The sequence below is a fragment of the Myodes glareolus genome, chromosome 21 (genome assembly GCF_982192425.1).
Source record: "Myodes glareolus chromosome 21, mMyoGla1.1, whole genome shotgun sequence".
Classification (NCBI taxonomy): Eukaryota; Metazoa; Chordata; class Mammalia; order Rodentia; family Cricetidae; genus Myodes; species Myodes glareolus.
This window is the reverse complement of record NC_142046.1, coordinates 51,582,760-51,647,260: the sequence shown is the minus strand read 5'-3', so window position 1 is coordinate 51,647,260 and position 64,501 is coordinate 51,582,760. Positions and strand designations below refer to the sequence as shown.

Below are 64,501 nucleotides of genomic sequence, written 5' to 3'. Positions count from 1 at the left end.
ATTGAGTTGAAACCTGGGCTACAAAGACTGCCTCAATTAATTAGTTAAAGCCTTTGGAATCCCAAGGTGTCATTTTTCAGTGCTGAAAAATCCAAGAGCAAATGTGATTTTTATTTATTTTTTTATAATCATGAAAGAGCAAACCTAAGGTATTGAAATGAAACAGAGCACACTTTTGGTGGCAGTGAGACACTCGAGAGCTGCATCCTGTCCCGGCTCATTTCAGTGCGCTAAGGACGAGTCACAGAGCAGTGCCATCGGTCTTCCTGTGCTCTCCCGCCTCCTGCAGTCAGACGGGCCACCCACGAGGAGGACCTCTGGGCTTCTTCCTGCCTTAGTATTGAGAATTTTGGAACTGACTGGGTCGGAAGCTCCCCCAGAAGGAAGCCTGAGACTTTGAAGAAGCTGTGTCTGTGTCCCTCCAAGTCTCACGGCTGATGCGGACGGTGCCGTCCGTGTAGAATCCTGACCCGAGTGCCTCCAGCAATTTCAGACTTGGGTGTAAAGCCTCAGGCTTTGATGGTTGGAAAAGCCATACGTCTTGGGCCTAACATTACGAGCCCAGCATCCTGTTGTGGTGCTGTGTTGTGTATGTGTTAATTCATCCACTTAGCAGGAGATACCAAGGTCTTCTGTAGGACAGGGTAGTCATCAGACTTGGATACTAAAGTTGCCAAAAATGATGCCAAAAATGAGTGTGGTAAGTGTTGACAGTTTTATTTTAGCTTCTTCAAAATATGGTTATTTTGTCTACTAATGACCAAATTTGCAGCTTCTTTTTTAAGAAGGTGTTCAGAAAAGGGATAATGCAAGATGGGGTGGGGGTGGGGGTCCGTCTCCCACTTGGAAGTCAACTCTGACTTTGCCTTCCATGTTAGTTTATTGTGTGACCATAGTCATGCACCTCTCTGGGAGGTGTCTACATCTGTAAACTGTCTAGTAATAGCCCCCGCCTGGCAGGAACCTGGCACAGAAAGTGAGTTAGCACAGGAAGCCTTGCCCCAGGACATAAGAGAGGCTTCAGGACCTTCATGGAAGCCATTGGGAGGCCCTAAGAAGAGATGGCAGACTTGGCGGCAGCCAGCACCTGGTTTTGATACTGTCTTTGAGCCCATTATCCTGGCATGGCTTCTGTGTGAGGCCTGCCTGTGGCCGGGACTCAGCAGGCTCTCGTAGGGTCCTCACCTGCCCTACATCCGTGGGGGTGCGGCTGTGTGTGTTGGACTGCTTCCCAGGCTAATGCTGTTCCTCACTTTGTACTCTCTGGATCTCAAGACACCATGGGTACTGACACTGCTGGCTTCTGGACAGGTGTATCAAAGAGCTTGTTAACTTTTTCTTGACAGTTTTCACTCTCCAGTAGGAATGTTTTCTTTAGTTTATAAAACTCCTTTTTCAGAAGCATGAATCATCTATATAGACACATAGTTTCAACTTTTTAAGTCTTTAAAAGAAACCTTGAAAGATTACCCCCCCCCCAGAAAAAAAGCATTATCAGATCATGCACATCAAGATGCAGAATTCCCAGATAGTGACCTAGTTAGTGTAAGGAGTTTAAACAGCACAGGCAGGACTATCTTTGTGTGTCTTGACGTGATAGCATGCTTACCTTCAAATATACTTATCCTTGCCTTGGGCCAACAATGTATATGTTTCCATTTGTTGGAAAGGTGAAGTCTGGGGGGAAAGAACTATGCTAAAATGTAGTTTACTTGATATTTTGTTGGTTTTCTTTTTAACTTTACAAAACAGGTCTTAACCTTTTAGTAGTGAAATAAACTGATTTGTAAGGGTGAGTTAGACTATCTGGTAGTGTGTGTGAACTGCTCTTTCTGCTAAAATGGCCACAGAATGGCTTGTCAAGTTTCTTGTTCCATGGAGTTCATTTAACCCCCACATTTCTAGAAGAAGCCATACTCGGAGAGGAAATCTGGAAAACATAAAGGCTCACCCTAGGAACGTTCTTGGTTCTGCACTGGTTAAGGGATGAGTGTGCCTGCATTCCTTTAGTGGCCTGGCACGGAGGACACAAGTGGCAAAGAAGTGTCTTGTTTTCAACGTGTAACATGAAACCTTGCAAGACTTCTTGTCTGTTTCCCAGGCCGGCCATGTTGGCACTAGAACTTTTCCCTTCTGGTTTGGAGGGTTTGGGCGAAACCACGATGGAAACATCGCTCTCCTCTTGCCATTACCACAAGATTAAACGGTAAAGCTGAGCAGGGTCTGCGTCTCTTAGAAACACTGTTCTTTGTGTGTGCATTTGCTCCTTCTTAGTAACACACAGGGTACACCAGTAAAAGACAGTAACGACTGGAGCCCTTGGCATGTGACTTCATGTATCATCAAGTGTTAGGGCCCCCAACACACACACATACACACAAGTTTGGAGTTTTTGTGGTGTGGTTATTTTTTTCCATTGAGTCAAAATGGTGTAATAGGATATGCTAGAGTTACAAGTCCCCTTCCACCCCAGAAAGAAAAGCTCAGTTCTCATTCCATGCAAAAATCTCTGCAGTCTTGGTAAGAGTCCTTGGCAACTCTCCAAGCCAGCTGTTGTTGGTATGGAGTCCTGACTGATGGCAGGGCATGTGTGCTTATCACACGTGAGCACATTGGATCACGTGGTGCTTCTGCTCCTACACTTACAGCCGCTGAGGAAGGGAAGCGAGGGAGGACACCTGGGCTCTCATGCCTCAGACCAGGAGCACCATTCATGATGACAGCTGAGACACAAGGCCCCAGATAACTGCAAAGCACTACCAGGTCACCTCCAGTAACTCGACAGATGATCTGCGCATAGTCTGTACTTTGGAAAGTCAACTTGAAATATATACACAGTCTCATGTATATAGGGTCATCGCAAATGCATATTGTCTCGTGTACATAGGATCAAATGCATACATAGTCTCATTTACATAAGATCGTGACTTCCCAGATTTGGGGAGCACATAAGAACTCGGTGGAAAACTGACCTAGAGTACCCTGACATCATTAACAGAGTTATTGTACATACTAGCAGGGTGCAGTGTGGTAATGACATGTTCAGGGCTGGTCCAACCCGGGTGCATTTCCCTCTCCTTGCCTCTTATGTCTGGGACCTTAGAGCGTCTAGATCTTCGTAAATATATAATGGGCTCTTATAAGTTTGGCACCCCTCCCCATGGTGACCATGAAATCGCTTCTGTGTTTTAATTTCTAGTTGCCATCTACATGCTAACACATCACTTATCCTCTAGTGATTGCAAATTTGGGTGGACTTTTTCTGTGGCGTGTTTCATAATATTCCATCCATCAAGGCCCAAACTGATGCCCAACTCTAGGTGGAAACTCCTGGAGCCCCATGCCTCAGAATGGGGACAAGCTGAAGCTGCCACCCAGGTCTGTGCTATGTTCCTTTTTAAAAAAAAAAAAATATATATGTTTTTTGTTTTGTTGGTTTTGTTTGATTGGTTTGTTTAGGTCTGAGTGCTCTGTATGAATGCCTGAATACCAGAAGAGGGCATCAGACCTCTCTAGAGATGGGTGTGAGCCACCATGTGGTTGCTGGGAATTGAACTCAGGACCTCTGGAAGAGCAGCCAGTGCTCTTCACCACTGAGCCGTCTCTCCAGCCCCATGCTGTGATCTTTAAGAAAGGATTCACAGGTATAGAAGTTGTTTGTGCATGAGACGCTGACTTGACCGCAGCAAGGTAGAGTTATGCCCATTTTGTAGGTCTGAGCAGGAGGGATGTAGGTAGGTCTAGTCTGTTCAGGAGCTGAGCTAATCTGGGTAAGGGGACCACATGGCTCAACTGCTTTAAATGACCAATCTCTGTAAGATTTCCTTCAACACAAAGGTAATTATGTCTGCCATGGTGGTGCACACCTTTAATCCCAACACTCAGGAGGCAGAGGCAGACGAACCTCTGGGTTAAAGGCCAGCCTTGTCTACAAATTGAGTTCCAGGATAGCCAGGGCTGTTACACAGAGAAACCCTGTCTTGAGGGCAAGGGGAAGTATTGTATTCTCAGACGTTTTCAAATGTGAGCCTTACAGTTTTATTTGTCTTGTGTTTGCGATAACTTCCTATACTATACACACTGTTTAGAAACTGTTGATGTGACAAACGTGCCCCAGACTTCATTCAGGACTCATTATGGAGAGAAAAATCACACCAGACTTTTGCAGAAAAGTGATTTTATTGCAAAGTTTAAAGGATACATTTCTATTTCTTAACCATTTGTATGTGTGTGTACCTACCCCCTACCCTACCCTCCACTGGGAAGTGAATGAACTCAATATTAGATGGGTTGTCAGAGGCAGAACCTCCCCCCCCCCATGGCCTTTCATGACCTTTCATGATCATGACCTTCCTCAGTTACCTCGTCACTCCCATGAGGAGGACAGATGTGGGCTGAAGCATCCTCCCTTGCCTCCTGCTTGGTGTAGAGAGGGTCATGGCCAAGATGCTGCGGGAAACCTGAGTGTCCAGCCGTCGTGTGTCCCAGCCAGCTCTGCCCCCTCATCACTTGGAGCTGCACTCACATCGGTTCACTAACAGATACCAGCAAAGCCAGTTGTGGCCTTGAGGACTGCGGGAGGGCCGAGCAGGGCTTGCCTCACTGCCGCTGGTCATCTGACCAGAGACTGAGGCCCCGGGCATATGAACACAATTCACCAGACTTGTCTGGATTTTTACATATTTCATTTCCCAAGCCAGAAAAGACTTCTACTTGCTAACTATGGTTTTCAAACCTCCTTGATTTCTGCAAAAGGCAAGATCCGCAGAACTGGGTGGTCTGAGCACTTTTACCCCTGTGTTCAAGGCCTTGCAGAACGATATTCCAACCCATGCCCCACTCCATGCCCAGCTCTACTTAGCCACCTTCTCATTTTATTTAAGAAGGGTGTGTCGCCACAGAATCGCGTGTGCTACTTCCCTGATCGTCGTGAATGACTTTCTTCCTTCTTCCTGAACCCGAGAGAACGTCTATCTGTAAAGCTCGGATGGAGTGACTGCCGGCAAAATCTGTCCCTTACCCACCACCTGTACAGAAAAGCGGCTGGGCGCGGGATGCCGCAGCCAAGCGTCCCAGCAACCATACCGGGCACCCGAGAGCGGCCGCGGCCGGAGAGGGCCGGATACTGCACCAGACTTGGTCCCAGCCACGTTCCTCACAGCCTGGACCCTTTTGGACCAATACTCCAGACATCTCCGGTATCCTCTACCTAGTCAAGCATTAGTGCTGGAAAGATCCGGGAGCCCGAGCATGCCTTTCTACCTTTGCTGGCCACGCCCCGGGCCCTGCACGACCGGCCCGTAGACCCCGCGGTCTCCAATGGGGTGAAGCTTTTCCAAGTATGCAGCGCCATCTGGTGGCCTGCATTGCTCACTGCGGGTCCCCGGAGCCTTTCTGGGACGCCTTGTTGGGGGCAGACCTGAGGATTGAGCCAGTAATCCTCATTGAGCCACCGGGATTCAAACTCCCACCCACAGCTCCCCTACCGTGTGAACTAGCTTCGGTCTAGGAAAGCATGCCTGGCTCACGTCTCTCTAAACGTGCTCCTTTTTTTTTTCCTCACTAAAATAGAACAATCGTTTTTCAAAATATATATTTAAAATATGTATTAAATTAGAAAAATACTTTCTTCCATGCACCACAGTTGGTAACACATCCATAGGATTAAGTCCAAAGCTTTAACCTGATAACCCCAGTTCTCTCTCTCTCTCTCTCTCTCTCTCTCTCTCTCTCTCCCTCTCTCTCCCCCATCCCTTCCTCCTCCCTCTTCCTCCTCATTCTCTCACTTCCTTCCCCTTTCACCTCATCTTTTTCCTCTCCCTCTCTCCCACCTTACTTAGTAAAGACCTACATTTAAAAATATGAACTTCCTTATCTCATGCTTTACACTTTTTAATATCTTCTCACCCCAGAGAGAAACAGCCTCAGCAGAGCCCAAGGTCATTAGACTCCCAGTAATTTTAAGCTCCACTTCTGGTTCAAAGGAGCCTGGCTCTTGCTTTGCCTAACCAAGCAGATGGTGCTTGCTGTAATGCACTCCCTCCCTCCTTTTTGCCATAGAAGCACACGGGGCTAACCACTGAGCTTAAGTGAAGCCATGTTACAGGTGTGTGCCTCCTGGACCTGACAGTTAATGGTACTGTGAGAACAAAACATTCGTAGCCACAGTGCAGACTCCCGACTCCAGCTCTCTGGGCCTGTCTCTAGCGCTACTTACAAGGACATTCCTAGTTAAACTGATCCCCAACCTCACAGCGTTGCCGATCCAGCTGTGCAGAGCTGTCGGGGAGGAGCTGTCCGGGAGGAGCTGTCGGGAAGGCAGCTACCTCCGTGCTTAACCAGACACAGAAGAGGATGTGCCTATGAGATGACAGGGGCTTCAGGGAGCCAAGGCAGGAGACAGCTTCCCCAGACTCTAAGTAACCCATTCTTCTTGGTTAGAAGTAAGCTTCTTGTTTGTGCACAGTAAAAAACAACCCAATTATGTGTTGAAAAACTGATGGGAAGGGGATATAACTCAGAAGTGGATAGAGCACTCACCCCGTATGTCCAAGATCTGCCCTACATATGAAAGCACACACAGTAACACCCCTGCTGTATGTCTGTAATTCCAGTGCTGCCGAGGTGGAGGCAGGAGGATCAGGAACTCACCATCAGCTTGGGCTACCCGTGACCCTATCTCAACACTAGAATTATTAGGATTATACAGGAACGTATAAAAGAAGAAATGAGCTGTTCCCGTAACCTGCCTCCAGTTATCCCGAGTCAAGGGCTTTCTGAAGACGCTTGCCCCGAGCCCCAGGAAGAATTTGTGTTTGTGTGCGCATGCGTTCTCATGTGAGTGCCTCGAGCCCACAGGAGACCCTGGGCTGTTCCTGGCTGTCTGTCTTGGGTTTTGAGACAGGGTGCCACAAAGCTCTCCTATAAGATTTCTTCAATGGCCAGAGTCTGTTCTGTCATGGTTGTGCGCATTCCCCCTCTGCTCCTGGGTCTTTATTTCTCTCGGTTCACACAAGTTTCTGTGAAGTTATCTCTGAGGCGAGTCTCCTAGCGCCTGGTTCCAACAGGGCCAACACCCAGGCAGGACAGTCTGGGGCTTCTTGGTGTCTGCAAGTTGAGCTGGGCACTCCAAGGTTTCTGATTTCACGGGTCATCACCCATGCTGGGGTAGGTGTGTGTTCCCCATTCCTGGAAGTAGCCCCTGCCTCACTCCTGTGAATCCCAGAAACACACATGCTCACTAAGAAACAGAGATGAAATTTCCTTCGGTCTGCCGTTGGTGTCCTATCTGGCACAAACAGGTGTTTGTTCACATTTTCCTTGGGAAAGTCCCACAGGGTGCTCCCACTGGCACCGAGAGAACCGGAGTGGGTGCTGAAACAGTCAACTGAGGCCCATCTGTGAGGGTACAGTGTCTGCAGGGACCATCCTTTTGACATGTATGGGACGGTGTGCTTTGTTGATGTGGGGTGGCTGCCTGCTCCCTGCAATGGGTGATGAGATGGATAACCAAGCATGAGCCATCCGAGACTGAATCTTCCTTGAGAGATTGCCGGTGTGGCCATCGTCCTCTACATCAGCGGTTCTCAACCTTCCCGACACAGCAACCCTTTAATAGCGTTCCTCGGGTTGTGACCCCCCCCAACCAATAAAGTTATTTACTTCATCACTGTAATGTTGTTATGAATCCTAATGTAAACACCTGTGTTTTCTGATGGTCTCAGGCGACCCCTGTGAAAGGCCCTCATAGGGGTCTTGACCCACGGGTTGAGAACTGATGGAGGAGGGTTATCTGTCTATTGTGTTATTTTCATTGGTCAATAAAGAGACTGCCTTGGGCCCTTGATAGGACAGAAAATTAGGTAGGCGGAGTAAACAGAACAAAATGCTGGGAAGAGGGCTATGAGCCAAAAGCCATGGAGCCAGCCACCAGGTCAGACATGCTGAATCTTTCCCGGTAAGCCACACCTCTTGGTGTGATACAGATTATTAGAAATGGGTTAATCAAGATGTGAGAGTTAGCCAGTAACTAACTTTCTAGAGATAATGGGCCAGGCAGTATTTAAATGAATACAACTTATGTGTTATTATTTCTGGGGCTAAGCTAGCCATGCGGGAGCTGGGCAGGATGAAAAGCAGGCCTGCCCGCAGCCCCTCACTACAGAGAACCACTTCTCTACATAGTACGTGGCTGCATGCCTCCTTGATGAGGGGGTCCACTGCCTTACTACGGGGCTGCCTGGAGACTAAAGGAAATATTACAGGGTTAAGAGCACTGACCACTCTTCCAGAAGTCCCAGGTTCAATTCCCAGCACCCACATGGCAGCTCATACCTGTCTGTAACACCCATGGCAAAACACCAATACACATAAAATAAAAATAAATTTAAAAAGTATCAAATATAAAAATAAATAAAAAAGGATTTTTAAAATATAGAAGATAGATAAATAAGATAGATAGATAGATGACAGACAGATAGATAAAGGATATAGAAGAAAAGCAGGCTGTGGAAACTATTTGTTGACTTCCCTCTGCACAATCAGGCATACAGCTCAGGCTGACATTTTTACCAGAGAGAACTTGGCCTTGGAAGGGAGAAATCACTGCAGGGGAAGGATAGGCACCTGCTGTCTGCTGCGGGGACATTTGTTTGAGACAGGGTTTCTCTATGTAGACCAGGCTGGCCTCAAACACACAGAGATCCACCTGCCTCTGCCTCTCAAGTGCTGGGGTCAAAGGTGTGTGCCCCCATGCTGTTGCAAGCAGGCTTTGGTTTGGCAGACAAGAAAAGAGGGGGAACAGGATAGGGGCGTCGCTGTTTCTTACAGGTTAGCAGGAGGATAAGGAAAGTGTGCCAACCAGATCCTTGCTGAGATCCAGAAGTGTGGAATGCCAGGGAAGCCCAGGCTACAGCAGAAGAGAACATGTCAAGGCTACAGCAGAAGAGAACATGTCAGCAATGACAGAAGACAGCCCTCGGGTCTGACCAAAACACACACCCCATGGGGGACCTTGACTCACATGAGGGTGGGCCCAGTACAGCACGGGCCCCTGAACTGCTTGGGGGGAAGGACTGGTATTTTTTTTTAAGATTTATTTTTTATGTGCATGAGTGTTTGCCTACATGCATGTATGTGCACTGTGTGTGGCATGATGCTCCACAAAGTTCCAAAGAGACACCAGGAAGCATGAAACTGGAGTTATGAGTGATTATGAGCCACCATGTGGGTGTTGAGACTCAAACTCCTGTCCTTGGCAAGAGCAACAAGTGCTCCTAACCACTGAGCCATCTCTACAGTCCTGGGGAAGATGCTTAAACAAAGAACAAGAGCGTCTTCCAGCCTGGCCCAGGAAGCCATGGATGCAGAGTAGATGGTATGTGCCCGAGTGCAGGAGAAGCAGAGACTAGGTAATAAAACTCACCCCTCCTTGAGACAAGAGCTGCATAGCCAGAGCAAGAGCTGCATAGCCCGAGGGGACTCGATCCCTGCTGGACTGGCTCACCCAGCAATTGGTACTTACTACTCACGGGCTAAGGTCCCTATGACTATCAGGTATTGGAGGGCAACAAAGGACAGACAGATGAGGGAATTAAGCCTGAGGGAGGCCTTTGATTCCCAGTTCCTAGGCCTGACTGATTCAACAGGGACCTTGAACTTGGTAAGGGGCTTTAGAAGTCTTACTGAACCCCCAAGGGGTGGGGGTGGGGGATGTGAGCTGCAGAAATACTGAGAGGTTCTGGAAAATCTGTATGATTTAGACAGACATGGAAATTAGACTTGTAAAATGTTACATCAAAGGGAGTCGAAAGGACAAAGCAGACAGGGGTGTCTGTCTGTCTGAGTTCTCAACGGCAGGTGTGGCCTGGCTGATAGGGAACCCGAATGCTGTGCTTGGGGCCTTCTGGAAGGCTTGAGCAAGGGGAGAAATAAATGGCAAAGCAGTACAGGCGGACGGTAAGCTTGACTCAGTGGTCAGCAGTTATCTCCAGAGCAAGCAGCATGTATTTCTCCCGTGTGAAGTATAGTGGGGACAGAGGTTGTTCAGCGAGGTGTGGTTGATGGCAATGCGGCAAGGGCCATGCTGCTGGCTGGGAGCCTGTCAAGAACTCAGGAACTGTCTCAAGAGAGAAACATAGCAAACAAGAGTACGGCCCCGAGTCAGGCTGAGCAGCACTCGCTGGACAGCTAGGACCATCGGGGATGGGGAGATGCTCAGTGACCCCAGGGCGGCAGCAGCTCCCTAGGATAGGGAGGCCAAGTGGCTTATGGAAGAAGACGGTGGATGATGGGACAAGGGGTGGGGCTGACAGGATAGAGTCTCATCCAAGGCTTTTATACCCACCATTGCAACTGATACAAGTGATGTCATCTTTCCAGCGGCTCGAGACCTTGCTAGCATACAAGACCAACTCAGAACAGTGCTGTGCCTGCTGCCTTTGAAGAGCCTGCCCACCCACTGGGAAAAGACTTCTTTATATACTGCTACCCCTTGAGTGTCTTGCAGATTTGTAAAAGTGTGTGTGAGGCCAGTAAAGACAGACGGAAGGAGTTTAAATCAAGGCCCTCAGTGCGAATGTGAAGGAGACTCCTCCCAGGTGCCGCACAGTTGCTGGGTGAAATTCCCAGTGCCAGGGATGCCCCCAAAGCTCTGCAAACCACAGGACTGTCCGCACTGCTGTTGGTGACATGCCCACCTAGGCCATTAAGTCCTTATTGGAGACTACATGCTTTGGCTGAAGTGCACTGAGAAATACGGCTGTGACTGAGCAGGAAGCTCCCTCGCTGGGGGAGGACACCCTGGGGGCTACTGGGAGAGTTGTCACCAACCGTCCTCCATGCTATAGATCCTGAGCTGGACTAACATGCAGGGTAAGCTGTGCCCACTGGCGCAACAGTGGCATGACTGATAAGGAGAAACCAACTGCTCCATAACTGACTAGACTTATATGACATAACCATAACTGACTAGACTTATGACCTTCACAGGAGGGAATTCACATCAGAGATTGCAATCTGGTCAAAGCCCCGTGGCTGCCGTGCAGGGGACGCAACAGTTACTGCTTTGTGAAATAGATGTGACGTACATATCAGATCACTTCCTAAATATTGGTTTTACATCCATAGATAACTAACTACCCTGTCTGCCTCGGCTGCTCATGGAGGGAGACTTATGCCAGGGTTGGCACACTCTACACTCAACTGTTCAAACTCCTCCAAACAAGGGACTGTCACTGCGGCACAGTGGCCCATGGAAGAACCAAACATTCATGTTGACTCCTTCAGGACACTGGAAACACTGCGCAAAGGGGAGTAGAAGAATGCAAGGGTTGCAGAAAGGGAGGGCGTGTTATGTAGCTCTTATCACACACACTGAAACACTCTCATAGGGATCAGGAAGTAAGCAAAATGCATAAGACGGAGGAAGTTCCTAAAATCTAGAAAATCCACAGGTTTCTAAAACCCAAGGTTATAAAACAGTCGGCAATTGCTGGGGAGAAGAGACTGAGCCACCAAACTCCCCACATGTTGGGTAGAGTACCATGGTGGCAGCCTCCGGGAGTGCGCCCCCATACAAGTGCCTTTGAATCACCCCGCTCACATTCCTTACACACTCTCCATAAACCCCTGGCCACCAAGCTGGCCTTGGCACTGGTTGTTGCTGTCACGTCTGGACAACAGGAAAAGCCACACTGCTAATGAAGAGGCCAAGGGAGAGGCTAGTTCTAGGCTGTGTAAATTTTCAGAAGTGAATTAAAAATTGCAGCTGTTCTGTGAACCCTTTTAATATGGGCAAACCAGAAAATGGACAAAAATCAACAAGGAGGATGAATTTGGCTGGTGAGGTGGCTCAGTGGATAAAGATGCCCAGTCCGATCTTCAGAATCGCTTGGTACGAGAACCAACTCACATATCCTTTGACTACCTCACATGCGTGCATGCATGCCCACACAGTTTGAAAACATTAAGAACTAAAGACAAAGCACCCTAGACTTGTCTTAGCTATTTTAGTGGGTGGCGTGTGGGACCTGGCCTTGAACTCCCGATCCTCCTGCCTTCTGCGATTACAGGGATGGACCTGTAGCTAGCTCTCCTCAGCAGTACTTGAGGCTAGGTTACCATCCACAAAGCCCACTCTCCATTCACGACAGCCAGTGTACTCATCACTTAAGGCTCTGACCTGTGTGGTCTCTGCCACATTTCCCTCAAACCCACTGTCCCTTCCCAGGGCCTCTGCCCTCAACTGTCTCATTTTCCTCAAATACTGGCACATGGTTACATGCACATGCCCACTGACTTGCCTGTGACTTTATGTGGTGATAGCACTGAGGGTGGACAGGAACCAAAGGCTCCATTTCCCAGCCTCCTTCAGTTAGAGGTGGGCACATGGCTCTGGTTCAGCAGATTTTATAATGCTGTGTGAAGCCGAAGTGATCCTCAAAGCACAAGAGTGCTGTGCTCTTCTTCTGAGGACTGTGGCTGGTTGCCATGACCTTGGTGGGTGGAAACAGTACAGCCGGAGCAAGACAGGCTTTATGTACACCAGGCCGCACTCCAATTCAGTTATCTGCCTGCCTCTGCCTCCTGAGTGCTGGGATTAAAGGCGTGTGCTGCCACCGCTACCTGGCCGGGAACCTCATCTAAATTGGAAAAGTGAACTTCATGGATTAAATCATAGCATTCTGAGACTCTCTTAGGTAACTCAACCTAATCCAACGCCCTTCCTCATCACTGACCTAGCTTTCTGATGTGATCCTGGTAAGAACAGCGGCCCTGTCTTCCATTCCTACTAGATGCTGTCATGCTCTCTACCACTGTGACTACTATACTTAAAATTGGGCCCTTTAACAAGCTTCATGGCTTGTCACTGGGACTGGTATACTATCCAGGACGATCTTAAATCTGTGCTTCTGGAAGCCAGTACAGGATCTACTATTGCCTACAAATTGCTAGAACTTAGGAGGTCAATGGCAAAGCATATACCCAGCATGCTCACGGCCCTGGGTTTAATCCTCAGTGCCAACCAAGAGTCTGATGTTTTCTTGAAGAATAGCCAAGTTTTGCCCTTCAGGCAGTTACGGGACAAGTCTGGGCCACCATCCTCCCCATGGATACTTTTCCTCTCCCCAGAACCTGAGACTTGGGAAGTGGTCCAGGGCTATCCTTCTCAAAAGAGAACTCACTAAGGTTAAAGACCCTTCACTGGAGGCACTACTGCTTAATCATTTAAAAGCTTGAAATCTGCTCCCTTGCTTTGACTGTCTTTTAGCAACTGCTGCATTTTTCTTTAATGAGTGTGTGGACGTGCATGTGTAGACCAGTGGTCTACGTCAGATGTCTTCTTCCTCAATCACCTCCCACCTTATGTTTTGAGACAGGGTCTCTCACTGAACCGGGAGCTTGCCAATTTGGTTCCCGAGCTGCCAGGGAACTTCAGGGATGCCCAGGACTGGTGGAGCCCTCTTCATCATTCAACTTGAAGCGTGTATGTGGCTCTGTAAAGGCATCCTGGAAGAGGGGCTGGGTTTCTGATTGGGTGTTAGCAATGGCCACTGCTGCAGTGGGAGTCTTTATGCTGGTACCAGGTCAACCACTTCCATCTTACTTCCACTTCATGTAGTGGATGCATTTATATCTCTCAGGAAACCAATCCCACTTAATTTAGCATCTCTTGGAAACTTAGGAAAGCACACCACAAACTGACTTTAGAGATGTGAAGCACACGTGATTGTACATGTGCAGATATAACACAAGGAGAAAAGTAAAGCCACTGTAATTTATTGCTGTGTCTATGCTCTCCCGGGGCCGCTATGCTGTTAAGTAGCTACGAAGTACAGCACCTCCTTTATTTCTCTTTAAATGCCGTCCTACTGCAGGCACCTAAAGCAATGGCAGCAGCTACAAAACGGTGTCTGAGTAATTCTGAGTTCAGAACAAGATCTGTGTACAGGTGGAATAAAAAGATGTTCAATTAATAGTGTGCTGTGTACCTGGAACAAAACGTCTTCCGGGAAAGTTTCATGTAAACCTTACAAGAGATGTGACTCACAGAGACCAACAGTAAATTCTTGTTTCCTTTTACAGTTTAGTGAGGTGGTCTGTGTTCTTGCAAACAATTTACAAACTACAAGAAACATTACGTGTGGGCACTAGGCATAAAATATTTCATTTCCTTACATAAGGAGTAGCAATGGGTCAGAGAACCTAGCGGGTACCCTGCCATCTTTCCCAAAGATGTACAACCCAGAATGGCAGTAGATGCCTGGCAGCAAGCCACCCATAACAACTCTTTTTGGTTGTTGAAAATACAAGCACATTCTTACACCCCTCCCTGGCTGTGATTCCACCCAAGTTGGTGGGAGACAAGCCCTCGGCCTCTTGCGTTGTTTCCCCATAGAATTATGTACAGGATGTCTACAGGTACGGTACAAACTAGTATGAAATCAATGGTGGTCTGTGCTCCCAGACATGATCCTGTGGTTAAATAAATAGACCACGTTGATTGTGAAGATTGATTCCAAGCTAAGAAGACTCAGAAGCATTTGCATCCGTAACTGCAGAAACAGACTTCTCGATGGCTGGGGTGGAGTCGCCGACTCTGTCCTCAACAGTGGTGGGGACTTTGGAAGCAGGGGTCGTCACATCCACAGTGAGTGAGGAGGCAACCTCTGCTTTTGCAGTAGTCATGACAGGGTCAGAAGGTGGGCCCGTGGCAGGAAGGGAAGACAGCGGCTCCCCAGCGCTGGCTGCAGAAGAGCCCTCGGGAACCAAAGGGAATGGCGGGAGAAACTCGGACGGCAAGGGGAGAGGTGCAATGCCAGTTAAGTTTCGGGGAGGCAAGGAGGGAAGAGGTGGCAAACCTAGGACAGAAATAGCAGAGATCACATATCCTCCCAGCACCCAGCACACTGCTATCAAGCACCTCTTTCTGTGCCTCATCTAGAACCTGAAGCTGAGGAGGGACACCACGAGCCATAACCTCCGCTGACCTCTAGCTAGGGCCAAAGTTCCGATTCCCAAGATTCACTTGCTGCAGTTCCACACTTAGGGCTGATGGGAGAACAGGTTCTCCCAGAAGGGGAAAGCGGCATCCCAAGGCATTTGAGGGAGCTAGCTGGATCTGAGACAGGCAAGGTGTCAAGTCCAGTTACAGCTAACAGGAAGGAGCCATTGAGGAGCATGGAAGCCACCCCGCACCCGGGGAGGCCCTGAGACTAACAACTATTTATGCTGTTCTTAGTGGGGTCGTCTGGAGATTTTCAAAGCAGAAAGAGCTAAGAGAAGGCAGACTGGATAGTGTCTGTCCATGGCAGGAGAGAGGTCATAGACTTTTCTCCCCTCTTCTTCATATAAAAGAGGAATGCTGATTAGGAGTGGCTGAAATCTGCTGACTCCTGCTCTTAGCTTGCTGCATTTAAGACAGCAGGGACTAAGAATCCAGGCACCAGGGAGGAGCAGTGTGGTGTGGTGAGTGTGACTAGGGTTCTCTGGGCCCCCTTTCTCAGCCTTGGCTGAGAATGTGTTGAGCTGATAAGTATACAGATGGTGAGAATTGCAAATCTGCCAGAAGTGTGACAGTGACAATCAATACTGAGTGCAATGGGATGCATCGCTGCAGCGTCACCAATACTTAGTGAGTGGGATGCATCGCTGCAGCGTTACCAATACTTAGTGAGTGGGATGCATCGCTGCAGCGTTACCAATACTTAGTGAGTGGGATGCATCGCTGCAGTGTCACCAATACTTAGTGAGTGGGATGCATCGCTGCAGCGTTACCAATATTTAGTGAGTGGGATGCATCGCTGCAGCGTCACCAATACTTAGTGAGTGGGATGCATCGCTGCAGCGTCACCAATACTTAGTGAGTGGGATGCATCGCTGCAGCGTCACCAATACTTAGTGAGTGGGATGCATCGCTGCAGCGTCACCAATACTTAGTGAGTGGGATGCATCGCTGCAGCGTCACCAATACTTAGTGAGTGGGATGCATCGCTGCAGCGTCACCAATACTTAGTGAGTGGGATGCATCGCTGCAGCGTCACCAATACTTAGTGAGTGGGATGCATCGCTGCAGCGTCACCAATACTTAGTGAGTGGGATGCATCGCTGCAGCGTCACCAATACTTAGTGAGTGGGATGCATCGCTGCAGCGTCACCAATACTTAGTGAGTGGGATGCATCGCTGCAGCGTCACCAATACTTAGTGAGTGGGATGCATCGCTGCAGCGTCACCAATACTTAGTGAGTGGGATGCATCGCTGCAGCGTCACCAATACTTAGTGAGTGGGATGCATCGCTGCAGCGTCACCAATACTTAGTGAGTGGGATGCATCGCTGCAGCGTCACCAATACTTAGTGAGTGGGATGCATCGCTGCAGCGTCACCAATACTTAGTGAGTGGGATGCATCGCTGCAGCGTCACCAATACTTAGTGAGTGGGATGCATCGCTGCAGCGTCACCAATACTTAGTGAGTGGGATGCATCGCTGCAGCGTCACCAATACTTAGTGAGTGGGATGCATCGCTGCAGCGTCACCAATACTTAGTGAGTGGGATGCATCGCTGCAGCGTCACCAATACTTAGTGAGTGGGATGCATTGCTGCAGCGTCACCAATACTTGGTGAGTGGGATGCACCACTGCAGTGCCACAAATGGGCAGTCATCGGGCCGTCAGCAGGAGCAGATGGGGTGCTGCTGTTTCCTTTTCCCCTGGACTTAAAGTCTGAGTCCCACCGGTTGGCAGCCAGACTTCTCAGTCGCCACTACAAACACCTGTCAACAACAGACTACTCAGCCGACAGGGCAGTGCAGACTGGTGGTTGAGCACTTGAGAGGCTGCGACGGGAAGATGATCCATTTGATGCTAGCCTAGTCCCACAGTGAGACCCGCCTCAGAAATATAAAAAAGAACGGGCCTCGACTGCACAGCATAGGCACCAGGCAGCATTCCCTGTGGCTGCGGCCTTAAGCAGGCAGGGGAAAGAGGGGCTCATGCACCTCTAGCAGGTGACCTACACCACTTCATCAGATTCAGCCACAGTGCCACTCCACTGACCCTCTCTGTGACAGCCTGTCTGCGGCCAAACCTGTCAGGCTGTAGAGAGGGAAGGGGGAGGCAGTGGGCTGACTCACAGACTTGTTTTCCTCCTCTTCATGAAAAGATGAATACTGATTAGAAGAAGCTGAAATCTGCTAAGCTCATTTGCTCTGGTGGAAAAGACTGAGCTGGAGGCCTCGCTTTCCTGAATAGTTTTTATTAGCAAAATCCTAGGAGGGTAAGGCAGGCAACATACCCGGGTTCCCGAGCTCCGGCAAGGTGACCCCTGGCATGATGTGCGGAGCAGGGAGGTTGAAGTTGGGGAGGCTGGGGAGGTTGGAGAGGTTAGGCAGCCCTCCTGTCAAAGGCATCAGACCTGAATAGAGGGGAAGAAAGAGCACAGGGTAAACTGTCTGCCCGGGAAGGAGACGGGTCCTCACATCCTGATAAAAGTACTCCTTCCTTCTTCAGACTTCACTTCCTGTGTGGTGGCTTCCCATCAGAATACAAAAGCAACAGCTACGTGTCACAGAACTCAGCATGTGCTGGTATCTAAGTGATTAGACTGTGAAACCAGCAAAGGTTAAAAACAAGTAGCAAATGCTCCCACAACCCTGGAAAAGAAGGATGCTGCCTAGTGGTCCAGAACCTGGAGAGAAAGCCCACTAGCAACCACACAGGAAGCATAGCTGGATTTTTCTTTGATGGCAGATGTTTACTGTCTCTGGCTTTCTTCCATATGTGTACTAATCGCGACTGACCTTTGCAAAAGCAGAATCAACTCAAGTCCACACACTAAGACTCACCACGCTGCCCCATCACTCTGCGCGCATGTGCAGCTCCAGGCTGACCACCAGGCTGCACACGGACAACTGCAGCTCTAATCTGAGGCCCTGACAACACACACACTTGTCACTGAGGGGACAGCTCACTGGTAACAGCCAGACAACAGGACTTGGTCTGCGTCGGAAATATTACGGAGAACCTTTTTAACACTGGAGCCATTCAGGACCTAAATAAGGAGCCTTCTCAGCCAGGGCAACCACAGGAACAGCCATGAGGAAGCTCTGAGTGCAGGCGGGAGGTGAGATGGTAGAGAACCCCAGGCTGACTGGCACCTGTCCCCTGGTCTCCTGAGGAGAGCACATGTCCTCCTGTCTCAGAGCTCTGCAGCGCTCATGGGATGAAGAGGAGACAGAGTTTCAGAAGCAAATACCATCACTGAGCATGTCTCTAGACTGCTGCTTACTTGGTAATGTAGTAGCTGGGTTCATTGGTGGCACAGAAGCAAGGGACTGGTTTACTTGCGACAACAATGGTACAGTTGGTACACCTAAAAGAAAACACATTAAAATAATTTTAAGCCATTTTTTCTGCCAGAAAATAAACAGACCAAATACAGGGGGACACTGTCCAGTCCTTCACCATGACCAAGACCCAACCACTGCCTGTGTCCTTCACTGTATCACCCTTCAGAGTGACCCACCACTGGACAGCCCTGACAGACACCTTAGTCACAGCTTAGAAAGCTATGTAGCCTCCCCTGGGTAAGATCACTGGACAGGATGTCTGCCACTGACCTAAGATGGGCTAGATTCATAGCGGGCTCATGTAAACATGAGGCTGCCAGAGCCCAATGCCCTGGGACCCAGTGAAGGCTGGTCTATGAATGAGGACAACGGCTGACATGTCTAAGCAGACAAAAGGACACTCGGACTTCCTATATAGGCCAGCATATCTCTGTCTGTACCAAGAGCGGCTCATGGTAACAGTCTCCATGTCCAAGGGATCCTTGGGACCCACTATTGGTCTTTACCACCTACTCAAGCGGGAGGCTTTCTGATGTCAAAATAATAGTAATACATGTTGAACATCCTTAATTAAAATCCAAAGTCTGAGATAATTCCAAATATGAAGCTTTTTCAGAGCCATCACGACTCTGCAAGTGGAAAATGCCACAGTTGACTTCACGTATGGGATGGAAATGAAAACCCAGGCACACTGAAACTACAGTAGAATCATCTTCAAGCTGCGTGTTCGTGTTTGGAACAAATGCACTCGTGTTTAGACTTAGGTTCCAACCCCATGGTAGCTCATCACATCTGCTGGTCCACAGTGTTCCAGGAAGAGGCCCAGGTTTTCGTCCTAGAGATCTGTTTAAACAGGCAGCAGGAATGAACTGTGTCTAAAAGGATGAGCCAACCATATGCAGCTATCTTATTTGTGTACAAAGTACTTTCCTTAAGAAACTGAAGACAAGCAAATGAGGAAGGAGGGGCACGGAGAAAGAGAAGAGAGAAAGAAAGTAAAGAAGAAGAAAAAGACCCCCTAGCCACAGCACCGGCAAGAAAGAGTTCTAGGAACCCAGGCTGCATAAAAGTGTTGGAAACGGCTCTCTCCTGGACCACACTGTTACCAGAGTGTCTGTTAAGTGCTAACATATAATAGCGATGCTGTAACAACTTTTATGTTTCTGCCTTAAACCTTGGCTCTAAGAAAATTAAAATAGGGGCTAGAGGGATGGCTCAGTGGTTAGGAGCACCTGTGGCTATTGCAGAGGACCTGGGTTTGGTTCCCAGCATCCATGGTAGCTCACAATCATCTGTAACTCTGCAAATCGTCTGTAGTTCCAGGGAATCTAACTCCCTCTTCTGACTTCCAAGGGCACCAGCAACATGTGTGGTGCACAGACACACATGAAGGAAAACATTTAACACATTAAAAAAAAGAAAATGAAAATAGCTTGGATTTGTTTCAAATTCTGTTTGCTAATAAAATTTTTCATATTGCATTTCTTTCATTTTAAAGGGTAAATCCATTCTTTGTATCAAAAAATAACTGGCTGTACCTAAGCCAAGAATTATAGTCTAGGGCCACAAATGGGCTTCACTGGGTCTGGCAGCTAGGCATGGTGGTGCATGCCTTTAATCCCAGCACTCAGGAGACAAAGGCAGGAGGATCTCTGTGAGTTCAAGGCCACCCTAGTCTACAGAGAGAGTTCCAGGTCAGCCAAGGCTACACAGAGAACCCTGTCTCGAAAAACAAAACAAAACACCAACCCAAAAACTACAACACACTTTTCTATGTCCACAGTTACTATGTGGAGTTCTCAGAGAACAAGCAGAAGCCAGAATGGAAAACAATCTAACAGGACACTGCTTCTGACAGGGTCAAGGCGCTAACACTTCAGTCTCAGATATTCATGTTCTCAGTGGTGAAAACCTTTGTAGTGTCTTTTTAAACTGACTCAACAGCGAAAATACCAGCTCCTCTCAGTCTTCTGTGAACGAGAACTGCTTCATTTACGGTCATCTCTGTAGCATCCAAAAAGCCAAGTCTTTGCAGTGCCAGCTCCAGGGCCTCGGTGCATAGACGTCGAACAATATTGGCTTAACAGTAGGGTGACGAGGGAGGAGTAAAAATGAGGTATCATATGTTTCCTAAAGTCATTCTAAATATGTAATAATCACTCAGCCACAGAAGGGCCAGCTGACCTACTATTACCAAATGATTCAGGAATAACTAGAAGGTCGTCTGAGGGACCTAAGAAATCACTATAGCCAGAAAGAACTCACATGCTAGATGGGAAACAAACCCTTGCCATGTGTCTGTTGACACGGATATCTGACTGCACACCCTACAAAGCTCCTGGAGAGCATGGGGACTGGGCACCCAGGGAACAGATTCTAGATGCAAACCGAGAAAAGCTGTGGGCGACTTGTATGGCATGGGAATTTTCTTCCCACAAAATTGTTAGAGAGGATGTTAAACCAAAAGACCTGTGGAGGGACCCAGGTGTATGTCCTGAGCCCTAAGGAAGAAAAGGTATCCCTTCACACCCCATGTCTACCCCTGCAGATGTGGAGGTAACGCAGCCCAGGTTCCACCATGCAGAGGCTGGTAGATGCCGAGTCTGTGCTAGTGCACATCCTGATTCGTGGGGTTTTACAGCCAGGCGCTGTCTGCTGGTGCAGAGCACTTGGTCCTGCTTCTTAAGCGTCTATGAAACCAGCCTGAGCTCTACATACCTGTACTGAGAACACTGCTGACCGCTGGTGGAGATGAGCTAATAGAAAGGCCAGACAGACTCTGCTCAATTCCTGCAGTTCCTGATGGTGACAAAGATGGGGGACTAACTGAGGACAGCTGGACCTAGTAGAAAAACAAACGTGGGGGGGTTACTTATGAATTAGTTGAGAAACCAGTTGGAAATCTTAACCCCATGATTCCTTTCTCCATCTCGAGATGTGTAGCTCCTCGATGTATTCGCTCTCCTCTCGTTGACCACACTGCCACCTTCTAGGAATCTGGTCTCTAGAGTCCCTGTATTCTGCGTCAGGTCTAGTTTTCTTGTGACTCTCTGCATTCTCACACTGCATTCTGTCCTTTCCCTGGCTGCCACGTGACACTGTCTTCTGATCCTAACCTCTCTAGGCAGGAGGCCCCAGTTAGGGGGTGGAAGAGAGGGCAGCAGAATGGGAACACGGAACTACCTGGGCTCTGGCATGGGGAGTAAGGAAAGGAGGAACTTCTCATAGCTGCTGCCCTTCCTCTGGATGGAGAAGGTAAATTAATAAACTGTGGCAGGGTCTGGAGAGACGGCAACAAGGGCAGCAAGGACTTGCAGACAACCTGAGTTTGGTCCCCCACCCCCGCCGCCACACACACGCCGGGAAGTTCACAACTGCATGTAACTCCATCTCCAAGGCCTCCAATATTCTCGTCTGGCCTCTTTGGGCGTTCACACATATGCATGCACGCACACACACACACATACTTACATACACACACACATACTTACATACACACACAAAAGCAATCTTAACCCTGCCTTTACATCTTCTTTTCAGGTATGTGGTTTTTATGTGTTGACAAGAGAGGCTACCATATGGGATGGATTCCTAAGAAGCAGTTAAAAGACCTGCAAGCCACACTATCTCTTGACAATTTCATCACCTTCTGCTGGGCTATCTTGCCCTCTATGCTGATACTCTAAGTCTGCACACCTAGTCCTCTGACGGCCAGGAGCACACTCAACCTCCCTCCAGTTGTACAGGGACCTCAAATTCAGCATGATGCTTAGTGCCTTTCTCATCACTGCCTGCCTCAACTAGTGCCACCACCACATGCTTCCACACAGGAACGACCACATAGAGAATGATCTCACCTCCGTAAATCCATCCTTAAGAGGAGTAACAGGTGTACCAGTCACTTGTCCTGGAAGGGAAATTTTCTTTCCTTCTTCAAATGGGCGTGTAGGTATTCGGTGCAAATAACCATAGCCAATGCCACATCCAAGGCTAAAAAACATTTTTCTTATTGTTATAAAATACAACTTGCATTTCCTTGTGGTTTTAAAACATAAGCTCATGCATTTCCTCCCCCTCCTTTGAGTTTTCTTTTCTTTCCTTTCCTTTTCTTTTTTAATATTTATTTATTTATTATGTATACAGTGCAGGCCAGAAGAGGGTACCAAGACTCATTACAGATGGTTGTGAGCCACCATATGGTTGCTGGCGATTGAACTCAGGACCTTTGGAAGAGAAGGCAAAGCTCTTAACCACTGAGCCATCTCTCCAGCCCCCCCCCTTTTTTTTTGAGACATGGTGCCACGTCATCCTGCTCCTCCCCACCCTGAACACATCTGTATTTCCATTCTGCCATCTTCCCAGAAGTCTCTAGGATCCACCTATACATAACACCATGTCTATCCAGACACTACTCTTAGTTCCTATTTTTCTCCAACCATTTATTACCACTCAACACATGGTATGTTAACTGTTTACTGTCTGTCCCTCTCAAGAGAATATGAAGGCCTATAGTGACAGAGCCCTTCCTTTTTATTGCCTTAACAGTCCTGGCACTAGGCAGATACCTAATAATTACTTGCTGCAAACTCATACGCTGCCTGTTCACTGAGCAGCTCTAACATGTCCACACAATGACATCATTTGCAGGGTATAGCACAAACCACATAAGTATATTTGATGCCAATTTCTTCTAATTTTTCTGGCCACTGGCATCGGAGGCATCTTTCTAAAAGAAAGGAGCACTCTGCTGCTTTGCGGTCTGTCTCCTTTCTTCCTCCTCCTGTCTGTACAATGCTGCTGGGACTATCAAGCAACACTCTATTCTGACAATATAATAGAGCAGGGATGGCCAAAGTCAGCTGTTCAACTTCTACCCAGAGCTGAAAATCTTGGAAATGACAAAAACTGAAAATCGGTTCATTCTTTCATCCGTGGGATGCTGGAGATGCTTCACATTCTGCTGAGCGATATCCCGAGCCCCTGCTGTGGGATCAATTATGAATGCCCTGAGAAGATCTCATTTCTGGGTGTGTGCAAGCCTGGACCATGGCTAGCGATAACGTGATCAAGGGCGGCCGCAGACAGGCTGGATACGGAGAAGATACTCCATCTCACTGTTCTTGAGTTACAACGTACAATTCTGGTGGCAAATTCAGCTCAACATATTTAACTTACCACATTTAACTCAAGAACCTTAGGTAGTGAGATAAAAATACTGTGAGCATATGGAGCCCATATGGAGTCCTTCCTCGTTCCATGTAGCAAGGAAACCACACAAATTGAGCAGGGGTGAGAACATGTGTAAAGTTTCCAAACCCTGCCTAAGCTGAGGTCAGGAAGGGAAAACAAGACAAACGGCTACAGCATGGGTACTACGCTCTCTAGGCGCGGGCTTTAGAAAAGGAATTACTAATTCCAGTATTTTATATCAGTTCTTTTTTCTTAATGAGTTCTAAAAGAAGTCAAGATGTTATTTGAAAATAAAAGCATTCTTTTATTCTTAAAGATTTATTTACTTATCATGTATACAGTGTTCTGCTGGCATGTACACCTGCACACCAGGAGAGGGCACCAGATCTCATGACAGACGGTTGTGAGATACCATGAAGTTGCTGAGAATTGAACTTAGGAACTCAGGACTAAGGGAAGCCAGTGGTCTTGACCTCTGACCTCTCTCCAGCCTTAAAAGCATTCTTTTATAATATGGCAAAATAAAAGCTGCAGCACACCTGCCCGCTAAGAGAGCAGTCACAATTTCACCTGAGAATGCTTACCTGCCTTCCCCACCCCACGCCGAGTTTGGTGTAATGATCACTTCTCGACAGTTGTCAGTGTCCGTGTTGTACACGTAGAGCTTCAGGGGCTTTGCTTCGTGTGTCTCAATAAGGCTGAACAGGTCTTCGGACTGCACACAGTCAAGAGAAAAAACTTGAAGGTATTGTAGCTGGGAACAGTGGGTCTCAAAATTTGACTCCTATCAGAATCAGTTGAGAAACTTCCTAAAATAAATCAACTTCTAGGCCCTACCTTTGACATGGATATCACTATTTAATACTAACTGCCTAACAGAGTCTTATTTAATGTACATATTAATTCAAGCAAGCTCACTAGATGCCAGGCCTCAGGCCAGTCCCAAAAGCCCTTACTAGTGTTCTTACTCAAGTTCTACAGATTCTGCGCTGCTGTGTTCTGGTTACTCAGGTTTGTGTGAACTTCACTAGTGGAGAGACAAGGAAAATGACCCGAGCAACACGGCTGAGCTAAGGATCTCTGCAGCACTGCCATAAATGAGTGACAAGTCCAAGCGATGAGGTGAATTATGTCACATCTCCTCTCTGCTGTATGTGTTCAGGAACTGTACATGCTTGCATTTAGAGTTAAAATTTCTGTCTTTGCTGATCATGATACTTCATGCCTGAAGGTATCAAATGAAACACAGATCTGGAAGTTGTCTCCTTACATGTAGCTGTGAGGGAAACATCACATGGTCATTGCACAGGTTCTCTACCTCCAGCAGGTTTCACCTTGCATGCTTCCTGACTAAGCAGTGTTCTAATTACCTCATTCATGACAGTATCTGCTCCAATGATGTAATCGCTGTGAGGTCTCAGTCCTGCCAGTGCTGCTGGGGAGTTTGACTCCACTTCCTAGGAAGACAGACACACAGAGAGCAGTAACACTCCAAGTCTTAGAGACAGCTCGTAACTACAGTCACCAAAGAACCCCCAATATTCCCACATTGGAGATAATGTCAAATTTAAGAAACTAGAGAATACATCTATTTTAAATTTCCGACAACGAAAATTATGTAATATTTAATAATTAAAATATTTCTATCACTGTCTGCATTATCTACTCTGGTTTCTCTTTCTTGAGTTAAAAAATAATCGTATCTAAAAAGCAATGAATACTAATTTTCAGAAACCAAAAACATAATAATCTCTCTACAATACAATTTAATACAATCCTTAATAATATCCACACAATAAAATTTCTAATAATATCCACACAATCCAATACAATCCCTAATAATAATAACCACACAACAAAATACTATCCCTAAGAATACCCACACACACAACCCAATACAATCCCTAATAATAATACCTACACAACCCAATCTAATCCCGAATAATAACATCTGCATAACTCAAGACCATCCCTAATAATAATATTCCTACACTTGCTGCAAGCTGGAGATGGCCAGTGTCCCTCCAGCTCTCCACGCTGTGTTTACACCCACAGGAGTAGCTCACGTTCAATACCTACCAGCACATGCCAAACGTTTTCGTTGGCTCCATCGAAGCTGCAGAATCGGATGCTCACCCCGAGCAAGCCCTGGCCACCCCACAAGTTGCTGGGTGTAACTGAGGTCTCCCGAAGCTCTAGGGTCTTACTACTATAGATGAGCATTTTTACAGGCTTTTCAACATTGGCTTTCAGTAGATCCTTGAGAGTATCATTGTCTTTATTCTACAAACACACAGAAATCAGTCTTTAATGAATAAAAGTAAAGCAAATTATTATTAATTTAAGCATCTCATAAAAGTAATGTTGATAATCAGGATAAATACAAGTTCTTCAGGCAGAAGTTTTATTAACTTCAAATGTTTCTCCCAGTAAAAGAATGTCAGGACATGAAGAGCTCCCACTGTGAGGCAAGCTGACTGCTTTTCTACCCTGATTATGGAACACCAACTCGACATAGAGTGACCCAGCAACTCAGTGACTAAAGACAAATTCCGTCACAAGAACTGCATCTCTATCAAAGTTACAATGACTGCTTTTTTTTAATTAAATTTATTTATTATGTATACAGAATTCCTTCTATGGCCAGAAGAGGGCACCAGATCTCATTACAGATGGTTGTGAGTTACCATATGGTTGCTGGGAATTGAACTCAGGACCTTTGGAAGAGCAGGTAATGCTCTTAGCCTCTGAGCCATGTCTCCAGCCCCGCAATGACTGCTTTTAAAATCTAAAATATAGGCTGGAGAGATGGCCCAGGCACACCTCTAATCCCAACGTTCTGGAGGCAGAGACAGGCGAATCTTTGTGTTTGAGGCTAGTCTTGTCTACACAGAGTGAGTTCCAGGATTCCAGGATGGCAAGAGCTACACAGAAAGACCATCTCATAAAAACAAAAACAAAACAAGCAAAAAAAAAAAAAAATTCTAAAATATAGTCAGGTGGTGGTGGTGGTGCAAACCTTAATCTCAGCAGTCAGAAGGAGAAGCAGGAGGATCTCTGTGAGTTTGAGGCCAGCCTGGTCTACAAAGCAAGTTCTAGGACAGCCAGGACTGTTGCACAGAGAAACCCAGTCTTGAAAAACAAAACAAACTGAAATCTAAAATATATGCTGACTTTAAAGTCTAATCTTAGACCCTACTTCTAACATATGATCTATTGTTTATTAGGAGCTAAAAGGTAATGGAGTGAAATAATGCAAATATTTCATTATGTAAACAAAGGTCACTGTGTCAGACATTGACAAATTATGAGCAAAAACTTAATAAGACCATTATAAAAATAAGCCAGCCAAATAGATACTGTTATGAGAATTCCCTTTGCAGAAGCTACATAATTTCTTTTCCAAAGGACTGTATCAACTGAAGACACTTTAGAAAAAGCCGTTTTTGGAGAACAACTCTTTCTGCTGTTCCAATAAATTTACAAATCATGGGACTGGGATCAAGAAAGCTGGCAGGGAGGTGATACAGTCCTAGACCATCAGTCACCGGCCTAGAAAAAAAACCAAACTTTCATATACAAAAAACACATCTGCTTCCCTAAGATGATGTGACACTTTAATGTTTATTAGCATCTTTCCTTTAAAAATTAAACATGCCTGGAATAGGGGTGCACGCCTTTTGTTTCAGCACTTAGGAGGCAGAGGCAAGAGGGTCTCTGAGATCCAGGTCAGCCTGGTCTACACAGTGAGTTCCAGGGCTACATAGTGAAACCCTCTCTTGAAAAAATAAGCATATTATAATTGTGTGCACAGCTGATTTTGTTTTGTTTTGGGTTTTTGGTCCTGTGTGTACGTTTGTGTGAGAGAGGAGAGAGAGGGGGCGAGATAGAACCAAAGGGAGCGCTCATGGAGGTCAGAAGAAATTTTGGAGTCAATTTTTTTTTTCTACCTTTGTGCTTGTTTCAGGAACTGAACTCAGGTCCTGAGACGCCTATGGTGAGCATCTTTACCCAGTGGGAAATCTCACCTGCCTCTAACATGATTAGAGGCAGTAATCATGCCTCTAAAAGTAGCTGACACACACGTAACCTAATTTAGAATATTTCCACTTTAAAGAATATCACAAAGTTCTATATACAAAATCATAAAAAGCTGAACTTACTAATCTTGAACCGTTAATAGAAACGATAAAGTCAAAGAAAGGCTCCAGCCCAGCTCTGTGTCCTGGGGAATTTTCCTGTACCTGTAAAAAGAATATGTGAAATGAATACTTGACAGTGAAAAACAGAGGTAGGGGGCAGAATGGGGGTGCCCTCCCCCGGATCAGCAGATAGAGACATGGTCCAGCATCTACTCCCCGGGCACCATTCATTTCAACAAAAACAAAGGACCAGTGTCAGGGCAGCCTGCTAGCCCCAAAGAGGACCAGGAAGAACAAGGGAGGTGCACACAGGCCTCTAATCACAAATCTAACATTCAGAACTGGGACGGAGAGAGCTCTAAATGGGAAGATCTCAAGTCGATTAACTACCAAATTTTCTAAATTCATAGTACACTGACAACTAGCAATAGAAATATAACCAATAAAATCTAAAGTGAATACAACTAATTTTGTATCTGCTTCTCCAAAATGTGTTCATGTGTAACTTTGTTGCTGTTTTGGACAGGATCTTACTCTGTAGACCAGGAGGCCTGCCTGTGCTGGGACTAAAGGTGTGTGCCATCACACCTGGCAGCAAAAGGAATTTTTATTCTGCGTGAGGTTATTAACTCTATCAAAACTACCCTAAAAATGACATGTGCACTAATATTTGCAGGCTGGTTTTCTGTAACAGACTATATAGTCCTTTTCTGGGTTTTGGGAAACAGGCTTTTATGCTGTTGTCCAGGCTGGCATGGAACTGCCAGCAATCTTCCTGTCTTAGCTCCTAAGTTCTAGCATTACAGGTGTGAGCCACCATACCTGGCTGTAGACCACATGGCTCTAAGGGCAATTCTGAGGCTATGCAAATTACAGTTCCTACACATTCATATACACATAAAGTTGCAGATATTCCCACAGGGGCACATGATTCTAATGCTTTGAAAATGGAGCCAGGATCATTCCTAGAATATATTTCACTTAAGGCCGGTATCATCCAAAATTGTACTTTACTTCCTGAGTCAATGTTTCTCTTTTCTTTAATATCTGCAGCAGAATAGTAAAGATGTGTTGCATTTGTTTATGCTGTGGAACACTTGTTTAATGATGTTTAGATGCATTCTTTTACGTTGAATTTGTTTAACTCTGTAAAGCTGTGTTGCTTTGCCTGTCTAAGACACCTGAGAGGTCTAAAACAGCTGAACGGCCAACAGCCAGGCAGGAGAAAGGATAGGAGGGGCTGGCAGGCAGAGAGAATAAATAAAAGGAGAACTCTGGAAAGATCAAGGAGCAAGAAAAGGAAGAGACAAGGACATTAGGGGCCAGCCACCCAGCTACACAACCAGCAACAGAATACAAAGAAAGGTATACAGAGACAGAGATAAAAGCCCAGAGGCAAAAGGTAGCCAGGATAATTTAAGAAAAACTGGCAAGAAAGAAGCCAAGCTAAGGCTGGACATGCGTAAGTTAAGAGCAAGCCTCCATGTGATTTATTTGGGAGCTGAGTGGTGGGTCCCCCCAAAGAGTAAAGAGCCAAAGATTAAAAAAAAAAAAAACAAAACAAAGAAACAAACTAAGAACAAATATAATTAGCACTAAACAACAAAAATAAACATATTTTTCTTTTGCTTGGTAAGCAGTGTTCCATTATAGAGATGGGTCAGCATTTATTGGATTTAAAATTTTATTTCTGCTTTATTCTGTTTCCCTATAACTTTGGGATTAAGTCTGCGGGAGCGTTAGCGGGACATAAACAGGAAAAGGAGTGGGCTACCTAAGATGTTAGCTTCTTGTTCACAGAAGACAGTGAGGAGAGGGTGGGAAGGCAGGAGGAGCGAGGGTCCAAACAGGACTAACAGTGAAAGGGGGGACCCAGAGACGGCGCATGTGGTGGGCTAGCAGCTCAGGCTCATCTCGTCCTGAAGAGAGTTGTTTGCAAAAGAGCTCTAACTTGCACTTTCTCCACGGATGGGTCTTCTGCCTTGCTAGATATTCAATTCTTTGTCCATCTCAGTGACTCCCCCAGTACAAGTCCTTTTTATAAATAAGTTAAATATTAAAGAAAGTCATTAATTATTAAAGATATTAGTTTTCAAAAAGAATCACTGTCAAAGGGTCTCATTCCATAGTTCTTTTTCTGAAGATTTTTGAGGGGCTGGGGAGGCACAGTGGTGCACGTTAGTCCTGGCCCTGAGGAGGCAAACGCAGGCAGAGTTCTTGAGTTTGGGCCTAGCCTGGTCTACATATCATGTTCTAGGCCAGCTGGGGCTAACTAATGACAGTGTGTACCAAAAGATAAAATACAATTTTATTTTTATTTACATGTACATGTATGTGTTTGTGTATGACATGCTCGCAAGTACAGGTGCCTGCAGAAGTCGGAAGCATCAGATCCCTTGAATTGGAATTATGGGGGGTGAGCTGCCAGGTGTGGGGTGAAAACTGAACTCTGCCCTCTCTAAGAATAGACTCTGTGCTCTTAACCACTGAGCCATCTCTAGCCCCAAGGGTGTTAAAGCTAATTTAAAAACCAGAATATATTCCTCAATTTTCTTATGGCTAGTTTTTTAAATGGGAACTTTCCCACTTTATGTATTATCAAAATGGCTAAAAGTCAAACTATCAAACAGATTTCTTCTCAAATGGCAACTTGAAAAGGCAGATGGGGACTGCCTGGGGCACGTGGCGCATGCCTGTAGTGGGCACTCAGAGCGGAGCAAAGAGAACTGTCAGGCTGAGGCCTGGATGGGCTACAGAGCAGAGAAATCCTGTCTCAAAAGATCAAACCCAACAAATCAAGTTATAGTTGGGGGAGGGGGAGGGTGAAGTTACATTTACTAGTCATGAACCTCCAGCCACAAGTGGCTATCAATTACATGTGAAATGCCCCAGTATGAAAAGAGAGATAAACCACTCCAAGAATGAATTTTTCATTTTTACTGGGTCCATATGTAATTGGATTATCTAAATATGAATTTTCTCAATATAGCTTCTAAATTGCTGCTGATACCACTTTATCTAGAATCCAACTAGTTTACAGATCAATTTTGGGCTTCTTCCCTGAAAAGTTGATCTTTTAGTTAAGAAGAGCCAAGGACAGTACTTTTGCAACAGCGTCAACTCCCAAAGGTGACGCCACACGGATTCCTAGCAAGCTGACCCCACCTGCCCTCACAATGTAAAGTTTAAAGTGTGTTTGAGCGGGAAAGCTTCCAGTATCACCAGAGTAGCCTTCCTGTAACTCAGAAAGGATCCAATAGCTTAGTCTGAATTCTAAAAGAAATAAACAACCCTTTCAATTTTTCCATTTCATTTGCTAAAAACATTGATTCCATCTGTTTTTAATGAACCTTGAAATTAATTTCTTTCTCAAATTTATTATACACCATTAGAGCGCAGCACAAATTAGGGCAAGTAGGTATCTTAATTATTGCTAGGACACCAGCAGAGGGAGCTCTGGAAGTCGGTCTCTGGCTAGTACCCCGTGAGTCACACACACACACACACACACACACACACACACACACACACAGCATGGAAAGTAAGGCCTGCAGGGCTCTGAAGGTGGTACTGGCTACTGCCAAGAGTCTCCTCAGCACACCCCCAGCATCAAGACGACGTCAGTATTTTCTGTTCTGTAAGATCTCAAGTGTTCGTTTATCTTTGCTTATTTCAAACCCATCTTAATTAAAACAAAACAAAAACCATATGTGTCTGATTCCATGGACCATTTGACACTTATTATAGGGCCAAATATCATATAATAGTAATTTAAGAGAAATAGGTTAAGTTTAAAATTTAAGGTTTTAAAACTGTATAATGAAAAGATAAAAAAAATTTAGGGCCAACTGAGACAGTTGTTGGTGTTTGTCTTGAGACAGGATCTTACTGAGTTAGCCTTGGCTAACTGGCCTGGAAAAGACCAGTGCTGGGATTAGAGATGTGTGCTATTATCCCCAGCTAGGACTGACATAGTTTTAAGCCATGAATTTGTCAATGACTGTGTGTGTGAGGTCAGTAAAGTCTGTTTATTTCTCTGGGACTCCATCCTTTTATCTGCAAGTCAAGGACAGTGTCGCCTGCTCATAAAGACGCTGCAAGGCTGCACCGAGCACAAGCTGGTGACACCCTCCAAGCTCTACCATGACAGAAGCTTGTCCCCATCAGCAGTTACCTGTTAACTCTTTGTAATCCACTACTACCTGGATACCAGTTACTCTCTCAGCTACTCTTTAGACAAATAGTGGACTAATAAAGAGCTAGCTGGGGAGACTCATTTAATAAGGCTGCCTCTCAAAGATTAAGTGCAGACGGATGGCAGATCAAAGGTCAAAAGAAAAACAAAGCTCACAGAGAATGGCAAAGAAGAGTATCTGAGACCTTCCAGAATGCAAAGACTTCCGAAATGTATACAAGAAGCAATATTCAACAATATAAAAAGTGACAAACTGTACACCTAGGAGCACCTGCCCTTCAGAAGGCAACTTGAGAGAAGCCACGCAGACACCCGAAAGGGTCTGGATCCTAAACAAACCCCGAGCAATCTTAACAAAAGATGAGAAAAGGCTGGGAAACAGCTCAGCTGATGAAGCGCAGACATCAGAACGATATCCGAGTACTACCCCAGCCTACCTAAAACCCAGGTTGCTGCCTGCACCTTAGTTCTGATGGCGATTCTCTGAATGAGTGCCTTCACGGAAGCCACCAGTAACATCTTCCACAAAGCACTTGGCTGCTGAACTAAGAGCTGCGATTTAAATTTTATTTAACTTATTTAAAATAGTCTCAGGGGGCTAGAGGCTATTCTTCCTGACAGCCCAAGTCTACATGGCAATTACAAGAGTCCATTTCAACAAAGCACGCATGTTAGATGGTCACAAAGGTTGGCTCATTCAGAGTGTTTGCCTTGCATCTACCACAAACAGGACAGGAAAGGCAGCATTGTGCTTAGCGCCACTTGTGATGTTAGGGGAATGTGACACAATTTAAACACAGGAGTTCAACCAGCTGCTGTGAACTGCTTCACACAGACAAGCTGGTCCCAACCATCTGAGTTCTATAAATGCAGGACATGGAGACACTGTCCAGTGATTGCCAGGATGGAATGTTCTAGAGATTGTAAATGAGCCACTTCTATCACCTGAAAATCAGAGCGAATGGTGGGTCCTTGCCCGTGTCCTCGCGATGAGAAGTGGAGAAAGGAGCCAATCCCATCGTAATGAACTTATCAGGGAGTAAAGCATTCATCAGGTCAGACCACAGGACCTACTGACCTCTGGGGATCCAGCACAGCCCCCGAGGTGTCCTCTACTGATATTCTCGGTGACAATTAGGATCAAGCAGCACAGCACCCACCTCGTCCTCTCTTCTTCAGGATCAAGAACTCAACTTCACATGCCTGGGCATCATCCCTCCTCCCTCTTCGCTCTCCAATCGGGGGAGGGAGACCAGGAGAGGAGGAGTCTCATAGTAACAACCTGGGTGGAGCGGGTGTTGGGCAGTCTTCATGCATGACTCCCATGCTTTGCAGCTGGCGCATACACACTGGCTACCACAAAGCAACAGGACAGGGGCCACAGGGGACTTTCTGGACACCGCAGGCGAAGTGGGGCAAAACTATCTTTTTATTATTGTATCACCTTCCTTGTTTACATTTTAAACTTTATTATTTAAAAAGGTTGTAAGTAAGAAAAAAATCATAGATAGGAATTAATCAGAACCAAGAACTACACAACTAAATGAACATTTGGGGTGGCCAGTCAGAACAGAGGCTGTGGAGCTAAGCACTGGATTGTATAGTTTTACTATCAAATATGTAGGCACTTTTAATTTTATTATTCTGTATATGGCTGTTTGGTCCGGTGCTTACAGAAGCCTGAAGATGACACTGGGTCTCCCAGCTGCCATTACTGACTTTTGTGAGCTGTTTGTGGGTTCTGTGTCTTTTGGGTGAGCAGTCAATGTTTTTAATCTCTGAGGCATATCTTCAGCCCCTTGAATATATTTTTATGCACTTATCCACTACCAAAAATGAAAACTCCACGACAGTAAGAACTAGATGAAACAACTGGATTTGTATCCTCTTCCCTGACGCATGCTCCTCCCCACACCCAGTCCTTCCTCATCTCGTGTTTAGCTTCTCTGTTCTCGCTCCTACATGGACTGTACCCTCACGTGCATTTGCTTACACATAGACATGTATGACTGGCTAGGTTCTGCAGAAGGGAGAACATGAAGTTTCTTTTCTTTCTGAGACTGTGTGATCTCACTTAATATTACACATTCTAAGTCCGTCCATTTTCCTGCGAATTTTAGGACCTCATTTTTTTAAAGTTGAATAGTATTGTTTTACATACATATACCAAATTCCCATTACCCACTCATCTGCTGATAAACAAGTAGGCCGATTCCAGTTCTTTGCTATAATGAATAAAGCAGCAATAATTACGGAGAGGCAAACACCTCTATGGTACAGTTTGGCGCTCTTTGGGTATTTGCCCAGGAGTGAAATAGCTGGGTACATATGGTCAATCCAATTTTAACTTTTTGAGACATCTCCAAACTGATTTTCACAATGACTGTATAAATTTGCACCCCAACAATAAATAAGGGTCCATTTCTCTACAAATCCTTTTCAATACTTGTTGTCGGATATATTAATGATAGTCATTCTGACTGGGGTGAGGTAGTATCGCAGGGTAGTTTTGATTCACATTTCTCTGATGCTTAGGGATACTGAAATAGCTTGTGTGTGTGTGTATGTGCGCACGCTCATGCCTGAGGTCAGAGGGTAACTTGGGTCTTCCCTGTGGCAGTTTCTGCCTTTCTTTCTGAGACAGGATCTTTCATTGATCCAGAACTCATCAGGTAAGGTTACACTGGCTGTCCGGTCAGCCTCTCCAGTTTGGATTACAAGCGTGCCACCACACCTAGCTTTTTCCTAGGTCTCAGGTCCTCGTACTTCACAATCACTTTGCTGAGCTATCTTCCCAGGCAATCGTACCAGATTCTTTTCCACAGTCTCCTTGAATGACTGTATCATCAGTGCCACGTGGCTCTCGATTTAAGCCCAGCATCCTTACTTTTGTTCTGACTTAAAAGCAGCAGAGATGCTAAACAAGACTAGAAACATCTGCATGTGGTGTGCCCAGCTATCAGTCCAGCTCAGGAGGCTGATGCAGGGAGATTAGACACAGTGAATTCCAAGCTTGGCCAAAAAGTGAGGCCCCGACTCAAAAATCAAAACTAAAAGACTAGAAAATAAATCCTATGCGCGTGACCCCTGGAGGATTCACTTCAATGTACACAATAAACCCTTATACTACACGTGTGTGCTTACATGGCCACAGCAATGGAAGATCTGCAAATGCGACTTAACAAAAACAAAGCCTAAATGCTCCATGGTGATAGAAGACATAACATGTAACGATGATTCTGCATCAGGCTACGAGATATTAGGTCTCACTCACCAACAAATTCTCCTCTCAAGTTCTTCCAAATAACTCAAAGGGCATGTTCTGACACTGGTCCTGTGATGTCATGCGTAATATGTGAAGCAATTTTAAATGAATGATTTATTAAGTTGCAGTAGCATGCCTGTAGTCCCAACTACTCAGAGGGCTGAGACTTTAGCTCACAAGTTCCAACACAAACGGACCCCATATCAAAACAAACAACCCCCTTATTTCTGATGACCAAAAAGAATTGGCATAAAATGGCAAAAAGACCTGTCATTACATATATCAGCTTTCTAGAAAAGATCTGGGACTGGGGAGAAAAACTATCCAAATCCAGCTTAAATAAAGATTTAGATGGTTTTCTTGGGGGAAGGAAAGCTTGCTGTGTGATTGGGCAAATCAGATTAACCTCTCTGTGCTTTCTCTAGCTGTGAAGAGAGGCAGCCAACCAGATGGCTCGTGAGGCATGAAGAACACCAAATGCAGATCACCATGACCACACGGGTTCTTAGGAACTTTAACGACTGTATCCAGTCACAATGGGCAGAGCAATGAGGAAGGTGAGTGCTCACCTGAGTTTCAACAGATAATTTCCTCAAAAACAAAAATTCTTTAAAAGGACAAGTGCCATATATGTTTGCGCTTTAGGGACAGGAATTAAAGGGTCAGATTTGAGTCAAGTTTCTATCTTAATTTCTATATTTATTTTTAGCGTGTGTGTGTATGAGTGTGCAGGACTGCACACTGTGGAGATTGAGTCATTTCCCTCCTGATGCTCTGTGGGACCCAGGGACCAAGCTCAGGTTGACAGGCCTGTTTGCAGGCACGGGTACCCAAGCAAGCCACCTTGCTAGCCCCCAAGCTGAGTTTTTTTCCCAAGATCTAATAGTATTCACTTGTTTTCAAATTATGTCTAACGTGGCAGTATACAGTCTCCCAAGACCATTCTGATCCCGAATGTGACTTTTAAAGAAACGAGACTACTAAATAATCACACTTCCCGCAGTCAGATTTCAAAGCTCCGAGCACCACAAGTATTTACCAGTTCACATTTTTAGCAGCAAATCAAAAGAACAGAGTCCTGTCAGTAGACTATTAAAGGGGGTAAAGTAAGTGTGGTGCTGTCATTGGCGCCATCACAACATCAAGCTGGCCTGGCTGGGATGGGTGGGACCAGCACCACAGACTCCTTGCCGAGTCTGCCGAAGCCACAGGTAATGGAGAACAAGAGCTTTGGCCAGTGAGGAGCCCGGCAGGCCAGATTAGCCTGCTCAAGACTTCTGACATAGTTTACTGACACACTGACACAGCGGTTAAAAGTGCCCTACGGTTCATGTATTGTGTTCCTGGGCTTTAGTAAACTGAAATCATCTGCTTCCTACATTTGAAGGTAATTTCAAAGACTGTTTATGAATCAAAAAGCTTCTTGGTGTTTGTTAAACTGAAGAGATCAATGGGGAGGAAGGCAGAATCTGCGGGTGGTACTGGCTTTTAGCATTCTAATTACTTCTGGGAAAAAAAAGTTAACTAGCCCAGCTGTTTGTGAGTGTGTCAAAAAGTATTCCCCTGGTAGCGGTAGCAGGGCTTCTCTCCGTTAGCCAGTGAGGCGCCACCAAACAGGGCAGCTCCACCTGAGAGCAGGCAGTTCAGGTTCCGTTTATACAGGATTAACTCCATCTGCAGCCACTTTCATACTCTGAAGCCAGCACCTAAATGCTGTAGAGTCTGCGGCAAATGGCTCGGGTTAGGCCTCTGATTACAAGGGGAATACAGAGCATCTCAACAGTCTATCAGTCAATACACTCCGAAGAGTAACACAGCAGTTCCCAGGTCTCCAGCCTGGTGTGAGTGCAGGCTCCGAGGGCTCCCTTCTCAAGGAGTGCTACATTCAGGCCAGAATAGTTTAATTTATAATGACCACATCTATGAGGCCACTCCAAAGCTGTGACTTTTGAAAATGGCTTTGCTGGACTTACTGGATAGCAAATGTCAAATGGAAGCAAGAGTCTGGCAGGCATTACTGTTGGAGGGAACCCACAGTAACTTCGAATGAAATCTAGGAGCCCTGACAGATACATTCTCTGCCTTCCATTAGGATTCAAGGATGGGAACAGAAGTGATACATGGCTCTATCCTATCGTTTGAAACTGTAAAAACCCGTCTTGTGTGTGTGTGTGTGGGGGAGGACACCATGGCATTCGGATGGGCGTCACAGGACACCCTGTGGGAGGCAGTCCTCTGCTATCATCACATGTGTCACAGGATCAATCAGGCATCAGGCTCGCGCCACCTCAGCAGCCCCAGACCCACTGTCTGAGGGAAGCTGAAATGTTATTTTGAAAGGCTTTGAAACAAGGTTTGAAATCTTCCATCATCATCTTCTGGGTTGGGGGATGGACCAGTTGATAAAGTGCTGGCTGTGCAAAGCAAGAGTTCAGATCCCCAGCGCCCCAGTTAAAAAGCTGGGTGTGGTCTGCAACTCCGGTGTGGAGGGGCAAAAAGCTGAAGAGCCCTTGGGCCTGCTGGGCAGCCAGTCTAGCCAATCAGTGCAGCCTGGGCTCAGTAAAAGACGCCATCTCAAAAAATAAGGTAGAGAGTAATGAGGACTTCATCCCCTCTGGTCTTCACAGGCACACATAAGGGCATGGGAACACGGATGGGGACACACAAACGGACACACACTCAGATCTTGTTATGCCACCCCAAACTGGTCTTGACCTGGGCCTCTTACCTTATCCTCACAAGTGTTGGGCTTAGCGGTGTGCACTATTGTACCCGGCCTGGAACTCAACCTGCTCTGTGGACCAGGCTGAGTTAACCAAAGGGATCTGCCTGCCTCTGCCCCCAGAGTGCTGGGAATAAAGGCATGTACTACCATAGAGTTCACTAAAAGAAATCTGTAAATTCAGTTATATTTTGTGTGCTTAGGTATGTGGGTCTGTGGGCACCATGGTGCACATGTGGTTTGAGGACAATTTTCAGGAGTCAGATCTCTTTTTCTACCATCCGGGTCCTAGGACTTGAACTCAGATGGCAAGAGTTTTTACTAACTTAATCATCTTAACCCCAAGAATCTGCTTTTATTTTTAAGGATTACTTTTATTTTCAGTGTATGTGGGGAGGGAGGGAGGGAGTGGTATGCACATGCGCCCGCACAGGTCAGAGGCATCACTCCTACAGTTCAATAGGGTGCTGTGCGTCACCCAATCTGGGCACTGGGAACCTGACTTGGCTCTCCTGCAAGAGGGGTATGCGATCTTAACCACTGAGCCCAGGTATCCACTTTTAAAATAAAACTATCGGAAAATGTTCAGGGCGTTGGAAAGCTTTTCCTCCAAAGCACAGCTTTCTAATTAATGCTTAAGCTTCACTTCACTTGCAGGAAATAAAGCTGCTGGGTATTCAGGCTGGAAGGCTCACACACCCATCTGCTTGTTCTTGTTTTCTCAACAGGGTCTCATTCCGTAACTCAGCTTGGCCTAGAACTTGCTATGCACTCAAGCTTGGTCTTGAACACTTGGCAATCCCGCTTTCCCTCACAAGCGCTGGATTACGGGTGTGACTGACCACACCCTGCTCTAACACGTATTTTGCCCACACTCTACTTGATTATGCCATATCATTCAAAACCTTTGTGACACACAGAAAAAGGGCTGAGTAAAGCACTGAAAATAAAACGACAAAGACGAACATCCCAGCAGTAGTTACCTTTAGGCACTGCAATTGCAGGGAACTGTGTTTGATCCTGAAACTTGCTTAAAAGTTCTCTAAAGAACAGATAATCAGAAGGCACAGCAACATAGCAAAATGAAGATCAGTATTTGCAGAACATTAAAATTCTGTAATTTTGGAAGTGTATATTTTAAGTCAAGCGTAACGACTGTAAGGTCCCCAGCAACTCCTTTTAAGAATATAAGATCGGCAAACTCCATGTTCAATGCCACGAGGAGCTAGTTTTATCCACACTCCTATGAAGATCAGTTCAGTGAGGCTCACTGCCCAGTTAAGTAACTTTACAGTGAGTGTTATCAAATACTTCCAATGGTTACACAAAAGAGCAAAAACCTGAGAAAACTGACCAAGTGCGCAAACAGATGCTTTTATATACATTAATCACACTGAATGGCCATATGAGAAACTCTCAGGAATGGGTAGTTACCTCTAGGGATGACGAGTTGAATATATCATGGGATCATAACTGCACTGAACCATGCAGAAGAATTACACAGCATCTAACAGACAGAAATACACAATTACCCAAGAAGAAAAGTCTTCTGCTTAAAGAAATTGCCGGATCTTTCAGACTGTCCTCTGTAGATTTGTACGGCAGAATTGAACAGTAAGTACTGAAAATAATCTCTCAACGGGAAGTTTACTTTATCAATATGCGGACGCCTGAGAATAGTAGGACAGCAGCAGATACGGGCATCAGAATATGAAGCAGTGTTTTCATCACCAGGGCGTTGGTTATCAAAGAACACGAAATTATATCAGTTTAGAACTCATCAAACATGGGTGAGTTTATCTCAAGAGTTCCCTGTCACAGACACAGTGGTCCCCAAGCTCGGTCATCTGGTGGAACGCACCACTATGCCTTTAGGCAGTAACAGATGGCAGGAAGAACATAGCTCTTGTTCCTCTGAAAACACAGGTAAGGAAATGAGTGCCAGAATTAGGGGAAGAGAGGGTTAAGAATGCAGAAACATTCGCTTCATGACACAGTCACTAAGCCTCCCTCTGATTAAAGCTCCCTACAGAATTAGCTCCTGTTTTACAGCACCTGTAATGCGGATGGTAACTGAGGCTGCCCCTCAAACTTCTAAAACCCAAGGGGGAGAGTAATAGCACATCTGCACACTGACTGTGCACAGAAACCCTCTGGCGTGCACCTATAAAGAAAACATACTTCCGGCTGGTGGAAGCATAGGCCTTTAATCCCAGAGGCAGGCAGATCTCTAAATTTGAGGCCAGTCTGGTCTATAGAGCAAGTTCCAAGGCTACATACACAGAGAAATTCTGTCTTAAAAACAACAACAACAACAACAACAACAACAACAAAAAACGCAACCAACCAAACCCCTAAAACAAACAACAACAACAAAAAAAACCCAAAGAAACCAACAATAAAAAAGGAAGTCTTTTTGGGCTGGAGAGATGGCTCAGCAGTTAACAACAGTGGCCGCTCTTCCAATGGACCTGTGTACAATTCCCAGCGCCCACACGGCGGTTCACAACTGTTTGTAACTCCAGTTGCAGAGGATCTAACATCCTCACACAGACACATATGCAGGCAAAACAACAAGGCATATAAAATAAGTAATTTATAAGAAAATGTATTTCAACTGTCTTGCATAGGAATAAAGTCATTAAACTGGAGTTCTGTTGATGCGAAGATTTGTCTTTGAAGACCCTAAAGACCTTTCACCCCTACTCATTAACACTAATGTGTCTTACTGGGTTTTCCCAAGTGTTTATTATTATACAAATACCGCAGATCCCCAAGGGTTCATGGTCACAGTCAGCCACTCTGAGCATTAGCTATTAACAGGAGACAAATCAAAATCAGAACAGATTAAAAAAAAAAAAAAGCACCGCCATTAATTTTCCTTCAAATCCGGGATGGGACAGTTCTCTATATTCCCATCACGACGGCACTTAGGAGTCTGGTTAGCTGAAGGGAAGAGGAAAGTAATATGGCTTATGTACAAACACGCTGGCAAAACAAACTGCTAAGAGCTGGACTTCGAGAGGCTCTACGAGTGGAATGGAGAGGCAGCTAGCTATACACTGCAATCCCGACAATCAGAACCCATCAAAGCCCCAGCATTCAGATAACTTTAGAATGTTAGTTCACTCAGAACATGGGACCCAGGGCAGAAAAGGAAGGGAGCAAGCACACTCTCGGGGAGGATTGTCTTGTCTGAGAAGCTACCATCTTTTGACACTAGATTGTCCCTAAAAGGCGCTGCAGACTGAGGCCACTCTGTTCGCGTTACCACTCACACAGGTGTCGCCGCATTCCTGGTTCCACGAGGAAAAGACATTCACAGGAGGATGTGTCTTTGCACCCTGGTGTCTGGCGCTGCGTTCCCCTATCAACCCTGACTATTTTGAAAACATTCCTCCCCATTACTTTTTACCACACCGACCTAAACCTTTATCTCCCTGATTATTTCATCTTAGCAAGAAGAACGGAAGTCCCTCTCCTCCAGGAAATGTAGAAGAGATCTGGAAGTGTCAGGAGCAACCCGGAACGGAAAAGTCCTATCAAAAAAACCAAGTAAATTCAAGTCCGTCAAATCTGGTGGGAGGCCATTCGTTCGTCTGGTCCTGCCCAGGTGGCCTTTCCACGCATCCAGGGGACGCCGAGGTGAATCGACACCTGGGCTGGCATCCCTGGCGGCTCGGTCACTCTCTCCGGGAACCCAGGTACCCACTCCGGCCCCTTCTGAAGGCGGTGTCCCCTGCCCTTCCCAACTCGGAAGCTCAGATCAGGACGCGGCGAGGCCGTGCGGAGGGCCGGGAACAGGTTGGCGGGTCCCCGGCCGCGTCGCCCGCAGCCGCGCCCAGGACGCTCGGCGGACTCAGGCCTGGCCGCCCCGGCATCCCTAGGGCCTCCGCCCCCGCAGCCCTTACCCGCAAGACATGGTAGCCTTCCGTGCCGCCGCCTGGGATCTCGACGCTCTGCGAGGAGCCCATGGCGGCGGGCGATCCGTACGGCCCGGCCGGCTCAGCGCTGCTCGCCCTCGCGCACCGCCCGCTCCGCGACTCCGCGTAGCACTTGGGACGTGGCACTCGCAGCCGCCCGAGCCGGGCCGCACAGCCCGCCGGGAGATGGTCTCCGGGCAGCCGGGCCGCTGCGACGCCGCAGACAGCGCCCCCTTCCGGAAGCCGGCGGGAACGGTCCGAGAGCGGGAGGCCGAGGAGGGGGGGCGCGAGAGGGAGGAACTACGGCTCCGAGCGCGACGCCTGGCTACGGGGCCCCGGAGTGGACAAGACTCATCTAGGCGAGGGATCTATAGTCCCGGAAGAAAAGGTCCTTGGTTGCAGCGCCTCCTCGTGGCCAGAGTCAGAAAAGGAAGAGAGCAAATGCCAAGCTCGCTGGGCTCTTGGTTTATTTTAGGTCTTGTTTAATAAGATTGTATACCTAATAGTTCGCAGTGGTTTTCTGGGGTTGGAATTGGTCCTTTCAATTCACTTTTATAAAGAGCGATGTTCCCCGAAATAACAGCTGTCCCAAATTTTGCTGTTGTTTTTCTCCTCTACCTGATAGAACTTAGTCCAGAGCCGGAAGCAAGGTTGTATTTCCTTGGCATTTTGCGTCTTGCCTTTTGATACCCCACTACACCGCGTCTAAGTAGCTAAGTTTGATTCACACATTTCTCACATTTTTCCTTTCGCCCCATTTACAGCTCCTCCGGACCCTGCCCCTCCCACCCCCAGATACTGTAGTCAGTCAGTTCACTCTCGGTAAAGGTGCGACATCCAGGTGTCAACTGTCTTTGGTGTTTGGCAGTGTGAACTGCTATTAAGGGTGACGTATTCCAGTTCCAAATGGTTTTTAATAGTTACCTACACACGCCTTCAGTCAGCTCGTTCAGTTTGAAGGTTAGAGGAGCAGAGGAATGGCATCCCGAGAAACCAGGGAAGTTCAGTACATGAACCTTGCTTGCACACGACTGGCCAGCTCTCCATATGGATTCAGAATCGTATAAAAAGAACGCTTCCTTGTAAGAGATACCATAGACATAATTAGAAAATACAAGAAAGAGCTTGAATGGGGATCTTGTTACCGTTTGGATCTGAAATGTAACCCCAAAGGCTTTAAGTGCAAAAGCCTCGGTCACTAGCCAGTAGAGGCACCAGAACCTATAAGAGGTGGGACCTTGTGGAAGTAAAATTGGGGCCTGTCCTTAAAGTAGACAGTAAGACCCTGCCCATTCCTTTTCCTTTTCGCTTCATGGCTGCCCTGAGACAAAGCTTTGCCTCTTACTGTGATGCACGACTTTGCCACAGACCCCAATATAATGGAGTCAACAGCTATAAACTGAAGCCACAAGTCAAATAAATCTTCCTTTCTATAAGTTAATTAGGTGTTTTGACACTGATCCAGAATACTAAGACAAAGCCAATCTGAAAAAAATTTCTATCAAATGGAGAGGTGGCTTAGGGGTTAAAGTGCTTGCTGCTACATCACGAGGATGGGAGTGCAAATCCCAGCATCCACATCAGACTGTTCACAATAGTATGGCTTTGGCTCCAAAGAATTTGGCTCCCTCTTGTCTGTGTGAACACACAAACACACACACACTCAGACTTACACAAACCAAATGTTTTTTTTTAAAGGAATTCACCAATTAGCTGCGAAGGAAATGCTTTATTTTGTTTTGAGCTGTGTTTTCCTGACTAGTTATAAATCCCTGTGACTCTCCTGCCTCAGCCTTCTGAGTAACTGAGATATTCTAGTATATCTGGCTTGTAAAGGACATTTTTGGTTCCATTGAAAAAATTTGAATATGATCATTAGGTTATTGGAATTAGAAGGGAAATATTTATTTTTATGAAAAAGAGGTTAATTACTGGGGGGAAAACTGGCTAGAAAACAGTCTGAGTCTGTAGCATATAAAATAATTTTCTTAAATATAAAATGTATATTAGTACATTCCTCTACCTAGAACTATCTGGGATGATATGAATAAAGGACTATAATAGTGATCTCTAAGTAGTAACAGAATTTTGTTTTATTTTTGCCTTTGCTTTTGAGACAGGGTTTCTCTGTGTAGCTATGGCTGTCCTGGAACTTACTTTGTAGTCCATGCCAGTCTCGAACTCACAGAGATCCACCTGCCTTTGCCTCCCAAGTCTTTGCTGTTTTTATATTCTATTCTATAATGTTCAACATTATAGAGTTTTCTTTTTCCTAACAATTTTTATTAAAATTTGAAAATAAAATATCATTTCTCTCTTTGCTGTTAATAAGACAATTAGCACATCCTTAGAAGGTTAAACAAGTATGTAATTGAATAAATGAAGGCTCTAGTCATGTGGTTTCTCAAGAGCAGGGAGTACAGTGGAGTTGGTTCCATGTTGTCAATACTTACCAGGATGCCTGGCAGCTAAGGCAGTAAATAAATATTTAATACAAGAAAATAAATATAACAACTGGATTTGATGATAATAATCTTATCTTGCTGGACAGTTATAATTTTCTTCATGACACTGATATGTTGCCAAAGTTTTAGATGAGGAGTTGAGAGATGACTCAGTGGGTGAAAGGGTTTGCTATACAAACAAGAGGACCTGAATTCAGATCACCAGCACTCACGTAAAAAGCCAGCCAATCGCGGCAGGAATCTGTAACCCCAGCACTGGAGAGGCAGAGACAGGAAGATCTGGGCTTGCTGGCCACCAGCCTAGTCCATGTTCATAGGACCTCATCTCGAGGAAATAAGTCAGAAAGTAAGATGAACACACAATGACCTCATTTGGCCTTTGCACATGTGTGGTTATTCATGTATGCACACACACACACACACATACACAGGAGAGAGGTAGTTTGGATCAGTTTTTCTTAGACATATGATATTAGACACAGTTTGCAGATTCCAGCAGTAATCTTTGGAAGATATTAGCAAGCCCAGCTGTTTTTGTCAGTGTTCTCTAGAGAAAAAGACTCAAGGAGTTGGGATATATATATATATATATATATATGTGTGTGTGTGTGTGTGTGTGTGTGTGTATTTATATGTATATACACATAATTTGGATATATGTATATATACACACACATATATCACACACACACATATAAAATCTGTGGTAGTGTGACTGTAATTGGTCCCCATAATCTCACAGGGAGTGGCACTGTTAGGAGATGTTGATTTGTTGGAGGAAGTGTGTCTCTGTGGGGTAAACTTTGAGGTTTCCTATGCTCAGGATACTGCCCAATGTGTCAGTTGACTTCCTATTGCCTGAAAGATGTAGCACTCTTAGCTATTTCTCCAGGACCACGTCTGCCTGCATGCTGCCATGCTCCCTGCCATGATGATAGTTTATTGAACCTCTGAAACTGTAAATGAGACTCTTCAATTAAATATTTTCCTTATAAGAGTTGCTGTGGTCATGGTGTCTCTTCACAGCAAACAAACAAACAAACAAAACAAAACAAAAAAAAAACACCTAACTAAATCAATATTCAAGTTTAAAGTGTCAGCTTAGAATAATAACAGAAGACGACTCTCACCTGGGAACTGAGAACCTGCAGTTACTTAGTCCTCGAAGCTGAAGGCCTCAAGAGTCAGAGCAGTCCCACAATTGCTCTCTCTCAGTGGGGATTTTAAACCAGTGGCTGCTCAGTCTACAAGGAGGGATGCCTCAGTTGTCTTAGTCTGCTGTCAGAAGCCCAGAAGGTTCCAGGAGAGCTGCGAGTGCATGATGAAAGCTTAGAAACCCTGGTTCTGATATCAGTGAAGAAATCATCATTATCATCATCACCATCACCATCATCATCATCATCACCATCATCATCATCACCATCATCATCACCATCATTACCACCACCACTATCATCATCATCATCATCATCATCATCACCATCATCACCATCATCATCATCACCATCATTATCACCATCATTACCACCACCACCATCATCATTATCATCATCATCACCATCATCATCATCATCATCATCATCACCATCATCATCATCACCATCATTATCACCATCATTACCACCACCACCATCATCATCATCATCACCATCACCATCATCATCATCATCACCATCATCATCATCATCATCACCATCATCATCATCACCATCATCACCATCATTACCACCACCATCATCATCATCATCATCATCACCATCATCATCATCACCATCCTTACCATCATCATCATCATCATCATCATCACCACTATCACCATTATAGCAGCAGCAGCAGCAGCAGGGCAAATCAACTCTGTGGCCAAAGGGAAGCCCAAGTGAGCAAAAACTGTGGTGATCTTCCTTCTGACAAACACTGTCTATCCTATGTAGCTGAACTACAAATTTTCAGCAATCCTCCTGCCCCAGTTTCCAGAGTGCTAGATTTGCAGGCATGAACCAACATAGCCAGCTCTGAATTTGAAAATACAGACAACAGCATTATTCTCATTTAAACAAGATTCTGCCAGATTTTATGCAGACAGTTGTACACATCGGTTGTTTTAAATAATGGCATTGATAACTTATGCATACTGTGCTTAATTTCATAAAAAGATTTGGTACAGCTTGTGGGAATTGCAGCCCCGAGTTACATTTCCCTGCCCCCATTTGAGGTGCTTATCTGCAAAGAAAACATAATAACTTCCCTCTGCTCCTGGAGTTGGGAAAGGAAGTTTGAGTGCCTGTGATCATTCCTTGATCCCTGCTGGGGTCAGGTGACAGTCCCTTCACAGCCCCCTCCCCATTTGGTGCCATGGTATAAAAGCTAGCCCCAGCAGAACAATAAAGAAGCTGTTCCACCTCAACCTCGTGCTCTGTGGATTCATTCAACCTGGACATCCTCCGCCGAGATTCTTGGTTCCAGCCCACGCTGGCGCGGTAACAGCTTTTTAAAAAACACTGTTTATCTTGACTTATTCATGCGATTTGCATTTTCTGACTAGGAGAAATCCTCATTGTCTCTTATGGTCCATCTTGAATGAACTTATTTACCTTCTAAGTTCACAATAGCTCCCTTCTCATTCCGTGTTCTTGGAACAGTTAAGAGTCCTCATTTCTGGTAACATCATGGGTATCACTATAAGCTTGTCTTTCACTTGGTCTGAGAATTCTGTTTCTGAGGGGCCTAGGGACGTAGCTCAGTGGCGAGCGGGAGGGAGTGCAGTATGATATGTCCTTTTACTTTAGGTCTCTAGTTAATGGCGCAAACATTGCGTTAGCATTTGTCGGTTAATGTTGGCCTAGCGTGTGCAAATCCATGGCTCTATCTCGTATTTCTCCAGGTCAGTAAATTAAAAATATTATTGACTTGAATTAAATGCATGAACTGAATAGCTTCATAACCCTGCCCCCAACTCAGTTATTGCGACCACTGTTTCTCCCTCATCAAAATATGTATTATGTCTTCAGTACCAAGTGTTAACAGGCAAGGTACAGATCTGGGATTTTTAAAAATATGACCATTGCTCCTGTTTCTGGTACCAGTTCGCTTTCCTTACTTAGGTGGGGAATATGCTCAAATGGAAAGCAAAGAATAAAATCCCAAGGACACTGCCAAAGCTAATGTAAATAAATACAGCACGCTGGAGGAGAATGCATGGGAAATTATTGTCCAGGTCAGTCACAGTCTGAGTCAGAATCTGCTGCAGGCAAGTTGGCATTTTGAAACATCACAGGCAGCAGAAAAGCTAGGTCCTGCAGACACAAACGTCTACAGACTAAAACAATCAAACCAGAAGCAATTTGCTTCCGAGGAAGCAGCATTCACGTGGCTGATCTGGGCTTTGTGAATTCTGAGTTCTCATGATGGAAGGGCCCCTTTCCACTGCATTGATGAGTGTAGTTTATCTTCCAGTCCATAATCTGGGAAGGTCTGACTCTCAGTGTGTGGATGGCAACCCTTCCGGAACAGATCTGTTCCACGCGGCAACCCCTGCCTAACGTAGCCTGCCTTGCTGCTTAGCAAAACAGTCACGCTGTGTGCCAGAGAAGCCCAGTCACCACTGCCCAGACTTCAGGAGAACCGATGACCTGTGGGCAATGCCTAACTCCACTTAATAGGAACACAAGAAGCGGCCTTTTAGGAGTTCTGCCCCATAAAACACAGGAGTGAGAGCTGGGCTGAGCCGTTAAATGGATTGCTTTCCGAGAACGGGCAAAGGCGAAAAGGAACACAGTGTTTGTGCATTTGCATATTACCATGGCAGCTGTGGCTGATGTGTGCTTGCATGTTTAGCTGTGTGTTCAGTTGTGACAGAGGTTTGGCATAGAACAGCTTTTCAGTCAGTGGCGTTGAAGGGATACGGGTTTGTGCGAGTGTAATGTCAATAGGAAGCAGTAGAGTGTTGGCGATCCACCCAGGGTAGGGATAGGAACTCGATAAAGATATAAGCCCGAGTGCTACTCTGTCCACTATTCATGATGGGTTTCCGGTTCGCACGTTTGGGAACTTCCTACTAAAGCAATGCCTAAAAAACCTGTGCTGCTTTAATGCTGGGACGGAAACTGTGGGAATTGAATGGCCACAGACTCAAGTTGTACTGATATTCTTGTGTATAGTTAGTTGTTTCTACTCTTTTCTCTTAGCTTTTGGGGGGCCTGCCACCCAGCTCCCAAATAAATACACGGAGGCTTAGTCTTTCATATAAAAGCCTGGCCTTAGCTTGGCTTGTTTCTAGCCAGCTTTTCTTAACTTAAATTGTCCCATCTGTCTTTTGCCTCTGGACTTTTACCTTTCTATATTCCTTTCTTTGGCTCTTACTCGGTAATCGCTGTGCAGTTGGGTGACTGACCCCTGATGTCCTCCTCTAGTCTCCTTTCTCTCACTTCTCCCTCTTCTCTTTTGCTCCATCTTTTTATTCTCTCTGGCTGCCAGCCCCACCTATCCTTTCTCCTGCCTAACCATTGGTCATTCATCTCTTTAGTAAAACAATCAGGCTTAGACAGGCAAAGTAGCACAGCTTCACAGAGTTAAACAAATGCAAAATAAAAGAATGCAACACATCTTTGCATCTTTAAATAAATGTTCCACAGCATAAACAAATGTAACACATCTTCAACTAATCGTCCACAACATTTGTGTTCCTTTAATACTAGTAACAACTTATTGTCAAAGTTATTTATTTAATAAGGTAATGTCTCAGTATATAGCTCAAGCTGATTTGGAAGTCACTACATAGCCCTGGCTGGCCTTGAACTTGCAATTCTGCCTCAGCCTCCCAAAGTTATAGGAGTGTGTCACCATACTTGGCTTGTTTATTTATTTTTGAAATGGAACTATTTGTTTTGTTTGTTTATTTTATTTTTTGTTTTCTTTAGAGGTTTCTTTAGGTTTCTCTGTGTAGTCCTGGCTATCTGGGAACTCACTCTGTAGACCAAGGCCCCTCCCTCTGTCTCCCGAATGCTGGGATTGAAGGTATAAGCCATCACCACCACTGTTCTTAGAGTCACAGAAAAGTTACAGACAATGCACACAGTTCCCATGTGCTCTTCACTCTGTTTTCCAGTTGTCAATATCTTACATCACCATGATACATTTGTCAAAACCAGGAAGCCCAAATTTGCATCATGAACTGAAGTCTACAGATTTTTCCACATTTTCCTGCTTCCCTGATTCAATGCATGGGCCTACTTCACAGCTATTTGTCACGTCTCCTTTTGTCTTCTCTGACTTGTGACGATGCCTCAAAGCTTTCCCATTTTTCATGGCTATGACAGTTTCAGAAAGCCTTGCTCAGATATTTTAAAGAATATATTCCATTTGGACATGTCTGCTCTTTTTCTCATGATTAGACTGGGGTTATGGGTTGCGCAAAATAATAACGGAGAAGTTCATCCTCACTGTCATATCAGTATTATGTGCGGTGAACATGGCTTATGGTTGGCCGTGATGACCTGCCGACTTAATGCTGTCTGCCTGTAAGCAGTCAGACTCCGGGCCAGGTGCTTGCAGGTTCTTCGTTTCTTATGCAAGGATTGAAATAAAGGCACACACAGATTACAGACTGTCAATGAAACTTTATTCAAAAGCAAAGCCGTGGTAAAGATCAGAAAGAAGGGGGCTGGAGAGATGGCTCAGTGGTTAAGAGCATTGCCTGCTCTTCCAAAGGTACTGAGTTCAGTTCGCGGCAACCACATGGTGGCTCACAACCATCTGTAAGGAGGTCTGGTGCCCTCTTCTGGCGTGCAGACATACACACAGACAGAATATTGTATAATAAATAAATAAATAAATATTTAAAGAAAAAAATCAGAAAGAAATATGCTGCCGAACATGACTGCAGCCACCCGAGTGACAGTGCCCAAGGGCTCTGGTAGTTTGAGGATTCTATTTATAGGGCTCAAAAAAAGGATGAATTCGTTGCCAAGGGTTATAAAGCCAGGTGCTTCTCTGTTTTGATTGACATGCCCCTTTCCCATGACCCATCTGATTTCAATTATATGCAAGCTCATTTATCTATTTCAAAGATGGCAAATTTTGGGGGATTCTCCCTAAAAATTCACGAAGAGGGCAGTTTGTCTTACTACACTTGCACCAAAACCAATTTGGGGGCTATGTGTGCCTCCCAAATCAAGGGAAGTCCCCAGTTACTAAACTATTCCCTATGCTTGCCTGTCTGATTAATAACAAGCTACTTTTACCCTTTCCCAAGGAAGCAAGTCACCATGTCTGGATATACTTAAGGAGTTAGTTGCAAATGTGTTGGGGGGAGGGAAATTATGTGCAAAAATTATTTAATTCTTCTGCAGGGAAGGTTGTTCCTTGTCTGTCATTTATTATTTGTCGTTTATTTATATCATCATGACCCCATGTATATTTCATACTTAGCACTGCTGTTCTCTGCTGGTGGAATGGAACATGGAAGGTTTTGTTGCTCAATTTGTACCTGTGTTCCCTGGCTAATCACTCTACCCTTTAACTCCGGGAACCACTAATCTTTCTTCTAGCCTTATAATTGCGTAAGTTTGCCTTTTCCAGGCTAGAATCACACAACACATAGCCCTTTTAGGTCTGGTTTCTTTCATTTAGAAAGATTAATCTAAGATTCATGTATAAAGTCAGATGTTCATGCCTTTAATTATAGCACTTGCGGGGTGAAGGAGGCACGAGAAATAAGAGTTTAAGGTCAGGTTTGACTGTATGGTGATTTTGAGGTCATCCTGGGCTATGCGACCCTGTTTTAAAATTAGCTAATTAATATATAAATAGAGGCTGTGTTAAAATTAGTTCATTAATATATAAATAATTTTCTAAAAAGAAAGAGGGAGAGAGAAAGAAAAGCTGGGCATGGAGGCACACACCTGTAAACTCAGCACTTGAGAGGTAGAGTCAGGAGTATCAGGAGTTCAAGGTCAGCCTCAGCTACTCAGCAAGTTTGAGGCTACCCTGAGCTATATGAGACCATACTCAAAAAGGAAATGTACACACAGTCAAGCAAAAGATTGATATGTTGTGAACTCTATTGCATGCTCAACACTGAAAGACATTTCACCTTGTGGATGTGTTATTTAGTTTTGCTATTCATCTATCGGAAGATACATAGTTTCTAGTTTTGTTTTGTTTAATTGTCAGTGAAACTGCCATAGAAATAATGCAACATTTTAGTGTGGACATGCTTCTTTGTTAGCTTGAGAAAAAAATAAAGGATAAATCTCTTGGGTTGCATATGGCTAAATTTATACTTGGCTTTATAAATAACTGCAGGCTGTCTTTTATGTATATGGGTGCATATACGTAAACATATATGAATGCATATATTTCTGAATATCACTTGCTTGCCTGGTGCCTGCCATGGAAGCCAGAAGAGAGTGTCTTATTCCCTGAATCCAGAGTTACAGATGACTGGGAGGTGCCATGTGGGCGCTGGGCATCCAACCCTGGGTCCTCTAGAAGAGCTGCCAGTGCTCTTAACTGCTGAGTCATCTCTGCAGACACAAGCTGTCTTTTAAAGTGGTTGTTCTTGTGGCTGGACAGATGACTCAGCAGTTAAGAGCACTTGTTCTTGCAGAGAACCCCAGTTCAACTTCTAGCACATGTGATAGCTCACAGCCATTGGTTTACTCCAGTTCCAGAGGATCCAACACCCTCTTCAGACCTCAGCCACTAGGCATGCACATGGTGCACGTGCATACATGAAAGCAAAATATTCACACATATTAAACAAAAAAAAATTTACTGGCTTTTCTTGAACCAGGTGTGGCAGCACATGCCTTTAATCCCAGCACTGTAGAGTAGAGACTGAGGCAGGCAGATCACGGTGAGATTGAGATCAGCCTGCCTTACATGGCAAGTTCCAGGCCAACTAGGGATACTAAAGAAAGGATCTCCAAAAAAGAAAAGAAGGAAGGAAGATAATGGGTGAAATAGCTGCACTGATTTACATGTGCACTTGCAATAGATGAGCATCCCTACAGTCTGCATCCTTAGCAACATTTGTCATCTGTGTGTGTGTGTGTGTGTGTGTGTGTGTGTGTGTGTGTCTGTATCATTATTGCTGTTGCTGAGGACCAAACCAAGGCCTTTGAGCATAAGCAACCACTGTACCACTGAACTACATCCTCAGCTGCTTTCGGGGGGTTCACTATTATTCTATTAGGCATATAATAGTATGGAATTGTGACTTTACTTTCCATCTCCTTGACAATCCATGCGGCTAAGCATCCTTTCAGGGGTTATATACCATCCTGGATCTTGCCTTTGGAGTGTCTGTTCAGATCTTTTCCTATACTTAAATTAGGTTGTTTAGCTCTATATTGTTAAGTTTTATATGTTATTTGTATGTTTTGGATATGAATCTTTACCAGGCATGTGACTTACAGATATTTCCCAAATTTTCATACTCTTACCAGTATCAATCACAAAACCAAACCAAGATACCAAGATAATGGACATTTTCTTCTTAGTTTTCTTTCCTTTTCTCTTTCTTTCTTTCTTTCTTTCTTTCTTTCTTTCTTTCTTTCTTTCTTTCTTCTTTTTTGAGATAGGGTCTCAATGTATAGCCCTGATTGACCCTGGCACTCATGGAAATCTACCACCTCTGCCTCCCAAGTGCTGGGATTAAAGGCTCTAATTGTACATCGCCTGTCTTGATATCCCATTGTTCTTCTTACCTTGTAGGCTTTTACCTAAAACCTTTATCATTCAAAGTAGCCTGTCTGGCTTTTTGCAGATGAAAGAGTCTATTTTAATGCTTCCTTCCCAGATCTGCCTCTTTCAACTGTCTCCTGCGCTGAGTCTTTCCAGCAACTCTGCCTAATTTAGGGGAATGCTGCTTACATTGATTATTACCTGTGGGTCCTTTGAAGATGAAAGGTACAGACAGAGCCCAGTGATCAGTGCAGCAGGGACTCTAAGGACCTGCTCCTGGTACTTAGCTTACTTTCCTGATGGGCTCTTTTGATTCTTCTCCCTTGATATTGTGAAGAGCTGAAAATCCACGAGCTGCACCAAATTCAGGTTATGGAAGAAGTTGACAGTCGTCATATGGTTTTGAGTGACGGAGAAAGGCTTATTCTGTCATCTTAGGCTGTTTATTTTTCCTTGACTCCTGTTCTGTAACGTGGGACAATGGAATTATGCTGTTACAGTACAACGTGTACAGCGATGTTAGAAGGCTAATGCTGAAGGTCTCTTATCAAAAGGCCACACGGTGCGTCAAGGGACTTTTCAGGATCCTGTTAAGATAAATTCTTCCCTTCCACCATGCCGTTAGCAAGCAATTTTCCCTAGAAGGACATACAATGAGGGTACTTCTAGGGTTATGCAAAATTCTCAGTTGGATAACTATGACTCAAGACGTTTCTTAAGAACTGTATTGTGAGCCAGCAAGATGGCTCAGCACGGCAAGGTGCTTACTGCCAAGCCTGGCCACCTAAGTGATCCCTGGGACCCACTAGATGGAGACCAACTCCCCCAGGTTGCCTTCTAATGTTCTAATGTCCTTTTTTTTTTTTTTTGGTTTCTCAAGATAGGTTTTCTCTGTATAACAGCCCTAGCTAGCCTGGAACTAGTGGAACTAGTGCTTGTAGTCCAGGCTGGCCTTGAACTCACGGAGATCCTCCTGCCTCTGCCTCCTGAGTGCTGGGACTAAAGTCGTGTGCCACCATTGCCTGGCTTTGATAGCCTCTTGTGTACTGTGATACCCATGTGCCCCTCACCTCCCTCCCAAAATAAATAAATAAGTAAATAAATAAATATGTAATAAAAATAAAAAGAAAGTGTATTGAAATAGAACTGGTTGAGAGCGAGGTTGTCAATCATAAAACATTGAACCTGCTCTAGTGTGACTAGAATACATTTGCAAATGTTGATGTGTTATTAGTTAGGCTATATTTGCTGATGAAACCCAACATCACAAATTCATTCCTCCATGGTCAGAATGGGTTGGGCGGAGTTTGAGAGACATGGCAGCAGTGTGGGACATGGAATCTGGGCCTTTCAATCCCTTCCTAAATGGTCTGCCTACCGTCCAGTATTGTCAAATTTGGTTTCTCAAAAAGAGCTCAAAACTCAGAATCTTCGTATGAAGTTTATCACTTTTATCAATGAATTCACATTGTTTTAAAGAGCCAATGATCTGTGGGCTAAAAGAACACAGCTCAAACAAATGCATCTTGAAGATGTATTGGAGAGAAGGCTGAACAGGTGCATCTCCAAGCATCAGGTTCTGATCTCTGGTTTAGAATCTACGCTACTGTTGTGGCTTGAGTATGACATTCCCCCATCAGCTCCTGTGCTTGAACACTTGGTCCCCAGCTAGTATCAGGAAGTGGAGCCTTGCTAGAGGATGTGTGTCCCTGGGGGGCAGGCTTTGAGGTTTTGTAGCCAGGCTCTTCTTCCTGGTCTTTTCCTGCTTCTTGTGTGTGAATAAAATGAGATCAGTCTGCTTCCCGATGGTCAGCCTGGCACTTGCTCCCGCTGCCCTGCCTTCCCTGCCACGATGGACTGTATCCCATCTGCACCTGTAAGCCGAAATAAAGTCTTCTCGAACTTCCTTTTGGCCAGGTCAGGGTCCTTTCTATCACAGCAACAGAAAAGCAGCTAATACGGGCTCTGTGCTGATGATTGTTATGATCTAGCAAATATAATAACCATATCTTAACCTTGTTAGATATGCTGGCAAACAACACGCCGCTTATGATACAGAGCAGGGTCAAACTTCTTGTTCGATCCTAAGGAAATTACCTGTCGTCTCATCTTTTAGGTGGGGGAGGAGAGCAGTTGTGACTTGACTCATTCACAGGAATTGATGCGTAGCAGAACCAGAAGCAGCACTGAATTCTGACCCCATGTCCAGAAGCCTTCCTAGCTGCATCGACAGCTGTGGCAGCGACTGTGGCTTCTGGTCGCTGGATGACTGAGGCGTCTTTCTACCTCCTCTGACAGCTCGCATCATCTCTAATTGCATCAGGACATTGCTACTCCAAGTGAGAATTATATTAAACTCACTTTACAGAGTGAAGGTCCAGAGAGAGTAAGTGACTCACTTACTCAGGATCCCACAGCAAGCAAATAACCAAATCTGACTTGAGATCCAGGCACATGGATTCCAAAGTTCATGTTTTTTAGCTACCCCGGGATTCCTCTTCTTGGCATGGGGACAAAACTAAACGCCGTGTCTGTATACACTCTCACCTATCCTGACAGGCTGGCAGAAGGAGAATTGAGGCCAGGGCTTTTAAGGGAACACTGAGTCGATCCTGAGTTTTTGTCTTGTTCTCATAGTCCTGTATGGGGCCAAGTAGGGAAGTGGGGGTCAGGACCTTACTGTTGAAGTCTTTAAAATCTCTGATCTGGCTGGAAGACACCCTATGATTATAAAATATTTTTTAGAAAAGCTCACAGGTGTTTCATCTGAAGGATTGATGGTAATATTGCCATGTTAGCATTTCTAAGAGTTTGTTAGAAGACAGGAGGAATCACATTAAGCCAAAGAAGCTAACTGTGTATATTCTGTAAGCTTCTTGTTAAATGGCTAAGAGCATTCTTATATAGCATCTGAGGCCAATAGCCAAGCTGTCTCCACGTTGCTTTAACCCACCTACTTAAACTGTTGGGTATTTCCAAAGTTCAAAACTGGCAAAAAACAAAACAAAACAAAAAAACAACAGAATACATAGTTGGCAATGCAATTATAGTTCACAGGTCAGAATTTAAAACACTTGTTCTAAACATAATAGTCAAAACCAACACAGGCACTAATGTTAGAGCGCCCTTCTTCAGAGTTTCATTTTCTAAAGACAAAGGGCGGAAAGAGATGGATGCATCCACGCTGGCTTGCTTGCCCTTAGCTCAGTTTCACCACTCTTACATAGCTCAGGAACTGCTGCCTAGGGAAGGTCCTGGATACAGTAGGCTACATCCCGCATGGATGAACTTAGTTAAGACAATCCCTCACAGACACACCCACAGGCAAACTCTGTGGAGATAAGCCCTCATTGAGACTCTTCTCAGGTGTTTCTAAATTGTATCAAGTTGACAAAGCTAACTACCACAAGAAGTAATGTCTGAGTAAACTTTTGGTTTGTTTGTTTTTTTTGGGGGGGGGGCAGGGTTTCTTTCTTCCTTCCTCCCTTCCTTCCTTCCTTCCTTCCTTCCTTCCTTCCTTCCTTCCTTTCTTTCTTTTGATTTTTATTGAGCTCTACATTTTTTCTCTGCTCCCTTCCCTGCCTCTCCCCTCCCCTTCCACCCTCTCCCAGGGTCCCCATGCTCCCAATTTACTCAGGAGATCTTGTCTTTTTCTACTTCCCATGTAGATTAGATCCATGTAAGTCTCTCTTAGGGTCCTCACTGTTGTGAGACAGGGTTTCTCTGTGCAGCTTTGCAGCTTCTCCTGGAATCTGCGCTATAGACCAGGCTGGCCTCAGACTCACAGAGATCTTCTGCCTTGGTCTCCCAAGTGCTGGGATTAAAGGTGTGCAACACCACTGCCCAGCAGAATAATTCTTTTTTTAATTGCATATTTCATGCATTGAAGCTTTCATGATTTATTCATTTATTTATTCTATGTGTCTTTTCCATCATGTATCTTGATCCCATTCGTCTCCCCATCCCTTCGCATCTGCACTCTGCCCCTGCACACCCCCCACCCCCAAGAAAACACAATTTAAGAGAAAAATAAAATAAGGGAAAACTTAAAAAAAAATCTTGTCATGGAAGCTGCAGTATGATACAGTAAACCCCTTTGTCCATTTGGAAGTGTTCGTTGCATTGATCTGGTTCGAGGCCTCTGGTTTCTATTACCCAGTTGAAGCTGAGTCCTTGCTAGGGAGCCTCCTGGATATCCTGTGTTGTCCTGTGTGTGAGATCTTGTAGTTTTGGGTCTGCAGGTCAGGTCCCTTCACATGCGCCAGCAGATCATAGTAGATGATGATGTGTGGATAATGGGGCGAGCCAAACCATATCCTTTGAGTCTTGGTCCCACAGACGTGAAATGGGGACAACTCTCCCATGCTTACAACTTTGGGGTTGACTCACCCACACCTGCACTAACAGGGTTGTCAACAAGAAGAGCACCAGCTGTTCTTCTAAAGGACTTGGGTTCAATCCCCAGCACCCACATGGAAACTCACAATTGTCTGTACCTCCAGTTCCAGAGGATCTGATACCTTTACATCAATGCACATAAAACAAAGTTAAAAAACTTTAAGATTATCTGAGTAATTTTAAATACTACACATTCTGTTATTTATTAAAACACATAACTTTCTCCACGGAGAGCTGGGGATCAAACTCAGACCTCATATTCTCAGGAAAGTGCTCTCCTTCTGAGTCACCTCTCCAGCCCCTTTCATTTCTTTCTAACTTGCTGTCCTATTGAAGTGTCCAAAAGATGGTTCGTGTAGGTGCAGCCTTCCTTTCGGCTAGATGGAAAGAGAACGTGTCACTTAATGTGATGCTGCTTGAATTGCTTTTTCATCAGTCTTTCGCGGTAAGATAATTTTCCACTAATCTTGCTTAAATTTTTAAGAATGCTGCCAAAGTGTTTCAAGTGGGTTTTTGACATATTCCTAGATTTTTTTTCATTAACTAATGATAATACTTCTTTCTTCAAAAAAATAGTTAATCTAGTTTGCAGTCTGAAAATAAATCCTTGGGTCATGCATGGTATTATTAATTATTATTATTATTTTACTAAACTTCTATAGTCTGTTTGCAGTACAGTATTTCATCTGTTTAGACAATCTTAAATCTGTAACTGAAATTGCTATGTAATTCCTTTTTAAATGTATTGACTACAGTGCTGCCTCGTCCGTTACGTTGCCTCCCATGATGGAAGCCACATATCTTATTGCTTGTGTGTCAGCAGCTGGAGAGCAGGGACCAGGTCATGTTTGATTTTCTGTCTTTTGTATTGAGCACAATGCTTAAGGACATGGTAGGTGCTTGATGACTCTGTGTTGAATGATGAGAAGAACAGCGTTTGGACACGCTTTCTTATGATCCAATTTGGCCCACGCTTGACGTCTGCCATATATTGTCTTCATAACTCAGGTTCCAGTCCCGGTAACTTTGCTTTTTTCCTTTTACTAGTTTCCATGCAGAAATACCATTGTTGAATTCAGTACTGTAGTAAGACAATTTAATTAGAGATCTCTGCACCAACGTGGTTATATCTCAAAGATGTTAAATATGACAAAAATAAGAAGAGCATGGGCGTAATTTGAGTAGGCATACCCCAGCTCTCTGTGTTAAATACTCAATGCTACCGGAAAGTGATGAAGTCTTTAAGAGGTGGGTTTGATGAAGCTTTGAGGTCCTTGGAAATGTGCCCTTGAACAGTAGTGTGAGATGTTAGTCTCTCCTCTCTCTTGTATCTGAGCCATGCTGTGTGCACTCTGTTCTACTGGGTGTTTTTGCTATGATACACTGCCAAATCACAGCTCCAAAATCAATGGGACCAATTATGGGTTGAGCCTGTGAGCCAAAAGACACCTTCTTTTTGAGCTTCGATTCTTAGGCATGCTGTTAGAATCCTAGGATATTGACTGACATGAAGCTCTAAACATCCAAACACTAACCTGGGTATGGTGATACACGTTGGTAATCCCAGCACTTGGAAGGCAGAAGCCTTCAGGGGAATCTGAAGGTATCCTCCACCACATAGCAAGCTTGAGACCAGCAGATGGTCGATCAAATAAATAAATAAATAAATAAAAGCAAATAGTATTAGGCACTTGTGTTAGGGTTGTTTGTGCTGCCGTCTCTAAACTCTGCTGATTCTGTGAAGCCTCTTGGCGCATTGTTCTGCATCAAGGGGCTCAAATCAATTCGAAGCACTGGCAGGGGACTGAAAAGCAACAAAGAGTGAGATACCATCCCCCACCCATTCCTGGCAGTACTGCAAATATGACAACAACAGCAATAGGAAGAGGGGGCAGAAGAGGCTCCACGGTTAATTCAGCAATGCCATGTTGACCTCCAACAGGGAAGAAGTCTATCAAGTAGGTAGGGTGTCTGTATTCTGTCAATCATGTTTTAAATAAATACTGATTAGCCAGTAGCCAGGCAGGAAGTATAGGTAGGACAACCAGATGGAAGTAGAGGCAGGGCAAGGAGAACAGGAGTATTCTGGGAAGAAGGAAGCTCTTTCTGCAGTCCTGCCCAGATCACCAAAGAAGCAGGATGTGACCTGCCCCATTGAAAAAGGTACTGAGCCATGTGGCTAACATAGATAAGAATAATGGGTTCTTAATAGATAAGAATAAGTTATAAGAGCTAATACGAAGCCTGAGCTAATGGGCCTATCAGTTTATGTCTTATGAAAAGCTCTGTGTGAATTTCTTTGGGGCTTGCTGGCTGTGGGAAGTGGGCAGGACAGAAACCCCAGCAAGCAGGTCCTTCTATTACAGTAGGGACTCTGGCCTCCACTTCCTGCTGCCCATTGTCCCAAACCAACGGGAAGTCAGAAGCCAGGGCAGTCTGGTGAGATAGTTTGTATCACCCAGTTTCTGGGCACTGAAGGAATTAACTTGGAGGTCAAATGGAGGAAATGATATGAACCCCACTTTTCCACCTGCTTCTCTAACTTTTCAAATCTTTGAAACCAATGTCAGTGCCAAATCCCTTTACACAACATACACTGAGTTGTTCGTACTTTCTTATTGAAAAGTGATGAATTCAGTCTAGTTTATGGGTACACCATCTGTAGACAAGAAAGAAAAATTTACATGAGAACGAGAAATCTCGTATTGGAGATAATGTTTGCTCTGGGTGGAAGAGAACGGAGTGGAAGGGGGAACAAGTCATACAGACATCATATGTATCCAAAACATTTAATTTTTAAAACTAGCAGGTAAATGTATTGTTTTTTAATTAGTTTCTATGTTTATTAATTTAGTTCTATGTTTATCAGTCTATGTTTTCATTTGCTAGAACGATTTAATCATTATTCGGATCCTGTGGGTGTATAATATAAGCGAATGAAACCAACTTTAGTTAATATTCTGTGACTGAGATGAAATGTCCCGACAAAGGCGACTCGAGGGACAGGAGTTTGTTCTGGATCACAGTTCAAGTTATAGTCCATCATGGTGGTGGGGCTGGAGCTGCTCACGTAGGGTCCACAGTCAGGAAGCAGAGAGAAGAACGCAGCTGCATAGCTCACTTCCTCCTTACACAGTCCAGGACCTTTGGGAATGGTGCCGCTCACAGTGGGCAAGTCTTCCCACTTCAGCTAACCTAATTAAGATCTCCGCCCCCCAGGCAAGCTCAGGGGCACCTCTCACAATTGATCCTAGATCTCATCAAGATGTCAATTGAGATTAACTTTCACCAAGCCTGAGGGTGTGAATTCTGGCTCTGCAGTCGATTTGAAGTTGAGATAAATTAAGGTACTGAATTTCTTGTAATCTTTGTCTCCTCATCCATAAGGATACGGACAACAGTGTCCACCTTATAGGACCATTGTCATGATTAACAGGGATAACGGTACGCAAAACATCCCAACCTACTGCCTAGGACCCAGGAAGCCCTCAAGGAATCGCAGAGGCCTTCCTTGTGAATTTTAGGAACAACAGGGCTTGGTTCTATAAACTGCCCGTAATGTTGCACTATGGTGCAAGCGGGCTGCTTTCTCTTCTATTTGAAAACTCACACCAAGTTCCTTCTCTGAATACAAGAGGGGTAGATGTTCCATGCAGAAAGTTCTTAAAAATATGAGCATATACAGGGATGAAAATTAAAATGTTGCTGTGATTTTGACATAACTTATAAATGTATATCAGTATTGAAGATTGTCTATATATTTACTCTGTCTATAGTTTGTAATGAATAATATATGGTAAGCATTTTTTTTTTGTTGGGTGTCTTGTGACAACACTTCTGGCTTTGTTAATATTCTAGTGGCTAAACAAGGGTTGACTTATTTATTTATTATATTGACTGTGGGATATTCGGCTTGTTTCTCTAATGTTTAAATGCTACGATTAATGCTATAGTAGGCATTTTTGTTCTAATATATATTCTTGTATGATTTCTTTGGGCAAAATATTTGTGGAAATTTTAATTAAATATTATGTATGTTTTATGACAAATAATACAGAGAGAGAAATAAAGAGAGAGAGAGAGAGAGAGAGAGAGAGAGAGAGAGAGAGAGAGAGAGAATTCTTTGGGTACCATGGTGAGGAGTATATAACCATAGTGAGGTAATCTAGCTATGATGAGGAGTCCTATATTCCCCAAAATTACTTTTCAATAGAGTAACTGCAGCAAACATGGGTCTGCAAAAGGGGACTAACCACGTTAATGAGTGAGGAATATCAGGGACATGCTACAGAGCAGGACTTATACAGGCCATTGAAAGCAAACTTCAACAGACTGCATGCAGGGAGAATCTCATTCAACTTTTTAAGTGTCGTTTCTATCTAGAGCCAACTGGTTGCAGAGACCAGCTGGAAATTATCCGGTACCAGACTGGGTTTTCTGAACGGAGGTCTCGTGGTGACTTAGTTGGAAAGCTAATGGGGTAGAAACAAATGTCACATCCTCTGCCTGACCTTGAGATGTGATTTTCTAGTGTCTTGGCTACTCACCTTGTACCTGCCCACCCTTCTAGTGTATGGGTTTTTAGGTCCACTCTCAACTGCCTAAATGGGGAGACGAAGGGTAAGTATCAACTCCCAAAGCCTTCCACTCACTCGTTAATTAATTTCTGCAATAAAATCCTACTGGCACCTGCCAGCTTCAGACTAAGATGGAACCAATGAATGTGAAAAATAATTAATGTCAATGAGCTGCTCTTCTGATAGGGTCCAGAAAATTCAACAACCACAATTAGTGAGAAGTGCAAAGTGAGGAGGTGTCACTTGCTGATAAACGGGACTTCTTCCAGTCATTTCGACAGAGAACCCTGCCCATATGGGAATGCCTTGCTCCATTGAATCACAAGAGCGTTGCTGGGTTTACAAGTGGAGTGTGAATTAAGGCCAAGTACTAATCTGAAAAACGTTTCCCCTTGGCTGAAATAGGAGATCTATTTCCTTATCCCCCCAGACCATTGTGTCAGAATGTTGGGAAGAAATTGCCACAGTCTCTTCTGAGCTCTATGAGCCCCAAAGCAGTCTGCGAAAAGTAAGTTTTGGAATTGAGGTGATGGAAAAGCTGCATCCTAGACAGACAACGGCTATCTGGGAGCTCAGTTTGCCTGCATGGTTTCTGGAGAAGTTTCTTGAAAGCCTCTGCAGAGAGTCTGACAATGTGGGCTTGACTGGGAGGAAGCCACGGGTCTGAGCAGAGCCTCATCTGTGCTCTAGGTTCTGCATTCTTGGGAGATGATTAGATACAGTGGTAGTCGGATCTTTTTTTCTGCATCTTAACAGAAATGAACTTAATTTATACTCAAATAATTCAATTATACCTCAAAACCTCAGTTCACATTTATAACCAAAATACTGTTTTTCAAAATTAACGTATATAGGCTTAAAAATAAAATGAGTGTAAAGATAAACTATCTTAATGCAGATAGAACTTGACTTTGCATTAATTGAAAATTTGAAATACTGAAGAAAATGTTAAGGCTGTTATTTTTGGAATCCAGCTGTTACTAGTTTCTTAGCATATAACAGATTCCATCAAGGTGAGGTTAATTTTTATTTTGCTTACTCAACTAACTATATTTCTTTTGGTTCTTGAAACAGGGTCTCCGTACTATGGCCTGTGTGGCTGGGTCCTGGAAATCTGATGGGGAGTGGCAGGAGATTAAAGAGGACAGAGGCGGCATTTGAGAGTTGGTTTAGTGGTTAAGAGCTCTTGTTCTTGCCAAGGACTCAAGTTCGATTCCCAGCACTCACTTCCTTAGGTATGAGACATGGATGTGGTCCACAAACATACATGCAAGCAAAGCACTCAAACACAAAATAAAATAAATCTATTAAACAAACAAACAAACAAACAAATCTAATAAATAAAAATAAAAAAAGATATAAGAAAGGTAAAGCAGAGGTCGAGTGGGCCATGCTCTTGAATGGCGATGCTCTTGGATGGAGATGCACCGGAAGCCTGCTTGCTCACTGTGTTTATTCTAGAGAGCGTGGACAAGGAGATGGGCTAACTGGTCTCAGTAAGGGTACTCTATAGGTGAGTAGTCTCAGGGCCTTTGTTTATGACATTGGATAGGACGAGGAGTTCCAGTCAACACTATTTGCACATACTTTTTGTTTGTTTTTAGCTAAATGTCAACTGCTTGTCAACATCCATACTTTGACTAGGAGAAAGCCTTGCCATTTCCCTGAGCCTGACCCAGGGAAGATCTTGCCATTCCCATTGTCGGGACCAGCCGACCTGTGGAACAGCACCTGAAAAGGGGAGAGGATTAAAGGAAGAGACAGAAGACAGAAGAAGTGAATACTGCAGCAGCCCCAAATTTATTTCTCATAGCCCTTTTATACCAAAGCAAAGGAGGGAGGTGCAAAAGACTTCCTTACCATGGTTCAGGAAATAAACAAGCACAACCAGTTCCTTAATTCTCAAACATCTAGTAACCATTGGTCAAATATCCCGCTATTTCGTCTTGAGGAGCAAGAGCTTGAACTCTCTGACCTTAGGTCAAGATGGAACGGAGTCACTGTGGGTTCCCAAGGCCCGTCAGCCTGAGGCATCTGTGTCCTTGACAGGGCCATACTTAGTTCATGAATCCTCATTCATATGCGTACACTCGCTCCCCTCAACTCTGTATCCTAGGCTGACCTTAAACTTGAGGCAATCCTCCTGCCTCAGTCTCCCAAGTGTTAGGATTTCAGGTATGAGCCCATGTACCCGGCTTCTGAAGAGTTAATTTATAAAAGTCATCATTATGGTGCGCACATGCACGAGAAAGCAAGAGAGTTCTGCCCACTAAGCTATGACCTGAAGCTTTTTCGGCATCTAGAGTTGGTTTTATGTTTAGGGAAAGCACTGTGCCAAACCGCCTGGCAGAGTTCCTTTCCCCGTGTGTCACGCTGCTCCTCCGAGCCCTTCTCCACTGCAATAACTTTTCCTTTCACTCTGAATCATAGCACGATGGTCCCCCTCCCCCCCGACATTCTATCAACAATAAATTACAAGTCCTGCACTATGGACAATGCTATTACTCAGTTGAGGGACAGACGGCTACGTAACCAAGCTGGTTTGCACGTTGATGGCAAATGCTTTCTTGCTGTATTCAATTTCGAAGGA

At 44.9% G+C, this 64,501-nt stretch overlaps 1 protein-coding gene across 1 annotated transcript; it reads right to left on the bottom strand.

The window, feature by feature from the left end:
- Positions 1-13,758: 13,758 nt before the first annotated feature.
- Gorasp2 (golgi reassembly stacking protein 2) lies at positions 13,759-41,944 on the bottom strand. The gene is made up of 10 exons (XM_085680974.2): positions 41,775-41,944; positions 27,703-27,783; positions 25,619-25,822; positions 24,910-24,996; positions 24,124-24,254; positions 22,207-22,339; positions 21,068-21,191; positions 18,289-18,372; positions 17,296-17,415; positions 13,759-14,861 (listed from the first exon to the last, which is right to left on the bottom strand). The coding sequence occupies exons 1-10, from the start codon at positions 41,835-41,837 to the stop codon at positions 14,524-14,526; spliced, it is 1,365 nt and encodes a 454-aa protein (XP_085537100.1). The 5' UTR covers positions 41,838-41,944; the 3' UTR covers positions 13,759-14,523.
- Positions 41,945-64,501: the final 22,557 nt, after the last annotated feature.

What these genes read in the sequence shown, in the direction of transcription:
- Gorasp2 (XM_085680974.2), bottom strand. Translation starts at nt 41,837, where the DNA reads ATGGGCTCCTCGCAGAGCGTCGAGATCCCAGGCGGCGGCACGGAAGGC. An exon ending in GCGTGGGGTGGGGAAGGCAG is followed by an intron (nt 22,340 to 24,123) that starts GTAAGCATTCTC and finishes AATGTTTTTTAG; the next exon opens with CCTTGGATGTGGCATTGGCT. An exon ending in GCCGGAGCTCGGGAACCCGG is followed by an intron (nt 14,862 to 17,295) that starts GTATGTTGCCTG and finishes TTTCTGTCCTAG; the next exon opens with GTTTGCCACCTCTTCCCTCC.